The sequence below is a fragment of the Calliphora vicina genome, chromosome 4, assembly GCF_958450345.1.
Source record: "Calliphora vicina chromosome 4, idCalVici1.1, whole genome shotgun sequence".
Lineage (NCBI taxonomy): Eukaryota > Metazoa > Arthropoda > Insecta > Diptera > Calliphoridae > Calliphora > Calliphora vicina.
In genome coordinates, this window is record NC_088783.1 from 14,868,290 (window position 1) to 14,927,902 (window position 59,613).

The 59,613-nt window shown below is 31.6% G+C and overlaps 2 protein-coding genes across 2 annotated transcripts; both read left to right on the forward strand.

The window, feature by feature from the left end:
* Positions 1 to 14,329: 14,329 nt before the first annotated feature.
* Positions 14,330 to 35,326, forward strand: w (eye pigment precursor family transporter white). Its single transcript, XM_065508802.1, has 7 exons — positions 14,330 to 14,651; positions 29,621 to 29,855; positions 29,916 to 30,570; positions 30,632 to 30,763; positions 30,834 to 31,023; positions 34,418 to 34,549; positions 34,623 to 35,326. Exons 1-7 carry the CDS (start codon positions 14,574 to 14,576, stop codon positions 35,235 to 35,237), a joined length of 2,037 nt encoding a protein of 678 aa, XP_065364874.1. The 5' UTR covers positions 14,330 to 14,573; the 3' UTR covers positions 35,238 to 35,326.
* Positions 35,327 to 39,949: 4,623 nt separating this feature from the next.
* On the forward strand, positions 39,950 to 51,796 carry LOC135958162 (transmembrane protein 120 homolog). The gene is made up of 9 exons (XM_065509037.1): positions 39,950 to 40,096; positions 43,109 to 43,344; positions 43,420 to 43,538; positions 46,172 to 46,301; positions 46,362 to 46,501; positions 46,582 to 46,799; positions 46,874 to 47,100; positions 49,995 to 50,147; positions 50,358 to 51,796. Exons 2-9 carry the CDS (start codon positions 43,276 to 43,278, stop codon positions 50,466 to 50,468), a joined length of 1,167 nt encoding a protein of 388 aa, XP_065365109.1. The 5' UTR covers positions 39,950 to 40,096; positions 43,109 to 43,275; the 3' UTR covers positions 50,469 to 51,796.
* The last annotated feature ends 7,817 nt before the right edge of the window (positions 51,797 to 59,613 follow it).

Consider the following 59,613-nt stretch of genomic DNA (forward strand, 5'->3'; position numbering starts at 1 on the left):
TAACTGTCCGCCCCTTGTCTATGCCTTCATTTAAGCAGTCATACATTTATATAACCGCTAAAACCTTTAGTTCTCATAAAAATCAAATAAATAACAATTACAAATACAGACACAAAAATAGCAATAGCAACAATAACAATAACACCGTCAACAAAAACCATATTATGCTCGTAGAACTGGCAGCAAAAAAAACTGTTTAAAAAACAAAATTAACGCTAAAGTTTCAGAGTCAAAAAATTAAGCCAATTGTTGTGTTTGGTTGAGACGAATTTGAAAATGCCCTGCGGTATTTGAATTTTTTAGGGATTTTAAAAACTAACTCCCCCATTAATAAGGGACTAAAATTTAAGTGTTAATATGCTAGAAGCTCAAAAAAGGAATGCTTAAACGTTGTCCTAGTTAAGCAAGGATAACAACCAGAGCTGTTGTTGGACGATGATAAGAGTGTCGGTGACTCTTCACATCTTGTATGATGAAGCTATGACGCTGCAGCTAATTTAAAACTTACTGCAGCATTTCATTGCTGCATTACCAAAGGAATGATAAACTTAATTATAGAAAAATTTACATAAACTAACAAAAACTGTCACTCAAACACACACACACCTACATACATATATAAAACGTCATAAATAACAAACAAACTATAATATAATAATACGGGGGGTTTAACGACCGAACGAGCAACAAACGTCGAAATGTCCACAAAAACCACAGGCAAATATTTGCAAAGTATTTTATATTGTTGGTTTTGTAATTTCATATTTATCATAATTCTTTTGGCAAATAATGTGGATAATAGCGCAATGAACACATACTCATACACACACACACATACATGCATAAATACATATACCCGCACTAACACTTTTACTCGAACATAGTCCTGATATCCTGCTAGGTATGATTATGTATGCACACATACTTACGCTGCACATATGCCCATGAACATTCACGAATAAATATTCGTACTTATAAACATTTATAAACTATTTCGTTTCTTTTTTTTTTTAATTTTTAAATAAATTTATACACGCATACAAATAAACATATGGCTGACCAAATTAATGTATATGTGTGGACTAGGGTAGCCCCTATTTTAAAATTTTTTCATCTTTCGATGTTCCCAAGGTCTAAAGTTGTTCTTTGTCATCTAAAAATTGATTTTTAAAATCGGTCAACGTTACACAGAAAAAATTATATTTCAATTCAAACATTATCCCATATTGAACTGGTTTCAATTATTTCATAATTAAATCAAGTATTCACTTGCTCAAAAACAAAATTTCTTGATATTTTCTATTGAATTTTGAGATTTGAATTTGATTATTTTGACAATTGAATATACAATATGCGTTATTGGATGAATTTCAAATACAAAAATTATTGAATAGATAATTTTCGTAATTGAAAACACATTTTTATTATTTTTTGTTTTTTCAATTACGAAATTATCTATTCAATAATTTTTGTATTTGAAATTCAACCAATAACGAAAATTGTATATTCAATTGTCAAAATAATCAAATTCAAAACTCAAAATTCAATAGAAAATATCAAGAAATTTAGTTTTTGAGCAAATGAATACTTGATTTAATTATGAAATAATTGAAACCAGTTCAATGGTGGCATGTCACAGTGTCCATTGACATAATGTCCATGGACATTATGACACCCCATAAAGTGACATTATGTCCATGGGCATTATGTCATTTTGGTGGTGTCATAATGTCCATGGACACTATGTCACTTTGCTTATGGATATTATGACACTTCTGAAAGTATCATAATGTCCAAATTTTGTTTAGAAAAACTAAATTTTTATAAAATTTTTGATCCTATATATAGTTTATATTTTCATATATTAGAAAACTTCATGTAGCGAAGCCACCTGCCGCGTTCCATGGAAGAGAAAGCCTCTAAAAGCGGCCGCAGGCCGCCAATAAGAATTACCTTTTTCTGCGATACCGAATAGTTGCTCGCCATGCTACTGAGTGCATAAAACTTGTCTTTGTAAATAAAGTTTTTCTGCGTGGAGGCCTACGGCCGCTCTTAGGGACTTTCTTCTCCATAGAACGCGGCAGGCGGCTTCGCTAAATAAAGCCTTTCTTGTAAACAAATTATTAAAAAGTATTTTTGAAGTGAAAGTTCTTAAATTTTTTATTGAACTTTCTTTTTTTTGTCAAATTTATTCCTAAATTCATATTTATATTTTATATTACCCATTTTAATACTTTTACTTTTTTAAACTTTAAATTTGTGACGTCTGAACTCCACTAAATTCAGATAACAGATAACTAAAAATCGCAGCTATCGTCTTATTACTACTTTAAATTTACAACGGTAAATTCGATAGAAGTTAAATTAAAACATAAATACTTAAATTATTTTTTAAATATCATGGACATTATGTCACTCCAAAAGTGTCATTATGTCCATGGACTTTACGACACTTTACACATGGACATTATGACACTACCAAAATCACATAATGTCCATGGACATAATGTCATCTTTTGGAGTGACATAATGTCCATGGACATTATGTCAATGGACACTGTGATATGCCACCCAGTTCAATATGTGACAAATATTTGAATTGAAATATAATTTTTTCTGTGTAACAATTGTTTATCAAATGTATTTTAAGCTATTAATCGTTTATGAATACAACTTTATGAAATATGAATACAACTTTATGAGAATTTAATAAATTGTTTTTCTTTTTAAGGAATTATTTTTACTTTTTATCTTAAAAAGGTAAAGATAAATTTGGAATAATAGACGATACTATTGCAATTGCTAAACACAATTTTCAATCCGCTGGCGAATAATTTCCATTTTAATAGTATATTTTGTTTGATAGTCCTCCGGCAGTGAACTACATGAGCTTCACAAATAAGTTTGATTGGCATTTTTGTCATTTACTTTAAACCTGCAACGTCATATAGTAATAAAATATGCAAACATTATGGAAGAAGGTCCACACAATATAATATACCCACTTCGGAATTAAAACTATGTTTGTGGAAGACAAAGATTATCCAGCCCAGTCCAAAAAATTTGAAGATTGTTGTAAAACTCAGCAAAATCATTGGGAGCTACTTATGTAGCAATTTCAAAACATTTGCAATCAGCAGGATTCATCCAAAAGCAAGGAAATCGGGAATCAATTTGTAATTTTAATTCTCATTTAGCATTTATTAGAAGCAAAAACATTTTAATCATTGAAATTTTATGATTTATTTGGCATCAAATTATAAGGAGATATTGTACTTTTTAACAGGTATTGCAACATGTGGCCGAGCGTTGTCATGATGGAAAATTACAGTTTCATGTCTGGCCACATATTCTAGGAATTTTTCGACCAATACTCGCTTTAAACGAATCCGTTGCATTCGGTACAGGTTCAGCAGATTTCAGCAGCTCATAATAGATAGAACACTTTTGATCCCACCAAATGCAGAGAATAAATAACCTGATTGGCATGGATATTTGGCTTTGGTGTCGATTCGGCTAATTGGCCGGGCTTTGCGTAAGATCTCCTACGCTTCGGATTATCGTAATGGATCCATTTTTCATCCCAAGTGATGATTCGCAGCAAACATGATTTTCTTTTACAGCCTTCAAGCAGCATTTCAGACATACAAAATAAATGCTAAATGAGAATTAAAATTACAAATTTTAACATTTATTTTAATTATGGATAAGCGTAAGTGCCGATTTAAAATTGCAGCTTTTGCAGTAAGTATAATTTCTGCTCACAAATTTGTTAACATTTTCTAACAACGATAATCCATTATAATTTGACATAAAACAAGTAAGAAAGCGTTACCTAATTATACATAAAAATATTTTTATTTAAACAAAATTAAATTTTTTTTTTTTAAAAAATTTAAAATTTTGTTTTTAATTTTTATAAAAAATTTTTGATGAAAAAAACATTGGGGTTAATAAATATTTTTCCCGATTTTGACGCATTACTATACTTACTATAGCCTTATATACATCGTTGCAATGGACTTTGAAATATGTATCATTAGATATCCATATTGTCTGTATTAATGACTTAGTAATCCAGATATAGATCAAAAATAGTGCAAAATTATGGGACGATTTTCTCGATTTTAAATAGTAACCGAGCCAGAAGAATTCCCGATATATTGATGTATGAATCATGTATTTAATTTGATTTCAACATACAGACGGACATGGCTATATCGACTTAGGTATCTATAACGATCCAGAATATAACCTTGCAGACAGAACTAATTTTAAAATTTTTAATTTTTTTTAAACGACATTTTACACAATTAAACATTTTTTTGGATTCAAATAATTGCCACACTACGATGGCAGGTCAATAAGTCCTTGACTTCTTGAAATTCCCGCCTCTGAACTGTAAAGGCAATACTGCTCCTGTCAGCAGGCATCTTTCAGTTGACTCCTGTCAAAATTTGAACAAGCTGCGTCATTTAGTTTGTGTTTGACAGCCTAGCAGACTACCGCGTGATTTGAGGAGAAAATGGAAAAACGTGATTTTCTAAAACACTAAAACCAAGGCAAAGCTTGATAAATACTATGGGAACTATGCAAAAAAGTAGTTCAACGAATTTCGTTGTGACTCTACATCCGAAAGAATTGGAAGAATTCACGATATGATTTTGGCCGATCGAAGATTGAAAGTGCGAGAGACTGTGGAAGCTATAGTCATCTCACATATCTCAGTGGTTTCAATTTTGAAGCTTTCACAATCGACCACAAACGCAATCGTGTGACAACTTCGCAGGAGTGTTTGGCATTGTTCAAGCGAGATAAGGACGTTTCATAACCGTGGATGAAACGTAGATTCGCCACAACACACATCGTAAATGACCAAAAACATTTTTCTTTTAAAATTTCGATAATTAATTTTCGGGAGCTGGTAGATGTGACTAATTATGGACCGATCGCCATGAAATTAGGTCGTATGATTTATGTCTATATGAAAGATATTTTTGTTGAATTTTATGTGTATACCAACATTTTTAAGAGATTTATGCTCGTTAAAGTGATTATATGGGAGTTATGACTAATTATGGACCGATCATAATAAAATTTGGTGAGATAAATCCCGTATATATAAAACTTATTTGGAGCAAAATTTGCATTGATACCTAATAAAGTAAACATTTATGACCGATAAAGTCCAATTTGGGGAGGACATTTGTATGGGGACTAGGTGAAATAATGAACCGATTTCAGCCAGTTTCAAAAGTATTCGTCCTTGTACCAAATTTTATAGAAATATCTTCAAAATTGCGACCTGTACTTTGCACACAAAGTTTACATGGACAACCAGTCAGCCAGCCAGACGGACGGACATCATTTAATCGATCGATATAATTTGAGGTGGATGTTGGGACAATATTTTTGCACCACTATGGTGGTGTAGGGTATAAAAAAGTCGATGAATTAGACTATAAATATCTAGGATATTGTTAACCTTTTATATCTGGAGTCAATATTGTCCAAGACAGCAAGGTTTAATTTAAACTACATGAAATTTCTGTGTTAATTGTTCCTAGGTGAACAATTTTAGATCTTGAGAGCATCGAAAAATGGAAATATGCAAAATAAGGACCACCCTAGTGTGCACGCATACATATTTGTATATGTAGGAATTTAATACTGTATTATTTTTATACTCACTGCCCTGCAGACTATGCAACCTATTCCCCATTTAATGAATGCATTTACCTGTAATCACCCTCACCCTGGTTACCCATTAATCTTGTTTAGACTATAGAATTTAAGACGGGAATATATCCTGTCCATTACCATTTGCAAGTAGAATCCCTAGTTTAATTGTATTATTGTAGATTTCTGAAGAGTTATTACTTCGAGCTAGATAAGTTCCCAGTAAATTTATCAATAAAATACACACTACACTACTTTACAGGATACCAGAGGTAACTAGTGTGCCTTATACATTGTAAAATTCCTAGTTTAATTGCATCACATTTCTAAAGAGTTATTGCTTTGATTTAGGGAAGTTTCCAGTGATAACAGCTACAGTAAATTTATCAATAAAAAAACGAAATGCACCCCTTTACTGGATACTAGAGGGTCCAAAGGTAGCTAATGTTTAGCTTTAAACTGCCGGGCATCTCCACTGCCAAATATCTCAGTGTGTGTATGTGTTCATGTGTCCATTTGTATGCATATGAATGTAAAATTTGCGAGAAAAAAACCCATTTTAATGTACAGGATTGAAATTGCATCAGGAAATCCAAACAAACATACACACACACATGCTTTTATTCATTCATTCATAAATGCAGATTTACAAATTGTATAATACTTGACCATGTATATTTAAGGTTATCCACATCCCCTACACAGCCTGCACAGCTGGCTGTCAGTTAGTAACCTTTGAAACGTTTGTAACTAAATGAGGAAATTATGAATTTAAACAACACAGAGTGGGGGATTTTTCAAGCCTTTAATAGGCAGCCATGTACAATTAATAATTTGCCAAAAATGTGTCTCTTTATTAGCACTGTGTATGTAATTTTTTAAGTCATGAAAATATAACCATATACGGATAGCACTACGTGATAAAAGACCAAAAAAAAACAGACCCCTGTCTCCCAGTTTTGCCCAAAGTCATGCACTTTTTTTTAATGGGACCCCAAAGATTTGGGGCCTTGGTGTCATTTTGACAAAAAAGTGATAATTTTCTGGAAAACAGTTCGGAATTTTGATCTTGAAGATGAAGTTTTTTTGATTTTTGTTCTTTATAACAAGGTCTACAACTTTGCCTCAGAGAGTAAATCAAAATTCCGAACTGTTTTCCAGATATGAGCCTGAGAAAATTATCACTTTTTTGCAATAATGACACCAAGGCCCCAAATCTTTGGGGGCCCATAAAAACAAGTGCATGACTTTGGGCAAAACTGGCAGAAACGGGTCTTTTTTGACAATGTCCCACATTGCGATCATGAAAAATTACTCAAGCAGTAATCGAATTTTTAAACAAACTGTATGGCCCCCTTATCAGTCTTTATTACCCGTAAAAAATCTTTTATTCCGCCTTTTTTACTCAATTTTGACAATCTGCATTGAGTTTTACTTGTCTGTATGTATTTAAACTTATTTTTTCCAATTCAATTACAATTTATAAAGTTTTTACAACAAACAAAAAATAAAACGTTGAGAAAGAATTTGTAAAAAACATTAAGGAATGGAAATTGTAAATGCAAATGAAATGAAATGCAATGTAATGAGAATAAAAAAGAAAAAAATTATGAAAAATTGTAAAAACATATTGCAAAAGTAAATGCCAACGTGCACACAAACATACAAATAAATACATACATAAATTCATAATGTAAGTTTTAAATACTGTTTAACCGTGTAAAAATTAAAACAGTTGCATTGAAATCTTACAAGTGCTAGACACAGAGATATTCAGTTAATGAGAGAATAATTGCGGACGAGTACGTAAAAGAGTTTTTAATGAAAAAAACATATGTATTAAAAAGAATGTATTGATGTTATTTAAATGTTGTGAGAGAAAAAAAATTAATTCAGTTGAATTTTAAAATATAAAATTTGTATGGTCATATCAGACTGTTTGTGATCTTATTAGCATATTTTTAAATTAAGCCATAAAAAGAAATCAAATTATGTTAAATCACACGATCTGTGATAGTACACGACCAGGAAGGCATATCATTCTGTTTAGACAGAAAGAACTCTGTTATCATGTCGCGATCATTTTCGAAGAATTATGATCCAATGATACGTTGTGGATGAATAACAACCATTTTGAACAAATTGCGCTTAGGATGATTTTGCTCGAAAAATCAGCATGTAATTGTTGATGTTCAATACTCCATTAAAGAAACCTCTTAGCTGTGTTTCCATCTTTGGAGACTCAAATCTTCATTGATTATTCGCTGTAGAGAGCTTCTTGAAATTTGCAATGTTCCTGGACTTTCACCAACACTCTTGTGCACTGATTTGATATTGACATTTGAACGGTTTGTTTTTGAACGATCATTGTAGTTTGTATCACCAATTGATATGATCTCCCTGAATTTGCTCAATTACTCTCTTTATTGATGAAAAAATTATCAATATTCCTACCATATTCTGCTTATCTTTTAAGGCCAAGTATGAATCAAGCCAATTTCGGATACTCTGTTATTAAGTGAAGCGTATCCCAGTGAGATCGTTCTGCATCGATCTAAACAAATAGCAGTTGGACTGGTCTGTAAGGCGGGTGAGGCACAACTTCCCAGCGACATCTTTCTAAATAGTTTTCAACATGTATTGCTTAGTGTAGCCGAGCGTTGTCATGATGAAATATAACGGTTTCATGTCTGGGCGTTCTTCTGCTAATTCTCGCTTCAAACGAATCATTGCGTTCAGTACAGGTTCCCTGAGATAGAACCCTTTTGCTCCCACCAAATACAGAAAATTATCATAGCGCCATGGATATTTTGGCTTTGGTGTAAATTCGGCTGGTTGGCCGGGCTTCTCATGCGATCTCTTACGCTTCGAGTTATTGTAATAAATCCATTTTTCATCTCAAGTAATTATTCGGTGCAAAAATTATTTTCTTTTATAGCTATCGAGCAGAATATCAGACATTCAAAATCGTCTTTCAAGGTCTCTCAGCTTCAGTTCAATTCGTACCCTGCTGCTGAAAATGCAGATTGAGTAGCTCAGAATGATTTGCAAGCTCTTGTTGAGTTTTACTACAATCTTCATGGAGGCTACAATTCTTGGTGTTCAAACTTTTTTGACTGATCTGGGCGATCTTTGTCTTCTCTCGCACATTGAAATCGATGGAACTCATTCACCATAAGCTTTGGCGAGAAATCGGCGTGCATCAGCTGCACTTATGCTTGTCCTGGGATACATTTCATGTGTTCTTAAATTATTTTTTTACAAGAGCCCAATACTTTTCCACAGGCCGAAGTTCTGGACAGTTGTAGACACTCCGTAATATATATTTCTGTGTTTATCGCACTTGATGTCAGAAATGATCGGCTTCTTTTGCCACAACTGCAAATGTTTTTTTTATTAAGTAGAAATTTATGAGCGATTATGGCCAATTGGCTAGGTTATTGAAAATAATAAATAAATAAAAAAAAATGTTTTGCCACACTAGAAACTTCTTGGAGAATTTGGTTTGTCCATCAGCCACATAAATATTTTGACGCGAAAGTTGTGAAAAGTCGGACAGTACATAACTTTCATCATCCTTAACACATGTATTTTTTTTTATAAAATTTTACCTCAATTTTTTCGCTCGTTCTTTTGCTTTAACGCTTTGCGATCTGGAACTTTCTGAACTTTATACGACTTCAACCCAGCATTAGCTTTGGCTTTGCACACAAAAGAATCAGAGCATTTAAATTTACGAGCTGATTTTCTGATAGAAGTGTTCTGTGGTCTTCGAAAGGGTTGTTCGACATCTTTTGCCTAACCAATATCTGTTAGACCTTTTTTCTTCTGATCCAGGTTTCTTTTCAATGTTCAAGTCTTCCTTATACTGTTCAATGGCTTTGGAAACAGTGCACAGTGGGGCAGAATCAATTTTTTTTGGAAATAAATCTGGCATTTCTAAACGGCTGGACCGATCGGAATAAAATTTTACGTGGGCATAGCCACGTTAGTAAAATGAGCCCTACAAATGCTCCAGGGGCGGCGCTATTTATGCTCAAAGTAGGGTACCATCGACATGTAAAATTTTTTTGTTTCTCATCCGATTTAAATTTTTTTATATTTTTGGAAAGCGCACAGCATGCGTGTTATATTTATCTGTTATAATTTCCGAGTTATAGGCATTTCAAAATTGAAATATACCTTGGTCCGCTTTTTTAAAAATATAGGTCGTACTTTTGGTCCGAATAGACTCGAATTTCTTTTGTTAGTCAAACAACTAAATTACCAATAATATACAAAATATTTCAGAGCAATATCAATATCAATGGATCCAAAAATAAACGATTTTCAATTTAAAAATTCAAAAAATACTTAGTTTTTTGCTGTTTTTTGGTCGAAAGGGTTACTTAACTCTTTTTTATTAAAAAAAAACTTTCTTTAAGAACATGTAACAATTTTATGTTTTTCTGAAAGCTATATTTACGGAGAAGATTTTTGTATAAAAAATATGTCCTATTTTTGGAATATGTCGCCCATACGCCCTTCAGAATTTGTCCTATTTTTTATCAAAATTTCAACTTTGCGACACATGTTCTAAAATCCCAAAGCTGGAATCAGAAAATGGAAAGCAGCTTTGGAAACCCAGATGTGTTCCCTATTTATCCCCAAAGTATTTTACCAGCCCCGAAGGAAAAGTGGAAGCTATTGGTAAAATTTTAAAAATTAGCATTTTTTGGGAATTTCGGTACAATTTTTATGAATTGCTGGATTCCCTTTGATATTTTGACAATTTTTTTTGCACTTTGTTATTTAGAATGACAAATTTAAAAAATGTTTAAAATTTCATTGAGTTTTCTTATAAATAAAGATTTTATTACATATTATATATTTATTAAGTTTCCAAAACTTAAATTTGTATCAAAATTTTAATAAAATTGCAAATATTTGGAACAATTTGATGTCCAAGTGCCATTAAGGGTTAAGGTTATTATAAATACCAGATGTTATATTTTTCTTAAGTTTCATCAAAATCGGCCCAAAAATACCATTTCGCTATCTTTAAATTAGAAATTCCAAATATTGAAAATTTTGACCTTTGACCTTCACGATTTAAGGTTTAATGTTTTCCAATTTTAGTAAAACTTTCAGACTATATTTAAAATTACTTGTACTATAATATTTTGAACAGGTTTTACTTAAAATTCATAACAGTAAGGAAATTGGGCTCATTCGCCAAAATATGGCCAAAAAATTAGTTAAAATTTCAAAATTTAAATCGCAGGTACTGAAAAACTATAAAAGATATTTTCATAATTTTTTCACATTTTTATCCCCTATTATATTCTCAATGAATTCCAATGAGATGATCAACAAATTCTGAAATTTGTTTAACAAAATTTTTGAATGTGGATTTTTGAAACTGCGGTTATAAAAATTAAATTTTTTTGGTCATACTTGCGAATATGTTCACGGTATCCTACGAAGACAAAAACTCATATACAAGTAAATATGGATATATCGAGCCCTTAGTGCCAAATTATCGTAAGCGACAAAACACAAATTTTACAGGAGATGGTTTTTTCGATTATTTTGAAATTTATACATAAATTTAAAAATGTTATGATGCGATATAATATAATTTCGTTCAAGCTATTTGTTTATTTTTCAAAAATATTTATAACTTTTGACAATAAAAAATTCATGAAATACATTATTGAAAAATATGACAAAAAAAGTTTTTCATTGAATTTTTGCATAGATAAAAATTTTTCGAATTGAAATAAAATTGTTATTTATGAATAGTTTTTAATGAAATTTCAGAGTTATGTAAAATTTTCTATTTAAAATGGAAAAATAAAAACGAATTTTCAAATTTATTATCAGCAATCCCGCAATTCCCAAAAAATTGTTGAAAAATCCCAAAAATGGAAATTTTTATTTTTTTGGCTATAATATCCATAAAAGGGTCTGAGTTATCGTAACCCTTTACAAAATAATTAAAAGCATATTGGGGCATCTAAAATAGGTTACTATATTTTAATATCGACTATGCGATTTGAGAATTTTTGCCCTAAAGTTGAATTTTACATAAAAATAGGCGTTTTTTTTCAATTAAAATATTTTATGAAAACGTAGCTTTCAGAAAATATAAATTCCTTATACATCCTTTTAGAATTTTTTTGCGATAACTTAAAAAGAAAAAAAATTCCTTTTTCCCAAAAAATTAGCGAAAAATCGGCTTTTTAAATTTTTTTAAAATAAAATGCATATAACTTTGGACATAGGCATTATTTTTTTTCTATTTGACACATACATATGTTATTAGTCTACTGAAGGAGACTGGAGAAAATCGGAAAATATTTGGATACGCTGTTATCAAAAAACTGGAGTAGGCTGGGTAAAACTGTTGAAAATTTAATTTTCAAATGCGAATATCTACTAAGCTATAAGAGGTAATTGATAGCTACGACTAGGTCTTTTGTAGCGCTCGATGAAAAGATTTTATATGTGTAATTTTTTTGAAATCGGAACACAAACGAAGAAATATAATCGTTTTAAAAATGTAACATAGAAGTTACAGATTTATTTCCCTCTTTTTTTCTATACCACACTATCGCTTACGATAAAATTCGTTTACTGTAAAATGTAAACATTGACTTACGATAAAATCTTACCCCCTATAATTTTGAAGTTACCCTGCGGGAAATTTGTGCCAATTTTTCTAAAAGCACATGTCCTGTGACCAGTGAATACAAAATTATTACAAAAAGGAACGAATTATGATAGGTGAAAACAAGACATATCACTTAACTAGTGTTAAAGTGTTTGAAGTGTAGTATACTACTGAGGAAAGGTAACTAACACAAAATTAGTCCTGTGATTGGGTTTTGTGGGTGTTATGTTCAATCTCTTTATATGGCATGATGTTGGTCTAGAAAGTGGTGAAATCACATCTTTTCGGCCCATTGTGAGGTCACATAATGAGCGCAAATGAACTGGTTCAGTTTATTATGAAACTGGTCACCAAATAGGATTAAAATAGTTTGAACTTTTTTACCAAATATTATTAAAATACGTCGAACCGACATTGAATAAGTGCGCTTAGCTTAGTTCAGCGACTTGTTCACATGGGACAATATATGAGACAGGTCTTGTATTAACCGAAATTAAATACGTCCATTTAGGAAAGTTCAGAGACCTGTCACAAAGTGTCAAAAAGGTGTCAATTAACCCCTTCCTAGGACATCCCCATGTTAAAGTGATAGGTCCACTTCATATAAAGAGTTAGAACTGGAACCGGTCCCTACCACTTTGGAACTGTCACGTGATAAGTTTGGTGTTAGTTCCTTTTCCCCTAGGGTATTAACCATTTTGATATTCTGAGAACGCTAAAACATCAGTCGGTCCATAAAATTTTAATTTTTGCAATAAAAAAAAAAATTTTAAATGTCGCTTACGATAATTTGGCGCTAAGGGCTCGATATTTTAAGTAAAAATGTGCTTTTATTTTAATATTTCTCAAAAGATGTTAATTTTGTTGCTACATTTCTTGTTCTAGTGGCCTGAGGCACGTTAATGGCCTGGGGAATTTTTAATAACTTTGTCTCATGTCTCATTAGAACGACAATTACGTACACATTTCTATTCTTTGAAATTAAATTGCAAAAGTAATTTTTTAATGGCAAAATTTTTACAAAAACTAAAAAACTTGCATTTTCTCATCTCAAAACTTCAGAGGGCTTTACCTAAAATTTTTTCAGGATGTTTTTTTACCATAATTTGAGCCCCCATAGCACCGCTCCGGAAGCATTTGTAGCACCCATTTCAATAACTTAAACTCAAATACTCTTTGGCTACGTCTACGTCAAATTTTATCCCGATCGGAGCAGTCGTTTAGAAATTTTGATTCTGCACCATTGTACAGTGTGACGATAAACCTTTAGATTTTTTTCAACACTGGATTTTTTTAAAAGTTTTAATTATTTCGTTGGACCAAGGATAAACTTTGTATGAGCTTTCTAACATTTAACTTCACTACGCTGCAGCGCGCTATTTGACATTCAAAAATTTCCAATTTCTATATTGTATTCGCAATTGTATGAATAGAAATAACAGGATGCTTTATAAATCAACACCATGAATATCATCAAAATCTTTTTCTTAGCCCCAATATTAAAACGTGTCAACATTGTTGAAAGAAAATAGAAATCTTATTTTTGTTATTTTTGTTTCTTTTTTTGATAACTCATCTTAATTTTTCAGATGAATTCCTTATCAATATCCAAATAATAAAACAAAGAGGAAAAAAGCAAAGCAAGGTACTTGCTATACTTGTACTCCATGTGATTTACATAGGTGTTATTAGCTCAGACATGATATTATTATTTACTCATTTTCGCTCTCAGTCATTCATTCAGTCAGTCAACCATACATCTATGCATTCATACAATTCACTCACTCATCTGGTGTTGGTGCAACCATAAAAGTGGCTTCCAGTAATTATTACTAACTGACTGACTGGCTGGCTAACTCACAAAGTAGCTACTAGTACCTGTACTAACTGTTAATTTCATAAATATTTCTTACTTACTTACCCACAGTCTGAGCGCGTAACTGCTTAAGTTAAGACCTTAAAAAAGATTAACCTGAAACGAGATAGATAAATAAATAAAGTGAAAAGTGAATCAAAATTTATCATTATATGTAGTTACAAAATTTCCAACAAAAAAATATTACAGTGACAAAAGCTTTAATATACAAGTTACAACTAAATCTTATAAATCTTTAGTGATTAAAGTTTTCTCTTCAAAATAAAAACCAAGTGAGAAAAGATTATTTATTGTCATTTGGTATTTGGTAATAACTAACGATAAAAGTGAAAAGAGATACACATAATTTATTAAGTGTTAATAATGGGTCAAGAGGATCAAGAATTTTTAATACCGGAGCATAAAAAAGGTACAACAACCTCTGTGGAAAGTCTACATAATGTGAGTACAAAAGAAATAATCAAAGCATACAAAAGGAATATCCTACAAAACAGTAAAAGAAAAAGAAAAGCTTTAGAAAGCTGTTTACTGATTAAACAAGAAATATTATAATTAAACAGAAAAACGAGCAAAGATACAAAGTTTTTAAAGAATTATTTTTAGTTGGTTTTCAAGTTTTGTCTTAATTTTAAATTTTAACAATTTCTCTTTAATTTAAACAGCCTATTGAGTTAACAACATTCATTGCTGATGATTTCTCCTTACAAATTTTTAACAATTGTATTAAATTATTTGAAGACCATTTTTGTGTGTAATTTTAGACCAAACTCTCATCATGCTAGAGGAATTCAGGCAGTGAAAAAATTTGTTACAAAAAAAAAAGGACACAATTAAGGAGTGAGATCGAAAAATTCTTAACATACATATATGTTTATAAAAAAGAAACCACTAAACTTACAGCTTTAATTTTTTTTTTATTTGATTGAAATTATTATTACAATTTACAAAAAAAATTATTTTTATAGTTTTAATCACTAGTGATGAAATTTTGAACCTTTTTCGGAAACCCTTCCATTAACGTTTTTATAGTGCTTTCTGTCACTTTGCTCGAACATGTAGTCCATCTCCGTTTAAAATCTACCACACTTTTGGACACCTTTTTTGTACTCTTCAATTCTCTTTTAACAAGAGCCCAATATCTCTCCACTGGCCTTAGCTCCGGGCAGTTTGGAGGATTTGCCTCTCTTGGTACAAATACCACATTATTGTTCTTGTACCACTCAAGGGCTTGTTTGCCATAGTGACAGGATGCCAAGTCAGGCCAAAAATAAGTGGACACATTATGAAGTCTTATGAATGGAAGCAGCCTTTTTTGTAAACATTCCTTGATGTAAATTTCGGTATTTATAGAGCCCGTTGTAACAAATGAGTGGCTTCTTTTGCCGCAACTGCATATTGCTTGCCATACCAAGAACTTTCTGGGAAATTTTGTCTGCTTTTGGGTCCTAAACTTTTCTTCAACATTCCCTCGAGCATCAGCAACATAAAATTTTTGACCTGGAAGTTGCGAATAATCTGCCAGAACATACGTTTCGTCATCCATTATGCAGCAAGAATATTTTTTATAAAACTTGACTTCAATTTCCGTGCTCTGTTTTTGGCCTCTAAATTTTTAGTAGCGTTCCTGTCAGGAACTTTTTGAGCCTTGTATGTTTTTAAACCTGCATTAGCTTTAACTTTTCGTACCAAATAGTCCGAGCACTGAGCTAACCGGGCTGCTTTCCTACCGGATGTGTTGGGAGCTCTTTTGAAAATGCGTTCTATTTTTTTGGCTTTAGAAACATCATGTGGACCATTCCTTCTACCTGAACCAGGTTTTCTATCAACTGACAAGTTCTCCCGGTACTGTTTAATAACATTGGAAACAGTTTGACGGCAGACCTTTGTATGCTTGGCCAACTTTTTGTAAGACCAAGTTGGGTTTTGTTGAAAATATTTAATAATTTCAGTACGCACTTTTTTCTGGTCACTCATTTTAATCAGATTAACAAAAAAATTAATATAATTGACATTACACATAATAACTGACATGTTTTTCAAAGGTAACTTGATCAAAAAAAAATTCAAATAATACTTGGGTTAAAAAATGTAATGAAAAACGTGTGTTAAGAATTTTTCGATCTCACTCCTTACATTTGTTATGAAAAATTGTACTTGTGTGAGTACAATGTATGTAATTTTTTCTTAAAATACATTTTTTTTTTGTTGCAAAAATTCTTTATGTGTAACAAACCAACTGCCGCAATCATTTGTAACAAAACAATATGTTCATGTTGCTCATACACATACATCACAGACTAGTTGCACATTAGGAAGGACCAAAACCAGAAAGTGTTGGATAATTCTAACTAAAATTAAACTTTTTCAATATTTTTGTGATTTTTCTTATACAGAAGTATTTGTTTCGAATAGATGTGCCTTAGAATTTCGGTAGATTATTATCCAATCTATTTATATAAAAAAAGTAATGCTACTGAGTGACTGAATGATTCAACATCGCCCAGCCCAAATGTCATAAGGTAGACACATGAAATTTTTGTGTACGTTTCCCACTCCATATGTCAGACAAGGATCCATGTTAATCATTTGGGGAGGGTTATGCTGCTGTGAAATGAAGTATTGTGTGTATGACTTAAAAATGTGGAATTTTTCAAATGTTTGGCTTTTATTTTTCATTTTTACAATAAAAATTTATTCAAAGTGTTGGCCATTGTTATATATGACCTTTTCCCATCTTTCTGGCAACATGGATTCCAAGCCAAAAGAACTGCTCATCTTTTGAGTATAAGAATGAATCAAGCCAACATCGGATACTCTGTTCCAAAGAGAGCGTCCTGCATCGATCGAAATAAATAGTAGTAGGACGGGGCACAGTCTGTACTATAAAGCGGGTGAGGCAAAACTTCCCAACCACTTCATTCTAAATACTATTTAACGATATTGCAAGATGTAGCCGAGAGGTATCATGGAATATTACGGTTTCATGTCTAGCCGCATATTCTGGGAGTTTTTCGGCCAATGATCGCTTCAAACGAATCAGTTGCGATCGTTACAGGTTCCCTGTGATATGACTTAAAAATGCGTGATTTTTCTAAATCAAAAGAACTGCTCATATTTTTTGAGGCCAAGAACGAGTCAAGCCAATTTTTGATACTATGTTCCAAAGTGAAGCGTATCACAGAGAGAGCGTTCTGCACCGATCGAAACAAATAGTTGTCGGGCGGGTCAAGGTCTGAATTATGAAGCGGGTGAGGCAAAACTTCCCAACCACTTAATTTTAAATAGTCTCTAACCGGTATTGAAACATGTGGTCGAGTGTTGTTATGATGGAATAATACAGTTTCATGTCTGGCCGCATATTTTCGGACAATGGTCTCTTCAAACGAATCAGTTGTGTTCGGTATAGGTTCCCTGTGATGGCTGGTCATATTTCAGCAGCTCATAATTGATAGGACTCTTTTGGTCCCACCACATACCGAGCATTATCTTAGCGAGGTGGATATTTGGCTTTGGTGTCTATTCGACTGGTTGGCCGCCGGGCTTCACATACGACATCTTACGCTTCAGGTTATCGTAATGAAAAAAATGATTTTCTTTTATAGCGTTCAATCATCATTTTGGACATGCAAAATCGTGTTTCTAGGCTCTCTAGGCTTCAATTCGTATGCTACCCAATTTCCCCGCTTTTGGATGAATCCTGCTGCTCGAAAAGTTTTGAAATTGCTGTTTGAGTAGCTCCCAATGATTTTGCTAGTTCTTGTTGAGTTTAACAACAATCTTTATGGAATAATTCCTCCAATTCTTGGTCTTCAAACTTTTTTGACTGGCCTAAGCGATCTTTGTCTTACGTGTCAAAATCTAAACCAAATAAATCATCTCTTTCACGTTGTAACCGATGAAACACAACCTCACCATAAGCATCGGTGATCACTCGGTGTGCATCAGCGGCACTTTTTTTCAATGTAAAGAAGTAAAGCAAAACCTCCCCCATATGACGCTTTGTTGGTTCACAATTCTTCATTTTTGAAACAAAAAAACTTGTTGTTTACTTTATAAAAAACGTGTGAAGACCAAGAATTGGAGGCATTACTCCGCGAATTTTGTTTGTCAAACTCAACAAGAGCTTATTAATCATTATGAGCTACTCAATCAGAAATTTCAAAACGTTAGCAAGCAGCAGGAGAATTGATGCATAGAGATCTTGAAATTCGATTTTGTATGTCGAAAATGCTGCTTGAACGCTATAAAAGAAAATCATTTCTAAACCGAATCATTACTTGCGATGAAAAATGGATCCAATATGATAACCCGAAGCTTAAGAGATCATATGTGAAGCCCGGCCAACCAGCCGAATCGACACCAAAGCCATGGCACTAAGATAATGCTCTGAATATGGTGCGACCTAAAGGGTCCTATCTATTATGAGCTGCTGAATTCTTGGCAAACCATCACATGGACCTGTACCGAACGCAACTGTTTCGTTTGAAGCGAGCATACCTTGAATATGCGGCTAGACATGAATCTGTAATATTCCATCATGACAACACTCGGCCACATGTTGCAATACCTGTTAAAAACTATTTAGAAAGAAGTGGTTGGGAAGCTTTGCCTAACCCGCCTTATATTACAGACCTTGCCACTTCCAACTACTATTTGTTTCGATCGATGCATAACGCTCTCTCTGTGAAACGCTCCATTTCAGAGATGAGCAGTTCTTTTGGCACGGAATCCATATGATGCCAGAAAGATGGAAAAAGGTCATAAATTAGTTGGGTACCACAATTTTCCTGCTTTTGGATGAATCCTGCTGCTCGAAAAAGTTTACAATTGCAGTTTGAGTAGCTCCCAATGATTTTGCAAGCTCTTGTTGACTTTGTCAATAATCTTCGTGGAGTAATGCCTCCAATTCTTGGTCTTCACACTTTTTTAGCTCACTTGGGCGATCTTTGTCTTCCGTGTCAAAATCTGAACCAAAAAAAAACATCTCTCTGATGTTGTAACCGATGAAACACAATCACCATAAGCTTCGATGAGCAATCGGTGTGCTTCAGCGGTACTTTTTTTTGCAAATAAAAGAAGTAAAGCAAAACTTCCCGCATATGACGCTTTGTTGGTACAAAATTCGATATTTTCAAAGCAAAAAAACTTTGTTGTTTACACTATAATGTTCAATAACTAAGTGAAAATAAATGATGGATATGTAGAAGTTTTGCATCAACCGCTTTATAGTCCAGACTTCTATTTGTTTCGATCGATGCAGAACGCTCTCTCTGGAATACGCTTCACTTTGGAACAGAGTATCCAAAATTGGCTTGACTCATTTTTGGCCTCAAAAGATGAGTAGTTCTTTTGGCTCGGAATACATATGTATGTTGCCAGAAAGATACGAAAATATCATAGCTTACAATGTGCTTAATAACTTGTTTCTCGGTTTCTCAAAAATTTGAGTTCTCACTTAGTATGTGTTTAAGTTTGTGGTACTTTTCATTATTTATGAAACTTCAAAACGGACCAATAGAAGAAGGAAAAAATTAAATTATGTCTCCTTTTGTGAATTTTCACTTATTCAGGACCAATAAGTTCCATTTAAGGATTCTAATTCATTTCGTGATTCTAGGTTCATTCGATTATTATTCACTCAGAACCATATACATATGGGCAATTCCACGAGAATCGCTACCACGACTGAAAACACAAAAACCCTTGAAACTTAGACTCCCAATTAGCTTGTAGTTTGAAATGAATTTAACTCTGATTGTTTTTTTGCTATTGTCAAATTGTTTATTGAAACCGAATGTATATTTTCTATTCATTTTTTTAGTTTTTTTATACATATTGTTACGTTTTAACCTTTTCAAAACGCTGGTTTATTTCCTTTAAATAAACCGGATACTTTTGATTGCAAATAAATGCCGTTTAGTAGTTTAAAAATTGTAACAACTCTTTATTTATTCAAAATGTACAACAACCACAGAATTAAATAGCCACTCAATGTTTTTTTTATACAGGTTTATAAATTCTCAGAAATACAGACACAATTTATAATGTACACGAATTATAACATTTATAACACTGCCATCTGCACTCTAGATTGCTCTTTAACTGTCAAAATTCGAACATTCTAGATCTTACTAATACATACGCCATCTGTGGTGTACTTTCTACAATGTTCTTTAACTGAATAATCGAATTCGAATACAGCGTTGCCAACTTACGATCAATGGTCAACTGAAAGCTTTTATTTAATAATGCCCACAGATATGTTACAGTTTGCTATTACAGCACTATTATTTAATAGCATTATGCTACTTTTAAATCAGCCCTTAAAATCGTTATATTTGAATTCAAGTACAATTTCGTAACAATATATTTACAGAATATACATATATAGTTTTATTATAAGAGAAAAATCTGTAACGTACGGTATGTCACGTACGATATTAAATTTTATTTATTATAAAATCATCCAAAGATTGTTTTTATTTAAATATGACGGATTGTAAAAGAAAAATATTTCCTTTAGTGTAAGAAATTAAAGGAAAATATAACGCCTCTCACGATTCGAAAATGTTCGCATATTTTTACATGTACCTCAAAATGACTTCCGTTTTATGTCACGTACGATATACCCTTATTTCTCTCAATATTTTGGACAACAATATTTCGAAAGAACTTTTTATTATTTTAAAATATAGTACCCTCTGAATGGAACATAAAGACCAAATTATTTTTCAGATTCTCTTATTTTTGCAAAATCTGTTCCACTCTATAGGCGTACAAATGTCACGTACGATGATATAGAATTGATTAATTTCATGTTTCCCATTTTTGTCTCATTCAGGATCATGTGTGTCCAATATCAAGATTTCAGTTTCATTATTATAAATTATTCAAAAAGTACCAGTGGAAAAAAGAAAAAGTACCATAAAGGGTCCCCATGGATTCTACCTCACTCATTTCTGGGTCAATTATTATAAAAAAATTTCAAAAGTACTATTTGCTCTCTATTTATTGTACCTTAATATCTTTAAGCACGCTATCCTTAATTCCTACTTCACTGAGAAGCATATCATCTAACATTTTCGTTAGATTTCGGTTATTTAGATAATTTTTAGAGGATTCTGTTTTCTCCATACAATCTGGAAGCAGTCTAACACAATATATGTATGTAATACATGTTCTAGTATGTTGGTTAAAAATTTGTAAAATATATGGATGGATGTATGAATGATTGTATGAATGAATGAATTGAATATATGAATGAACGAATGAATGAATGCATGGATGGATCGTTAGTTGAATGGATAAGGATGGACTTCAAATAGAACAAGTAGTGTTCGCTCGTATAAGTACAGACTACTACTAGTACTGTCATGCTACTAACCGAACTAGCCATCCAAACATATTAATACGTATGTAAATACAAATAAACATACATACATACACTTGGACTTACAGGGGTTAATTGAAAATTAAGCCTAATGTGAAATTTCATTCATAAAATACCAACAAACATGGCATTACATTACAAATAACAAAAGTCTTTAATTAATTAAAAATTGATGTTGTCAAATATAAACGTAAGTGCATGAAATGCAAAAAAAAAAAACATTAAAATTGTATGTTAAGTTATTTAGACCTTGAAAAAATCATAAAAAGCAACATGCAGCTTATGATGAAATACAAACAATTATAAAATAATTAAAAAACATTGTGTCATGACGGCAACTTCTTAATCCACCCACTTTATGGGAAACATCTAAAAAAATTCAACAATTGTATATGAAAATAGGAACAAGAACTACGTAGAAAAAATGGAAAATAAACAAAAAAAAAAAAAGAACGAATAAAACAAAACAAGTAGTAACGGACACAATGTTGAGTATTGAAGCGAAAAAAATACAATTGTAGGCAACCGACTAACAAACAAAAAATTAAAATTATACACACACATCCTAGAATCATACATATGGATTTTAGGGTGGCCCTAATTTTCTGTGCTCCCAAGCTCTAAAATATTTCGCTGACATCTAAAAACAAAGTGCAGAAAATTTGAGCAAAATCGTTCCTCAATTGAATCGTTTATTTCAAAAACCAATCAAGCAACAAAATTTTAATTTTGAGTAATTCAAAGAAAACTTCTTATAGAAACTTAAAATTACTAAAACGAAATTTCAAATACAATATTTGAAAATTGCTAAAAGCTTCAGCATTTGGGTTTTAGATGACGGGAGCATCGAAAAAGTGCAAAATAAGGGCCACCCTAATATACATATCTCACACATCCCTACAAATTCGATGATATTATGCACCTACACCCACATTCAGACCGATAGAAAGACAGACAGTCACACATCCATAAAATATGAGCTCCAACAAACTACATACATAACTACCTGCCCTAAACTTCCCCCCAAATACAACACATATTTAATAAGAGATAAAATAGTGAGAGAGAGGGAGCAACAGCAGTATAAAAAACGAGGTTACTTTGTGGTCGGTAAATAATGCTTTGTTAAACATATAGTAGAACAACTCTGACTGACTGTAAATGTGATTCTATTCTATTGTATTGTATTTGTACTGATTTTTTAGTTTTATTATTATTTTAACTGTTGTTTTTGTTATTATTGTTACTCTGTACTTTGTCCGTAATAGAATACTCTGTACTTTATAGTCTAGCAGTGCAACAACAACAAAAAACATGGGTTCGGTATTTTTATTTTTATTTTTTTTTGAATTTTTTTTCCAGTTTTGATATTCTAACACAAGTACAGAAATACATCATTATATACATATACATGATTGCACCCGCATGAACACACAGAAACGCACAAAAATATAATCATCATCAGTTGTGAACAGGGTCATTCATTGTATTTAATAAAGGTGATAAGTATGAGGAAGAGCCGACAAAGAGAAGGAATTGATTTACCTTTTTTTGCAATTTGAACTCGAATTAAAATAACGAAATGTTTGTTTTTAAGCCTATATTGAGTAAATTTTGAAATATTTAAGCTCAATCATGGATCTCCTTATACTGGAAAATATTCCTCAATCGTGGATCTCCTTCTACTGGAAAATATTCCTCAATAGTGTATCTCCTTATACAGGAAAATATTCCTCAATCGTGGATCTCCTTATACTGGAAAATATTTCTCAATAGTGGATCTCCTTATACAGGAAAATATTCCTCAAACGTGGATCTCCTTATACTAGAAAATATTCCTCAATCGTGGATCTATTTATACTGAAAACTATTCCTCAATCCTGGATCTCCATATACTGGGAAATATTCCTTAATCGTGGATCTCCTTATACTGGAAAATATTCCTCAATCGTGGATCTCCTTACTGGAAAGTATTCCTCAATCGTGAATCTATGTATACTGAAAAATGTTCCTCAATCGTGGATCTCCTTATACTAGAAAATATTCCTCAATCGTGGATCTATTTATACTGAAAACTATTCCTCAATCGTGGATCTCCATATACTGGGAAATATTCCTTAATCGTGGATCTCCTTATACTGGAAAATATTCCTCAATCGTGGATCTCCTTACTGGAAAGTATTCCTCAATCGTGAATCTATGTATACTGAAAAATGTCATGGATCTCCTTATACTGGAAAATATTCCTAAATCGTGAATCTCCTTATACTGGAAATGGTCCTCAATCGTGGATCTCCTTACTGGAAAATATTCCTCAATCATGGATCTCCTTATACTGGAAAATATTCCTAAATCGTGGATCACCTTATACCGGAAATGGTCCTCAATCGTGGATCTCCTTACTGGAAAATATTCCTCAATCGTTGATCTATTTATACTGAAAACTAATCATCAATTGTGGATCTCCTTATACTGAGAAATATTCCTTAATTGTGGATCTCCTTATACTGGAAAATATTCCTCAATCGTGGATCTCCTTACTGGAAAGTATTCCTCAATCGTGAATCTATTTATACTGAAATATATTCCTCAATCGTGGATCTCCTTATACTGGGAAATATTCCTTAATCGTGGATCTCCTTATACTAGAAAATATTCCTAAATCGTGGATCTCCTTATACTGGAAAATGTTCCTCAATAGTTGATCTCCTTATACTGGAAAATATTCCCTAATCTTGGATCTTCTTATACAGGAAAATATTCCTCAATCGTGGATCTCCTTACTGGAAAATACTCCTCAATCGTGGATCTCCTTACCGGAAAATATTCCTCAATCGTGGATCTATTTATACTGAAAAATATTCCTCAATCGTGGATCTCTTTATACTGGGAAATATTCCTCAATCGTGAATCTCCTTACTGAAAAGTATTCCTCAATCGTGGATCTCCTTACTGAAAAGTATTCCTCAATCGTGGATCTCCTTATACTGGAAAATATTTCTAAATCGTGGATCTCCTTATACAGGAAAATATTCCTCAATCGTGAATCTCCTTATACTGGAAAATATTCCTCAATCATGGATCGCCTTATACTGGAAAATATTCCTCAATCGTGAATCTCCTTATACTGGAAAATATTCCTCAATCGTGGATCTCCTTACTGGAAAATATTCCTCAATCGTGGATCTATTTATACTGAAAAATATTCCTCAATCGTGGATCTCCTTATACTGGAAAATATTTCTAAATCGTGGATCTCCTTATACAGGAAAATATTCCTCAATCGTGAATCTCCTTATACTGGAAAATATTCCTCAATCATGGATCGCCTTATACTGGAAAATATTCCTCAATCGTGAATCTCCTTATACTGGAAAATATTCCTCAATCATGGATCGCCTTATACTGGAAAATATTCCTCAATCGTGGAACTTTTTATACTTTAAATATTCCACAATCGTGGATCTCCTTATACTGGAAAATATTCCTCAATCGTGGATTTCTGTAAAACTACAATAAGAAATATTTAATCGAGAGACAAAATTCGAAACAAACGTTGTAGATGCATTAGTATCCTACAATTACATGTGGGTTCTCTGAACCCGAATTTATGCAATTTTGACAATTTACACATCCCTCAAATATTGTTCAACCAAGTATTATGGGAAACATTTTAGAACACAATTGAGTAAGTTGAACGTTGTTTGTTATTTTAACAATTGTTGCATCCATATGTCGTCCACATCAATATCATCCAGTTGAGACAGAAGAACTCTGTTACAAGGATGATTTTCGAAGAAGTTTTCATGTGTTTCATCGGTTTCAACGTGCGAGAGATGGTTTGTGCGGTTCAGAAGTGGTGATTTTGACACGGAAGACAAAGATTGCCCGGGCCAGCCAAAAAAGTTTAAAGACCATGAATTGGAGGCATTACTCCATGAAGATTGTTGTTAGTCTTAACAAGAGCTGCTGAAATCTGGCCCTACGATAACAGGGAACCTTTACCAAACGCAAATGATTGGTTTGAAGCGAATATACGGGCAGACATGAAACCATAATATTCCATAATGACAACGCTCGGTTACATGTTGCAATACATGTTAAAATGAATTTAGAATGAAGTGGTTGGGAAGTTGCCTCACCCGCATTATAGTTCAGACCGTGCCCCATCCGGCTACTATTTATTGGAACAGACTATACGATATTGGTTTGATTCGTTCTAGGTCTCAAAAGATGAGCAGCTTTTTTGGTTCGAAATCCATATGTTGCCAGAAAGATGGGAAAATATCATAGCTAACAATGGCCAATACTTTGAATCAATTTATATTGTGAAAATGTAAAAAAAATTTAAATTCCGAGTTTTACCAGGAATTTTTGATTTCAGTCAAATCACCCAGCCGTTCTCACGTGATACCTTTACATAAATGTACCATTTCATTTTTATACATATAGATTAAAATCTATTTTTAGGGAAAGAACTTAAAACATTTAAAATCATTAAAAACTTTGTAAATAAGCGGTCAATTGAGAAAGGAAACTCGATCTGCGATAACTCATATTTCAGATCAAAAATGTTTTTTTATTTATTTTCTCGTTTATCAGAAAATGAGCATGTTGCTGAATTACAATCAATTTTTGCTGGAAAAACTTAAAAAAAGTAAATTATAGATAAGGAAAGAAAGCTCTTTCTGTGACCATTTATTAAGATATCAAAAAGTCGTTTATCGGGAAAAGCAGCATGATCTGCGATCACTTTTATTTGTGACCAATTGATCTTCTTATGCTTTGATCCAGATAATCATCAACAACTATTGAGTGGTAGAAGACACATTTTGAAAAATGGTTTCTTAAAATGAAGTCAATTTTAATTTTATTTGTTTGGGTCCGCCTTAATATACATATACAGAAAGCCTCAAAAAAGAGTAAACACCAGTAAATTTTTTGATTTTCTTAAGATCATGAAAATCATTATAGTCCGACTTATTTTTTTTTAGAACCGAATCTATTATACAGCCCAATCTGCAACAAACCGAAACTTTTGGATAGATTTTAGGTTTTTCATTATCTTAAAAAAAAAATCAAAAAATGTGTGGTGTTTACTCACTTTTGATGCTCTCTGTATATTCATGTATGTATTTTATTTACACAATTTACTATCTATGCATTCATGTATGTATTTGTGTTAAATTTGAAATTTAAATTGATAAAAACAAATAAATAAATAAAATAAAACTGAAATAAAAAGCGAAAAAACTGAAAGAATGGTTCATTTAATCTGTCATTGTTCTCATATTCGTGTGCATGACAAAAATACCTGTCGGATATTTTGTTACATTTTTTTATTTAACCAAAAAATTATCTAGATTATTTTATATGTATTTAAACATAAATTCTTTTAGAGCATGCAACATAATATTTGTTTGTCAAATCTCAGCATCGCTGATAAAATGCATCATATAAATGATAAGATAGAACAAGTGTTTTCTAGATATACTTTTTTTTGGGTTTAACTGCATATTTGTTTGGCAGAGTTGTGAAGGTAATCTAATTAGAAGAAACTTTTTTTATATGTTATACATACTACGTCTTTATTGTTCCATTTCATAATATACTTTTTGAAATAGATAAACTTTATTTAAAATATATGAGACCAATGCCCCCAGAAACAATGAGCACTAAATTTGATATTATTTTAACTGACTATATACTCGTAACTCTTTCCACACCCTTGACTTATTAGATAATTGTGCCGGAAAATCTTCTTTTGATCATTTTAGCTGATTGGTATGAGAGTTGATTAAATAAATTGAAATTCCGGCGAAGTTGTGGAAAAGATTTTATCATTAATTAATGCAAATTTTAGGTCTAAGAAGTAGTTATTTGATTCATCCAGTTAAATGAGATACAGTGGTGGCCACCAATTTAAGACAAATACTTGAATTTTTTTCATTAACTGAATTTTAAGTGCGATAGAGCCAAAATAAAAGGACCTCTAAGGGTATGAAATTTATTATTAATGTTTCTAGTTTCTGACAAATGTTTGGAAAAATCGGTAAAACATATATGGACAAAGATATGTGGAAATACGTTGACCCACCTCAGCGAACATCCGCTGTTAATAACATGATATGACCGAAACTAATGGAACTAAAAATACGAAATTTGGTCCGAATATTTTATAATAATAAAAATATAATGATATAAATGTGAGAAAATATGTTTATTTAAAAAAAAAAATTTTTGGTCAAGTTGTAGAAAAATTTTATGTGTTCATGGTGAATATGTATGAATTGATACAGTCGAATAAAACACGCTTGTGTGTTAAAACAGTCCTCATGCATACATATTTGTGGAAATATTTGAAAAAATAATTGACAATTACATGGAATTTAGCAAAAAAATTTTGTCTTAAATTCCTGGCCACCACTGTATATTTGCTTCTATAATGGTATTTTATACAAGAGAATCTAAAAGCAGAAATAGAAGTAAAATTCTGTGAATCAAATTGATCCCTTATTTCATAAGTCCTTAAGTTTCTTAAACCAGTTACGTTCTGCAGGCTTCAAAAGCTACATTTGAAAGTGTAGGAATTCCGAAAATACGGTAGAGAGATCAAGTGAAAATATCGATCACCCTTGGCATTTAAAACTGGAGACAGCACGAACACGACTTTTTTCCTTTTCAAAATCGTGTTGAATGTGAAGTCTTTGAATGTTTCGAGTAATGATATCCGAACTAATCTATAACTTAAGAATGCTTCTTTCATATCTGTTGTATGACATACAAATGTGGAAATTTTTCAAATGTTTATCCTTTATTTTGAAACATTTGTAGAAAATAAATACTTTGAGGCCAAGAATGAATCAAGCCATATCGGATGTTCTATTCCAAAGTGAATCATATCCCAGAGATCGCGTTCTGCATCGATCGAAACAGATAGTAGTCTGCAGTTTAAAGCGGGTGAGGAAAATCTTCCCAACCACTTCATTCTAAATACTTTTTATCAGGTATTGCAACATGTGGCTGAGCGTTGTCATGATGTAATATTACGGTTTCATATCTGGCCGCATATTCTGAGCGTTTTTCCTACAATGCTCGCTTCAATCTGCATCAGTTTCATTCGGTACAGGTTCCCTGTGATGGTATGGTCAGATTTCAGCAGCTCCTAATATATAGGACCCTTTTGCTACCACCAAATACAGAGAATTACCTTAGCGCAATGGATATTTGGTGTTTGTGTGGATTCGGCTGGTTGGCCGGCCGGCGGGTTATTGCAGTGGAAACATTTTTCATCGCAAATAATGATTCGTTGCAAAAATTATTTTCTTTTTTAACGTTAAAGCATCATTTCTGACATGCCAAAACAACTTTCAAGGTCTCTCTGCTTCAATTCGTATGGTACCCAATTTCTCTGCTTTTGAATGAATTCTGCTGCTCGTAAACGTTTAGAAATTGCTGCTTGAGAGCTCCCAATGATTTTGCAAGCTCTTGTTGAGTTTGACAACAATCTTTATGAAGTAATGCCTCCAATTATTGGTTTTATAACTTTTTTGGCTGGCCTGGACAATCTTTGTCTTCCTTGTCAAAATCTCCACTTCTGATCAGAACAAATCATCTCTCGCATGTTGAAACCGATGAAACACATTCATCTTAAGCTTTGCTTAGCAATTTGTGTGCTTCAGCGGAACTTTTTTTTCAAATTAAAGAAGAGTAAAGCAAAACTTCCCGCATATGATGCTTATGATGATACAAAACTCGACATTTTCGAAGCAAAAAAAACTGTGTTATTTACACAATAATATTCAATAACTAAGTGAGAGTAAATGACAGATATGTACCCTTCAAAATGACATATAAGTTTTTAAAATCTAAAGTCGTGTTCAGAAGATACGCCATCTATTGTAAATCGGGCTTTATTAAGTTCCAATAATTTACCCATAAACTTTATATGTGTCTTATACATTTTTAGATTTAAAATAAATATTTGTATTACAATAAATTTCTCCTTCCACCATTTCAGACTCCTGGCACACTCGAAGCATCGGCCATCAATAGTGGATTTAGCAAAAGTTATGGTTCTTTGACCTCCAATGAATCGGCATCCGAAAAACTGACATACTCCTGGTGTAATCTAGATGTATTTGGTGAAGTTCATCAGCCCGGATCGAATTGGAAGCAGCTGGTAAATCGAGTCAAGGGAGTATTTTGCAATGAAAGACATATACCCAAGCCGCGTAAACACTTGATCAAGAATGGTAAATTTTCTTTATATAAACCAAAGTTAAAACTCCTTAATATCGAATATCTTTTTACAGTTTGTGGCGTGGCCTATCCCGGAGAACTGTTAGCCGTTATGGGTAGTTCGGGAGCGGGTAAAACCACTCTACTGAATGCCTTAGCCTTTCGTTCGGCACGAGGAGTGCAAATTTCCCCTTCCAGTGTACGCATGCTAAATGGTCATCCCGTGGATGCCAAAGAAATGCAAGCCCGCTGTGCCTATGTCCAACAGGATGATTTATTCATAGGCTCTCTTACGGCTCGGGAACATTTGATATTTCAGGCCACTGTTCGTATGCCACGTTCGATGACACAAAAACAGAAAATCCAAAGAGTGGATCAAGTTATACAGGATTTATCACTGGGTAAATGCCAAAATACCATAATTGGGGTACCCGGTCGCGTTAAGGGTCTCTCTGGAGGCGAGCGTAAACGTTTAGCTTTCGCCTCAGAGGCCCTTACCGATCCACCGCTATTGATTTGTGATGAACCCACTTCCGGTTTGGATTCGTTTATGGCCGCCAGTGTGGTTCAGGTGTTGAAGAAGCTGTCACAGCGTGGTAAAACTGTTATACTAACCATACATCAGCCTTCATCGGAACTGTTTGAACTGTTCGATAAGATTTTGTTAATGGCCGAGGGTAGAGTTGCTTTCTTGGGCACGCCCACTGAGGCGGTGGACTTTTTTTCATTGTAAGTCAAAGATTTTTGTAATATTTCAGGTTATTTTAAATTTATTTATCAATTCCTTTAGCATTGGCGCCCAGTGTCCTAATAATTATAATCCAGCTGATTTCTATGTTCAAGTCTTGGCTGTTGTACCCGGACGAGAGCTGGAGTCACGTGATCGTATTTCAAAAATATGCGACAATTTTGCGGTGGGCAAGTAAGTTTACGGTAAAAACTTATGTAGATACAATCAATCTATAATAATATTTATTTTATCTATGTATTAGAGTTTCTCGTGAAATGGAACAGAATTTCCAAAAGATTGCTGCCAAGTCGGATGGTTTTCAGAAGAACGATGAAAATGGCATAAGTTACAAGGCTTCTTGGCTTACCCAGTTTCGAGCGATTATGTGGCGTTCTTGGATTTCCACTTTAAAGGAACCGTTGCTGGTTAAAGTGCGCTTGATACAAACTACGGTAAGGGAACTATACTATACAACAGGGAAAATATCTTGGGATTAATTAAAAGAATTTAGGGGAATATTTGTTTTAAAGTGTTTGAAGATTTGAAATTTAAATTTGAAGTCACCGAAAACACAGCAAGAAATCCATTATGGGTGGAGTAGCATGCAGTTCTAACGACGACAAATAAGTCTTCAATTTTTTTTTTAAACAAAAACAAACTCCGAAGCTTTTTGCTTATCTAAAGAAACGCCCAGAGTCTCTGGCAGGAATCGAACCCGCAACCCTAGGATTGATAGTCCAGTACACTATCGTCTAGTCTATCGGGGCACCCAATAGACTAGACTTCAACATTCGGTTGACTATTTCTGAAGATAATCAAGTTGCTGTCAGAATACTTAGAGGTAATTAAGGAGTGAGATCGAAAAATTCTTAACATACATATATGTTTATAAAAAAGAAACCACTAAACTTACAGCTTTAATTTTTTTTTTTTTGATTGAAATTATTATTACAATTTACAAAAAAAATTATTTTTATAGTTTTAATCACTAGTGATGAAATTTTGAACCTTTTTCGGAAACCCTTCCATGAACGTTTTTATAGTGCTTTCTGTCACTTTGCTCGAACATGTAGTCCATCTCCGTTTAAAATCTACCACACTTTTGGACACCTTTTTTGTACTCTTCAATTCTCTTTTAACAAGAGCCCAATATCTCTCCACTGGCCTTAGCTCCGGGCAGTTTGGAGGATTTGCCTCTCTTGGTACAAATACCACATTATTGTTCTTGTACCACTCAAGGGCTTGTTTGCCATAGTGACAGGATGCCAAGTCAGGCCAAAAATAAGTGGACACATTATGAAGTCTTATGAATGGAAGCAGCCTTTTTTGTAAACATTCCTTGATGTAAATTTCGGTATTTATAGAGCCCGTTGTAACAAATGAGTGGCTTCTTTTGCCGCAACTGCATATTGCTTGCCATACCAAGAACTTTCTGGGAAATTTTGTCTGCTTTTGGGTCCTAAACTTTTCTTCAACATTCCCTCGAGCATCAGCAACATAAAATTTTTGACCTGGAAGTTGCGAAAAATCTGCCAGAACATACGTTTCGTCATCCATTATGCAGCAAGAATATTTTTTTATAAAACTTGACTTCAATTTCCGTGCTCTGTTTTTGGCCTCTAAATTTTTAGTAGCGTTCCTGTCAGGAACTTTTTGAGCCTTGTATGTTTTTAAACCTGCATTAGCTTTAACTTTTCGTACCAAATAGTCCGAGCACTGAGCTAACCGGGCTGCTTTCCTACCGGATGTGTTGGGAGCTCTTTTGAAAATGCGTTCTATTTTTTTGGCTTTAGAAACATCATGTGGACCATTCCTTCTACCTGAACCAGGTTTTCTATCAACTGACAAGTTCTCCCGGTACTGTTTAATAACATTGGAAACAGTTTGACGGCAGACCTTTGTATGCTTGGCCAACTTTTTGTAAGACCAAGTTGGGTTTTGTTGAAAATATTTAATAATTTCAGTACGCACTTTTTTCTGGTCACTCATTTTAATCAGATTAACAAAAAAATTAATATAATTGACATTACACATAATAACTGACATGTTTTTCAAAGGTAACTTGATCAAAAAAAAATTCAAATAATACTTGGGTTAAAAAATGTAATGAAAAACGTGTGTTAAGAATTTTTCGATCTCACTCCTTATAAAAGATCAGGCCAACAACAAGAGGCAGATTATGGAATCAAAGAAGCTAATCGGTCGATTGACTAATAAACTGATGGATATTCTGAAAAATTAAAGGATAGAAAAGGCTGGTTAGAAGGAAACAATGCTGATACTCTCGTTAAAGTATTTCATGAAGGAGAGTCAAGATCAAGAACATTTAAGAGAATCCAAATCAATATAAACGAAAAGAATAATATCTTGTTTAAAACTAAATTCATTAAAAAGCATTGAATTATGTCTGTCGAAGGATGTATTAGGCATTCAGTGGTCCCGAAAAACTTTCACATTTTCAAAAATATGGATTATAGTTTAGACTCCTTGTTATTGTACTTGGCTGCAGTCTAAATAATTTAGCATTAGGACTGAAAAGGGGTTAGGTTAACATGCAGCCGCATGGCAGAGGCAGGAAAGAGAGCAGCTCACTTGGTTCCTTTGTGTTACCTGGAAATAGAAATATAAGAGGGCCTAATAGAGATGAAAAGAGAAGGAGAAAGTCAGATAGGACAAGGCGTAGAAGAAATAAAGATGAAGGAGGTCAGAAGAGAAGATGAATTTTCAAAGACTCTTTAGACGTTCAAACTCTTTCCGATTGCTCTGGGCTGCAGTCTAAATAACTTATCATTGATTATTGAAACATATTAGGGCTGAAAAGTGGTTAGGTTAACAGGCAGTCGCATGGTAGAGACAGGAAAGAGAGCAGCTCACTTGGATCCAAACAGTATGTTACTTTGTGTTACCTGAAAATAGAAACAGAAGAGGGAAAGAGAAGGAGAAAGTCAGATAGAATAAGGAGTAGATGAAATAAAGAGGAAGAAGGTCAGAAGAGGAGAAGTGATGATAATATGAACCAGTCTTTTGAAGGATACTGGGTCACTTCATGGAGATTCCCGTGTCTGGCCAATTGCCATTCCTAATAAAGGCATTGATACATTCTAACTTCATGTCCGCTAGCTCAGAAAGACTATTTGAGGAACGATGTTCCAGAAACCTGATGCGTAGATCTCCTAATACCGGGCAATGACAAAGTCATTATATGGCAGTCCAAGTCTCCTCGCATGGTTGCCAAATATGCAGTGTCCGGTAATCACCCCCACTACATTGCTTACTTGTGAGCGTGTCAAGCCAAGAAGATATTTTGCCACATGTGGGTTCACATCCCCATCTTGTCTGAGCGAGCTCATAGTACAAATTACTAATTTGCTGTTTGTAATTGGATAACGGAAACCCGCATATAAAGTCTATGTATCCGTCAGGCATCATGGTGCCTTTTTTTGCACGATCATCAGCAACACAGTTAGGTTAGGAGTCCATTTAGGTTTTAACTTCACTACAGATGACATCATTTCACTAATAGGTTTATGGATCGAATGTTGGTTGAACTTAACATCGACGATTAAAATCAATGCATTGGTCAAAAGGCGGTTGCGAAATCAATGATTGAGGTCAACTGGGGTCAGAACAAAGTTTTGATAATTTGGAAGAGCGTCTTTAACTGTTTCTCCAAACACCAATGTAACCAAAAATCTCTGGATCAGGTTTTTTAATCACGTTCTTGAAGTAATACTCTTCAACTTTGTAAAAAAGACAGATATTTCAATAGCAAAGTTATCATTTATGATTTTTATTTAAGTTTTTATTCTAAATTTCTCTTAATTTTAAAATTCCCTCCACTTTCAGATGGTTGCTGTTTTAATCGGTTTAATATTCTTGAACCAGCCCATGACCCAGGTGGGTGTAATGAACATCAATGGCGCCATATTTCTATTTCTCACCAATATGACTTTTCAAAATGTTTTCGCTGTAATCAATGTAAGTCTCAAATAAGCATTAAAGAAAATTAACTTTTTCCATATATTAAACTCTCATATATTATCTCTTTTAGGTCTTCACCTCTGAATTGCCGGTATTTATGCGTGAAACACGCAGTCGCCTTTACCGTTGTGATACCTATTTTCTGGGCAAAACTATAGCCGAATTGCCGTTGTTCTTAGTGGTACCGTTTCTCTTTACCGCCATCGCCTATCCCATGATAGGTCTAAGACCCGGCATACTTCATTTCCTTAGCGCCTTGGCTTTGGTCACTTTGGTGGCCAATGTTTCTACTTCATTCGGTTATTTGATTTCTTGTGCCAGTACTTCCACTTCGATGGCTTTATCGGTGGGTCCTCCCGTTACTATACCCTTTCTTTTGTTTGGTGGTTTCTTCTTGAATTCCGGTTCAGTGCCTGTGTACTTCAAATGGCTGTCGTATTTCTCTTGGTTCCGTTATGCCAACGAGGGCTTGCTAATCAATCAATGGGCCGATGTACAGCCGGGTGAAATTACCTGCACCTCCAAAAATACCACCTGTCCCAATTCTGGTAAAGTTATTTTGGAGACTTTGAGCTTTTCTGAGACGAATTTACCATTTGATTATATGGGTTTGATATTGTTGATTCTAATATTTCGTATTGCTGCCTATGTGGCTTTGAAGATGCGCACCAAACGTAAGGAATAGGGAGTGGGGCGAGAGCTGCTTACATATTTTAGATTTAAGACAATTTAACACATATTATTGTAAATAAAAGAATGATTTAAACAATACAACATATGAATTTATGATTTTAATGAACTTTCTAAAAAACTATAGAGAATTAATTTTGTTGTGAAAATTAAATAACTAATATTCAATAATGGCTTTGTTCCTGAACTAGTTAGATTTAGAAGAAATCATGGAAGAATTTTAAGAATCGAAACTTTAAATTACAAACGCTTCTCAAACAGTATTCCGGGATTATATGAAACCATGGACCGATGGATATTGAATATTCCCCATTTTGAATACCAAATAAACCTTATCGTATTTTAAATAGACAGACAGACGGACATAGATATATCGTCTTAGAATCTTATGAGGACCCACCATATACTAATGTAGGTCTGAGACAAATATTTTGATGTGTTACAAACGGAATGACAAAATCAAATCTTTTTGGATTTTGGGTATAATAAAAGCGTTTGAACGAATCTAAAGAATATACTTTGGCGGGAATAGTTTTATGGTATAGATTTCTGATATTTTTCATTTCTTAGTTAATATTTAAGATTAAATTTAAATAATTAATTTGAAGCTCTGATTGATACCCAAATATTTAAGATAGTTATGAATGCTTAATTAAGTCCTATTCAGAGAGGAGTAATAAGCGAAATAATGGATGGATATTAACAAAATTGAATAACTTCATCATTGAGGGACGTGTATGCCAAATTTCATGAAATTATCTTTGTCATGAAATTCTTAGCGACGGACGGACTCAGAAAGATTATTGAAATAATATGTTCATGTAAAGTATGAATTCTCTATCATTCATTCCGGAGCATAATAGCTTCTAAATTGCAACTTATTTTAATATTTATTTTCGACTTTTGCTATTTTGATCATATTTTAATGTAATATATTTTGACTGCTATGGATTTACTGATAAGAAAAATGCATTTGTGAAAATTTTTACTTTTTGAAAATTAAAAATAAAAAAAAAGTAATTTTTTCACTTAATCGATTTTTTGGTATAACGAAATGTAGTTCGACTTTTGTCAGAGCAAATATTAGTCGGGAAATTTCGTAAATTTTATATTATTTCAGCACATATAAAACAGATTCGTTGTGATTTGTTCCGCCATCGAATTTTACGATTATAACCATAAATTTTTTCAATACTAGCAACTAAAATTTTTCAGCCACATCAAAAAAAATTCGGCCATTTGGACTAATTAATTTTATTGCCAATACATTAGGTTACGTCTATCAAAACTATTTTAAAACAGAAACATGTATATTTAAAACAGGAAAATTTACTTAATACAAATTCAAATTTGCTATGCTCCCAAGTTCTTTATCATCTAAATTTCAAATGCTGAAAATTTTTGGTAAAATCTGTACATAATGTATGTTAAGTGGTTGCACATTTTCGAGTTTTAGGTCAAAATAGCAATATTTTCCAAAAAAAATAAAATTAAATGTTGAAAAATAACTCTTTTTAAAAATAGTTATTTTTGTATTTAATTATTAGTCAAATTATGAGTAGCAACATTCAAAATAACAGATTGTTCATGATTTAAATAAATTTAAATTTGAATAAATAAAGAGTTGTTACAATTTTTAAACTACTAAACGGCTTTTATTTGCAATCAAAAGTATCCGGTTTATTTAAAGGAAATAAACCAAACGTTTTGAAAAGGTTAAAACGTAACAATATAATATTTAAAATTTAAAATTTTGCAAAATTTGAACTTTGACCTTCACTATTCATATTTGTTATATGATATTTGTTATTTTGGCTACATATTGGTGTAACGAATTTTTTTATAAAAAAAAAAACATTTTTATAAAAAGACCTTAAGCTCAAATAATTATTATTTTATAGTGTATTAAAAAGGTCAAATAAAGTAAAGTATCTGATAAATACTAACACCCATATTCATAGAAAAAATAAATTTAAATAATGTTTTAAAGCAAAATTTCCATACCAAAAAAAAAATCGTTAAATTTCAAGCTAAATTAATAATTAAAACAACTTTTTGAGTTATTTATTTAACAAACTTGTTACTAAAGAGTGAAATTAATTAAAGTGTCAAAAACACCAGTATAAACGGTTTAAATTTCGGTTATAATTTCGGGCCGAAATTAATTAATTTCGGTGAAGTCTGAATGTGCCATTAGCCATTTTTTAACCGGTTTTCGGTTTCTTCGAAAAATTTTAATTTAATATAAACTGGTTTCGGTTTTTTTATAATAACCTCTTTTAAAAAAAGTAGTATTTCTACTCCTTTTTTTAAAAAAAAGTAGTATTTCTACTTCTTTTTTTAAAAAAGTAGTATTTCTTCTCCTTTTTTTAAAAAAGTAGTATTTCTTCTCCTTTTTTTTAAAAAAGAAGTAGTATTTCCACTCCTTTTTTTAAAAAAAGTTGTATTTCTTCTCCTTTTTTTAAAAAAAAGTAGTATTTCTACTCCTTTTTTAAAAAAAAGTAGTATTTCTACTCCTTTTTTAAAAAAAAGTAGTATTTCTACTACTTTTTCAAAAAAAGTAGTATTTCTACTCCTTTTTAAAAAAAAGTAGTATTTCTACTCCTTTTTAAAAAAAAGTAGTATTTTTACACCTTTTTAAAAAAAAGTAGTATTTTTACTCCTTTTTCAAAAAAAGTAGTATTTCTACTCCTTTTTCAAAAAAAGTAGTATTTCTACTCCTTTTTTAAAAAAAGTAGTGTTTCTACTCCTTTTTTAATAAAAGTAGTATTTCTACTCTTTTTTAAAAAAAAGTAGTATTTCTACTCCTTTTTTAATGACTTTAATTTAATTTCAAATGTCAACAACTACGTTAGGTTTTTTAAAAACAAAAATCTATTTTCTATTTGGATCAAATTTGACCCGAAGATCGTTAACGTCAGTAAATTTGAAGACCTTAGGAATAAGTAAAACACAGTTTAAATGCTTTGGAGTATATCGATTTTTTTTTTGTTTTTATAAAACTAGACATTGCAAATAATCTTTTACTTGGTGTATTTGTAGAACACATATAAAGTAAGTTTTCAGGCTTTCCAGATCACTTGTGACATTTTCTAAATATAAATAGTCTTCTACAATAGTTGAAATATTTGTTTTAATTTTTTTTTTTTTTGATTTTGAATACTTTTTTAAGTTTTTAATACACTAAAACTCATAAAATCGGCCCACAAATGGCTGAGATATAAGGAAAAAACCGTGACAACCTCGATTTTTGGCTTAATTTTGATATCTGGACTATATCTGGATTACTAAGACAATATGGATATCTAATGATAGATATTTCAATGTCCATTGCAACGAGGTATATAAGGCTAAAGGGTCAAAATCGGGAAAAATATTTTTTAACCCGAATTTTTTTATAAAAAAAAAATTTTTTGTCATACATTTTTTTTCACTAATAAATTTAAAATTTTTTTTAAAAAAAATTTGGAAAATAAAATTAAAACAAAACAATTTAAAAAAAAAATACAAATTTAAAAAAAATTTAATTTTCAAAAACAATTTTCAAAAAAAGCTTAGTTTGGTGTAGGGATTCGGCACAGCCGAATATAGAGCTCTTACTTATTTATTTATTGCTTCTTTAGATTGCTAATCTTAGTCGGGACATATTAAATCTTTTCATAATTTAATATAAAAATAATCCCTGAAATGAATAAATTTTTCTAGTTGCTACTTTTTTCAAAATTTCTTTACCGTTACAATTATGTGCACACGTTACAACCCTGTTCATTTTAGTACAACTATAGTTTAACCTTGTGTAAACCCAACTATATTTATTCACCACTCTAAATGACACTGACAAACAGCTGTCGCATGGTGAACATTTTTGACAAGCGTCAAACATACCGGCATACAAAAAAAAACAAAAGGAATTTTTATAAGAAAACGAAAGAAATTTTTGTGAAAAATTCACACAATTCTATTAAATAGAATTAAAAAATATATTTAAAGAATATTACCAATGAAATAAAAACAATAAGATATTAAAAAAGATATTGTTAAATTGAGAGAAAAGGTAATTTAAGGTGTTGAAGGTAAACGCTGGCCAGACAACGTCATCAGATACCAAAAAATAATAAATGAAAAATGCCGTGACGTTTATAATAAATTGGTTCGAATAAAACAAAAAATAAATAAAAGTGGTGTGACGGGAACGTGCATTAAGAGTATTAAGCTTTTTTTATACATATCAAGCTATGAGCTGCTGCTAATATTTGCTTCAGCTGCTTATTATTCCATAATAAAATTTAATAAAGAAAAAATCTAAATAATTTTGTTGCTTTTGCTTGTGGTTGGTTTTATTGTTTTACCTCTTGATTCAAGAGCACAGCACAACTAGAGAAAAACTAAAGCAACAACAACAACATTACACGGGTCTACAACAACGCATATATATAAATATATATAAAGAGTGTATAAAACTAATCTAATCAAGAAAATATATATAGAAAAACTGAATAAGAAAGAAAAACAAAAAATATAATTTTTGTGTTGTTTTTTTTTTGCAAACATTAAGACATTTCAACTAAATAATTATTAAATGTACAAATTGTACAACAACAACTAAACATACAAATCATAGTCCGACTTCAGCTGGATAATAACTACAAATAATATTTTTTTTATTTTGTTGTTATTGTTTTGATATTTTTCAATTTCATATTTATGTTTTGTTGGTGAGTGAGTGGCTTGTTGGCTGGCTCCCCACTATGGAAGTCGACTAGTTGAAAACAGTTATTTTCGTAGCGCATACAAGGTGCCAAGCAAAAGTAAACGGGCGCGCACGGTTTTTGTTGAAATCTCTTGTTAAAAACGGTGAGCTGAACTGTGATCGGTTTTAAGGAAAAATCTTGAAATTTCCTTTATAGAATTCTATTCTATCTAATGACATTTGTTGTTGTTTACCAAATCTACAACACGTGTAGCTGAAATCATAAAAAATTAAAAAAAAAACACTAAAACATCTTATTCAATATTTCATCATAAAAATAGATTTTGGACCTCAACTATCTCATTAAATATTTAATGAACAATCTTGTAATAAAATTGTTTATCAAAAGTGCCAACTAAACTGGAATTTCTGTAAAAATAAAACGAACACACAAAATTTTGTATTGTCATGTTAAATCTCATCATAGCTACATACCTAGATTGTTTTAGTTAAATTGTTTTTTGGTGCTGCTGTGGATTTTGCTATTGTTGTTGTTTTAACTGCGTACTTGGCAGCCAATGAGTTCAAGACCCTCCAAATAAACACTCTACATAGTCATAGCTATTGGCAAGGGGAACTAGTTAATTCGATAATCTACAATCATTTGGTTTTGTAATTAAAAATACAGTAATTAGTTAAACTTACGATTTGTGTTTAAATTGTTAACTAAAATCCTATAAACATAAATTCATTTCCTACATTTTTGTATATCTAAATCTAAAAATTGTGAACACACTTGTGGTACTATAAAGAAAATAGAATATGCTTATCATTAAAACTTCTAATGATAGACATATTTTGAGTTTAAATATGCGGGATATGGATTCCGAGCCAAAAGAATTGTTCATCTTTTGAGGCCAAGAACGAATCAAGCCAATATCGGATACTCCGTTCCAGAGTGAAGCATCCGAGAGAAAGCGTTCTGCATCGATGTAAACAAATAATAGTGGGACGGGGCACGGTCTGAAGAGGCAAGACTTCCCACCCACTTCATTCTAAATACTTTTTAACAGGTATTGCATAATGTGGCCGAGCGTTGTCATGATGAAATATTTAAGTTTTAAGTCTGGGCATTTTTTCGGACAATGCTCGCTTCAAATGAATCAGTTGCGTTCGGTACAGGTCGCTGTGATGGTCTGGCCATAGATAGGACCCTTTTGATCCCATCAAATAAGGAGCACTACCTTAGCGCCATATATATTTGGCTTTGAGGTCGATTCGGCTGGTAGGCCGGGCTTCACGTACGACCTCTTACGCTTCGGGTTATCGTAATGGATTACGTTTTCATTGCAAATAATGATTCTGTGCAAAAATGATTTTCTTTTTTTGCGTTAAAGCTGTATTTCAGACATAAAAAATCTTCAATTTTGGATAAATCCTGCTACTCGAAGACATTTTGAAATTGCTGCTTGATTTTGCAAGCTCTTGTTGAGTTTGACAATAATCTTCATGGAGTAATTCCTCCAATTCTTGGTCTTCAAACGTTTTTGGCTGGCCTCATCTCTTACACATTAAAAAACTTCCCGCATATGACTATTCGTTGGATTTCGAAGCAAAATAAAACTGTGTGGTTTACAAAATAATGTTCAATAACTAAGTGAGAATAAATGAGAGATATGTACCCTTCAAAACGACATACAATTTATTAAAAACAAAAACCGCGTTCAAAAGATACGCCATCTATTGTAAATCCCGTATTTTTAAGTCACACACCCAATACATTCTGATTTGAAAAAGTTAATCTTAACCAGTTTTTCAGATTTAACTGATTCATAACTGCAAAACAACGTAACAACAAAAATACTTACAAAATAATACGAAAAAAAGCTAAATTATAATTTGGAAATGTGATTGTCATTCTACTTAATTATTAAAATTTAGATTATATCACAGGTACTTTATATTTCAATGGTTTTTTTCCTCCTCACCTTATTGAAATTATTAAGTTATTTTGCATTTTAGGTGACAAATATATCTATATTTGAAGGGGTAGGCTGTGTACTCGGAGACCCATAGGATCTATTCTGATACACTTTAGAAATAGAACTAGATGTGAAGAGAAGAAATGAAATTGGAAAGAAAAGTAAAGATAGAAGTCAGATGGTATAAAGAGAAATAAAGTGAAATACCCTGTCCGAAAAGGACAGGAAATAATTATAGACTGGCATTCCTAGGGTCCAGTTAACTAAAATAGTCTGCATTTTTGCCAGAGACTCTGTAATCTATGACAGTTACATAAAATAAGTTCCACTGTTTCTAGTTCCTAGGTGACGATATAAAGTATTGAATGTTAAACGATTATTTAAAAAAAAAAATTATTGGTTTTTGGCTTAATTTAGTAGTAAAAAATCCCAGAACTAACTGGGAGTGAACTTTTTTTTAATATTTCAAAGGAAATTAAAAAAGTACGGGAAATTTGGAACCCGAGCCCGGGCATTCCGGAGCAAATATCACATTGTCGTGGGAACATACTATATTTGAATTTTTATAGCTTTAAACAGCAAATATTAAAAATGACTAACTTTTTGTCGCTTCTTTCTTTTAAATATTTACTCTCAAGTAGGTCAAAGTTATATGTTTGTTTTAATTAGCATAAATTGGAAACATCAATAAAACGTTTAACATTAAGACCTTGTAGGTAAACGGAAGGTTTAATATTTTTAATGAATAAGCAGTGTGATGCTAAAATCTTATAAGTAGCTAATAAAAAAATGGTTACCTAAAGAAATGACTTTAAGAAAATATAAATTACGAGCAAAAGTATCAATTAGTTTCACTAAAAATTAATATAAATAGTTCAAGAGTTTTGTGTAATTGATTTGAATTATGTACGTCCAGGATTCACTGTGATTCTATTCGAAAATTATAAAAAGTAAGAGAAAACACAATAGAAATAAGAAAAATAGATAAAGAAGACTAAGGCATTGCTTGTAGAAATTTATAACAGTTTCAGGAAAAAGCAGTGGGGCTTCTCCACTTAACCTTGCTATAATTTACGAATATACCTTTTCCCCTAGCCAATACATGTATTTTTTAAATTAAATTTTTTAATGTTTATACAAAAAACTCATCATAAATAATTGACAATTTTACCTTGACTTTTTTTGTTGTTGTAGAAGATCACTCTCCCTCTCTTTAAACCAAAAATCTGCAACTACCTAGAAACATTATTAATTGGCTTATCACACACAAGTCAAAGTGAAAAGCGTACAAGAACAAGGCCGTTTCAAGGCATTATTTGTTTAATCTGGCGTGATCATTTTTCGGAACACAAGATACGAAAATGGCCAATAATATTGATACTTTAACCAATGAATGGGATGAATTGAATAAAGAATTTGTAGATTTGGAGGTAAGTTTTGTGATAATGGAAATCTTGAATTGTTTTTTTTAGTTTTCTAATTTTTTTTGTTTGTTTTTTTTATAGGACTGCAATCGTAAATATATTGAATTGCTGGAACAATTACATTCCCATCAACAAAAATGTTTCAATGAAATAAAACATCAGCGTTATCGCATGAATCAAATTAGTGCATCGCTAAAGCAGTAAGTTTTTATTTGAGTTTTTTTGTTCATATTTGTTTTAATTATTAGTTTGTTTATTTAATTTTAAGCTAGAAACTGAAGCAAAGCTTCGAATTATAATTAAATTTAAGCTTAAATCTTAAAAATCTTAATTCAGAATTAAAAATTTTAGCAATTCATTCCATAAAACCATTTCCAACTAAACAAAGGTTTCTTTAAAAAGTTTATATGCAATTCTGTACATTTGATACATCCTCCGAATGGCCACTATAAACGGCAATCTCATCTAAAATCCTACCTTCAACCAACTGCCATAGATTGGTACTGATCATTCCGATCGATGACTGAGAGTTAATATCATGGTTCAAAGATTTCTTCAGATCCACCTCTACTCTCTTTTGGGAGCCTTTAAGAGCGCTAGCATGTGTTAAACCACCAGTCTTCACCGATTCCGGGATCTTCAGTACCTTAGTCGTGGAATGTTGATCACTGCCAGCTTTGTTTCCTTTAAGGTTCCCTTTAGGGAGTACCTTAAGGTAACTAGCCGGAAGATTCATTGCATTATTCACCCTTTTTACCTGTGAAGATGACGGTGATACCATTCTAAAGCTCGTGCTGAAGCCCTGAGCGATTCAGAAGTTGGAGCATCACCGCCCTTATTTTCACCTCAGCGACACCCTTACGAGTGCTTGCCTGTTCGTCGTCAGCATCTGCATGATACTCCCCAAAAAAAAACCTACCCAAAACTGCAGTTACAGGACCGTAAATTCTTTCGAATTTATAGACGTACTGCCAATGTTTTTTGAGAAGATACTTCTCCTTTGAGGTAAATGAAACCGCATTTCTTTTCTCCATCTTATCGACCTAGAGATTTCCGGGTTCCGCGCCTAGTTATCTCTTCCTTCGTTCGGCTAGTATTCAATATATCACGTGGTGGGGCACTTGGCAACTCCTCCGCGGCGAACTGCGACCACCAATAGAGTCTCTCGACAATCCCAGAACACCGTCCACAATCAAAACTGCTGCCCTTCATGATCCATTATCCTGGCAGGAACCTCCGTTAGGGCAAGACCTCCCTCTAATTTACCATCATCCCTCACGGATTCCCCTACGTCCCTGAATGCTACAGCTACAAACCAGCTACTCCTTCATCAGTACTCACTTCCGTACCATCTACTCCTACTGAATTAACTTGTTATCATCAATTTCGTTCCCATACAACACTGTGACGGCATGCGTGGACTAGGAAACTAACATACCCTGACGCTGATGAGTGCTTTTAGCGGTTAGTTTATTTAAGCACTTAGTAACCGTACAGGCCTTCGGCACTGCTATCAACCTGGTATTCAATAAAGACAAGAAGCGAACCTAGTCTAATGGATGACCCGTAAATAATATTTTATGTCTTAATAGCAGCGTTAACAACGAATGGTATCACGTCCTCCCCAATATCTTGACAAGATGAATAAGCAATTGTATATTAACTCCAGAACGTACCAGAACGTACAGCTGTAACAATCGGAAGTTGTTGAGCAGACCTGTAATAACCAAAACAAATATTACGGAAACAAATTGTTTAACCATAATTTCCTCAAAAATTTTATGAAGCTATTTCAACTCATGAAGTTTATATCCATCAATAATTTGATTATAATGTTAAAAAGAAAAAGCACCGCTTTCTAAGATAATAATGATTATAATTATCATTGTTATTATGCACTAAAGGAATTTTTCTTTCTAATTTGCCCTTTCTTTATTATGGTTATCGATATCTATTAACAATTTCAACAATTTCTGCGTTCTGTGAAATTTGTACCTTGGATTTCTTGTTATTTTTTTCAATTTTCTACGAATTTGATAAGAATTTTTGTATGTGGAAAACATATAAAAATAAATGTTATAAAATCATTAACAATTATTAACAAATAAATATAAAGAGTACTTTTTTTGTTGTTAGGTATCCATGTCCCCAAAATAAAACATTTTAATGTTTGCATGTGTATTTATTTATTTCTTTACCTGTGCCCAACAATCTAATAATGTTTATACTTGTCCATTTTGTTATTTAATTGATAAGCACAAAATTATGATGGCATTTATAATAAATGGTTATGGTTTTCTTGTTATATTGCTAATCATTTTAGAGATAAATCGGAAATATAGAGATATTTAGAATTTTTTGCAAAATTCAACAGAAATTTTAACAAAATTCAATAGAATTTCACAATAATTTTTGTTTATCGAAAATGGTTTTTTACAATGTATATATTTTTAACACCAAATTATTGTATTAACTGGTATATAGGTCTGTTCATGCCGGAGAATTCTTTTGTTACCTGAGCCAAATTGAAATATCTGTTTCCATATTATAAGTTTGAAAAATTAGACAATTTTGTAGCATTAAAAAGCTTTGTTTGAAGCAAACATTCATAAAAGTAGCTAGGAAGTTATATTTATACAGATATAGATAAATTTAACATTTAAAATCTAAAGATTTATCCCCACATTCACAATATATTTTTAAAATTTATAAACAAAAAGGTTTATAAAACAAAATTTCCGTACAATGATTTGTTTAATAAACCTTTGATTATATAAACGCCCTTTAACATTTAAAACCCAACTAATAATTTACTTTTTTCTTAATCTTACAGATTTAAAAATATTCAATCACCCGAAGAAAAAGAAAAAGTTGGAGAATTGCAAAAAAATACTCTTAAGCGCAAAGCTCAACTCTATGAAATTGAGCAATCATTACCAGCTAAATCAGGTCGCTATCTAAGAGTAAGTTAAACAAATAAAACAAAATTTCCTTAACTAACATTTTATATTTTAAAATAACAGATAATTTTGGGTGATGTTAATGTTTCAATTCTAAACAGAAACGATAAAGTGCGCTATAAAGATGAATATGAAAAATTCAAATTGATACTCAATGTCATAGGTCTATTAATGGCCTTTGTTAATTTGATATTTAATTACAGGTAAACAAAATAATAAACTTAATAACTAAAATGTTGTATAAAAAGTAAAATATTTTTTTTTTTTGTATTTCTTTCTAAAGAGCCCTCGAATTATCCTACATTTTCTTATTGGTTTGGTACTATTGTACCCTAACCATACGTGAATCGATTTTAAAAGTAAATGGCTCTCGTATCAAGGGCTGGTGGCGGGCCCATCATTTTATATCGACTGTGGCCGCTGGTGTATTACTGGTATGGCCTCAGGGTGAACATTGGCAACTGTTTAGAAATCAATTTATGTACTTTAATGCCTATATAAGTAAGTTATCTATTATATTGCTTTTTAATTCATTTAATATTTATATTAATTTATTTTATTGTTTATTAATCAAGGCATGGTCCAATATCTACAATTCGGTTATCAAAAGGGTTTGCTGTACCGTTTAAAGGCTTTGGGTGAACGCCACAATATGGACATTACCATTGAAGGTTTCCACTCTTGGATGTGGCGAGGTTTAAGTTTCTTATTGCCCTTCTTGTTCATGGGTTATGCCTTCCAGGCCTATAATGCTTGGACATTATATAAATTGTCTACCAGCCCACCAGATGCACCTTGGCATGTAAGTTTCTCAATTTAATTTTAATACTTTTTACCCCAATTATAATGCTTTGTTATTAACGATATCCATCTGCTGTTTAAAATCAGCTTTCTGTAAATCCAATATTACTTTTATAACTATTATTTGTTTTCAAATTTTGGTATTGAGAGAATTTTGTTATTGAAAATCTGCAAAATCGTTCCATAAATGGCTGAGATGGCCTTCTTATCAAACATTATTTTAAAAAATCGATTAATTTCTAGCAAGTTAATTCATATTTTTCTTGAAAAATCTTTTTTCTAAAAATATTACTTGTTCCCACGACAATTGCATGTTAACTCCGGAACGAATCAGCTAAATATTGCATACCTTTCGGTATCAACCAATACTGTTTACGATATTTTCGCCGTTCCCACGACAATTGGATTGACGCTCCGGAACGACCCGATTCCCAATCGGTCAATGATTGTCAACTCAGCAACAGCTGTAACAACCGGAAGTTTTTTTCCCGGGGAAGAACTTCCAACAACAGCGGGACAACAACAACGATATTTACATACAAATATGCAGATTTTAAAAATTTTGAGAAAAATTCTGAAATTTTTGATAAAATCCAAAAATTCTTTAAGCAATAGCGTTACTTCCAAAAAAGCGGTAAATTCAAACAAAATCTCTAAAATAAAACATCTTTAGGTTCAGAAAAAACAACAGGTGAGGAAAAAAATCGAAAATCTAAAGCCAAATTAGAAGAAAATCGCTAATTTCTCACTCAAGTTTTGAAAAGTATTTAAAATAAAAATGCTAAAATTTCACCCAAAAATCGCTTTATTAAAATAAAATAAAAATTCCGATAAAAAAACGATGATGAAAAAAATAAGAAAAAAACTTCCAAAAAATCTCCAATTATTGACTTAAAAAGGCGTAATTTTTTAAAATTTTTTACTTTTATTTTGAAACATTTGTACAATATAAATTTATTCAAAGTATTGGCTATGGTTAGTTATGACATTTTCCCATCTTTCTGACAACATATGGATTTCGAGCTAAAAGAACTACACATATTTTTATCCCAAGAACGAATCAATATAAATTCGAATACTCTGTTCTGAAGTGAAGCGTATCCCAGAGAGAGCGTTCTGCATCGATCGAAACAAATAGTAGTCGGACAGGGCAAGGTCTAGACTATAGTTATTAACAGGTATTGGAACATGTGGCCTAGCGTTGTCATGCCTGGGCGTTTTGGGGCAAATGCTCGCTTCACACAAATCAGTTGTGTTCGGTGCAGGTTCCCTGTGATGGTCTGATCAGATTACAGCAGCTCATAGTATATAGGATTCTTTTCCTCCCACCAAATATAAAGAACTACCTTAGCGCCATGGATATTTGGCTTTGGTGTCGATTTGGCTATTTGGCCCGACTTCACATACTCTCTTACGCTTCGGGTTATCGTAATGGATCCATTTTTCATCACAAGTAATGATTAAAAATGATTTTATTTTATATCGTTCAAGCTTCATTTCGTCTTCAGCTTCAGTTTGAAATTGTTGATTGAGTTGCTCCCAATAATTTTGCAAGCTCTTGTTGTGTTTGACAACAATCTTCATGGAGTATAATGGGCGATACATATTTGTCTTCCTTGTCAAAATCACACTAAATCTTTCGAAAATATTAATTTTGTATTCCCGTAATAAGTTTTTAATGAAAAGACTTTGTTGATTACAATATAATATTCAATAACTAACTGAGAATAAATGACAGATAACATTACGTTATTATAAAAAACAAGTAAGAAAGTATGATCGGTCAAGCCCGACCATATAATACCCTACACTAAAGTAAAAAAGCAAAAACATGTTTCTTTTAAAATTTCAATAATTTATATTTTTGAGTGATTTTCGGAAGTGGGCCTTATATGGGGGCTATGACCAATTATGGACCGATCAACATGAAATTAGGTTGTGTGATTTATGTCTATATTAAAGTTGAATTTTGTGTGTATACCAACCAACATTTTTAAGCGATTTATGCACGTTAAAGTGATTTTCGGAAGCGGGTCTATATGGGAGCTATGACTAATTATGGACCGATCGTACCAAAATTTGGTGACATGAATTTTGTTTATATAAAACTTATTTGGAGCGAAATTTGTGGAGATACATATATAAATTAAACATTTATGACCGATTAAGTCCAATTTCGTGAGGACATTTGTATGGGGGCTAGGTGAAAAAATGGACCGATTTCAGCCAGTTTCAATAGGCTTGGTCCTTGGGTCGAAAAAATAATATGTACCAAATTTGATCGAAATATCTTCAAAATTGCGACCTGTACTCTGCGCACAAGGTTTACATGGACAGCCAGCCAGCCAGCCGACCAGACGGACGGACGGACATCGCTTAATCGACTCAGAAAGTTATTCTAAGTCGGTCGGTATACTTTAAGGTGGGTGTTAGACTAATATTTTTAGGCGTTACACACAAACGCATAATACCCTCCCCACTATGGTGGTGTTTTAAAGTCATACACCTAATAAAAAATTTCCAAACAAATCTGTAATTTCAGAATTAATCGCCAATTCGCCAAAAATCGTCAATTCGATCAAAAATCACTAAATTTACAAAACTAAAATTTTTATTAAAAATTTTTTTAAAATCGCTTTATCTTCAAAAAAAAAAGAAGCTAGAAGTTACTAATTTTACAAAAATCACTTTTTTATAAAAAATAACTAATTTTACAAAAATCGCAAAATTTAGAAAACGAAAATCTTAATTAAAAATAGCAAATTATTGCAAAAAAAAAGACAATATGTACAAATAAAAAGAAAATCGTTAAAAAAATATTTTTTTTTTTGAATATTTATTTTACAAAAATTACTTAGAACAAAATTATTAAATTTATTTCTTTGTTTTTTTCAGGTTTCTGCTTTGAGCGGTTTATTCTTTTTGCTATTTATTGGCAATATCTGTACAACCCTATTGGTGGTACCCGAAAAGATACGTGAGCGCGCCAAGGAACGTTATCGTCTTATCAGTATGGGCAAATCAATGAAATTGCGCAAACAAATGAAGGTGAGTTAAAAAAAAAAACAAATGAAAATGATTCATAATAACAAATTCAAAATTCCGCTTAAATTGTACCCATGCAACTCATATATTTAGAAAATGTCAGCACAATATCAATAAGACTAAACTGTAACAATTTCCAGTACTATTATAAGAAATTCCCTTTAATTATTTTATTTTCAAATTAATTTTGTTAACACTTTTTTTCATTTACAGAATAGCATGAGTGAATCTGAACTCTCCTCTAAACCAGGCACCACAACATCACCCATGGCCGATTCTACCACATCGTTAGAATCAACGCTAGAAGACAAGAAAAGCAACTAGTGATAATAATCTAAAAAAAAGAATGAAACACACACACAACTATTTAAGAAAACTATAAAAGGAAACAAGAACTTAAGTTCCATTAAACTAAATGAAACACACATAAATTATTAAAAGTAACATGCAGACTTAGAATATTTATAATAGAAAAACTAACCTACCGAAAAATTAAATGGAAAAATAAAACAAACAATTCAAAATGGCTAAATAAAAAATCTTTAAATACTAAATTAAATAGTAGAATCTATAAACAAATATGCATGATCAAAATCGAAGGGAAAAAAACAATTAATTTTGTAAGAAAAATTATCAAATAAATTACTTGATGATTTTAACAGCTTTACAAATAGTAAGGCTTAAGTTTTACACATACAGGTTATAACATTCAAAATGTCAAAAACTTAATCTTAAACTTTATAAATATTGGAAATACCGTCTAAGACTTTAAGAGCTCTTTGCCAATGATATTTTTATGATTTTGGTATTTTACTTAGTTTAATAATTAAACCTTTCAAAACTTCTAAATTGATTTGTAGTTTAGCTTTTATTTACTGCATTATTTTCTTTAATATTGCTCAACATTTTTGAATTTTCACAACATCTAATTCAAATAAAAATTTTGAATTTCAAAACTCCTGAATTATAGTTAATGCTGCATGCAATTATAGAAAAATCTTTATAATTAAATGTTAATTACTCTTTGTTTAATTTATTATTATTATTATTTTATTTAGTTTTCCCTTTCTTAATCATAAGTTATACTAATTCTTCTTTTTACTATTATTTATACCAGATAATTTGTTTTAAGTCAGTTAAGATGGCTCAGGAATATTCATTCCAAGAATCCAACTAATGGCAAACAAAAATGAACAATATTTAAATGACTTTTAAAAAAAAAAAAAAAATAACATAATTTTCCTGCATTCTCTTGTATTTGTATTCTAAGAGCTAAAAGAAAACCAAACAAAACCACAATTAATTACACATTAGAGTAATTATGAGTACATTTGTATTTCTATTTGTTTGTATTATTTCAAATGATAGCATTTAAACTTAAACTAATACAACCAGCTAATTAGCTTAGGTCATTAAATGAATTGAGTATGATTAAAATACATTTTTAATATAGCAAAAAAAAAAAACTCCCAACCAAATCATTACTCAAATATGAGTAATTAAAAATTTAAATTTAATTAACATTTTGGTATTTGCGTAAGAAATTAACACACAAATTTGTAAACTTTAAAGTTAAATGTTCTTATTTAAAAAAAGTAAACTTTAATTTGTAATTGTGTAAAAAAAATAAAATTAAATTTTAACAAAACAAATCTAAAGGCTTTTAATTGTTTAGTTTTAATACTATTTGTTAAAACTACTTTTCTGTGTTTAATTTTCTTTTATATCATAAATAGGAATAGTTCTCAAAGCTATATTTCTATCAAAAATGATTACAAAATATTGAAGGCGGTTATTATTTCGAAATACAATGAATAAACAAGTAAGAGAGCTATATTCGGCGGTGCCGAATCTTATATACCCTTCACCAAATTATACTTCAATACAAAAATTTTAAATATTTTTAGGTAAACAACATTTTTTTCATTTTTTGGAAAAAAAAATTTCGAATTGTTTTTTAAGTTTCCAAAAAATTTTTTTTTTAAATTTCAAAAAAAATTTTTTTTTTTAATTCAAAATTTTTTTTTTGTTTTTTAATTTTTTTTAATATTTAGAGAAAAAACTTTTGGTGAAAAAAAATTCGGGTTAAAAAATATTTTTTCCGATTTTGACCTATTGTAGGTCCAACTTATTATATATGTCATTGCAAAGGTCTTTGAAATATCTATCATTAGATATCCATATTGTCTATATTAGTGATCCAGAAATAGGTCAAAAATCGAGGTTGTCCTGGTTTTTTTCCTTATATCTCAGCCATTTGTGGAGCGATTTTCCCGATTTTAAATAGTAACCGAGCCGGAAGTATTTCGGAGATATTGATGTATGAATCGTGTATGTAAGTTATTTGGGGTCGTCGGAAAGTTGATTTCAACAGACAGACAGACGGACATGGCTTAATCGACTCCGTTATCTATAAGGATCCAGAATATATATATACTTCATAGGGTTGGAAATGAAAAATGTAAAAATTACAAACGGAATGACAAACTTATATATACCTTTCTCACGAAGGTGAAGCTAAAATATGACTATATTAGGAAATATGATTGAAGCTAAAATATGACTATTTTTAGACCTTTAATTAAAGCTAAAATATGAATATATTCATATGACTACAAAACGGCCTACAATTGAATCTAGAATATGACTATATTAAGACCTATGACTAGTGTTTTTATCCCGGGAATTCCCGGTACAAATTTCCCGGGAATTTTGCCAATTTTTCACTACCCGATTCCCGAACTGAAGAAAATACATAGAAAACAAGTTAGAACTCTGTTTTTTTCAACAAAAAGCAGTAAAAAGTTTTTTGCTTATATCTTGGGAATAATAGACCGCTTATTATTATTATTATTTATCTGGGGTTTTTCGTATGAAAATTTAAAAAGAGAATTCATTATTTATTGAATTTATTTCTTATTGAATCATTCAAATTTCTTCAAATCCATAACAAAATAGCTTCAAAATTTTATTAAATGATTAAAATTTTCTTCAATTAAATTCTAGTACAAAAAGGTTTAAGACAATTTTTTCAATTAATTTTGTAAATGATTTGATTTAACAAAAATTTAATCATTCAAAGTTTGAATAAATTATGTTATTAATTAACTTTAAAATTAATTCAGTTTAAACAAAGGCCAAATGAATCTAAAAAATTAAATATTAGAAGGGATTTATGGAATGAAAGGCTGACATTTTTTAATTACGGATTAAGATTTTAGTGAATTAAGCTCAAATTTTATTAATTAATTCAAAGCTCTGATATTTAATAAATATTACACTAAGTTTTTATATAAAATTTGGCCATAATATTCCTAATTAACAGTATCATTATATATTTCGGGAATAGCCGGGTACCCGGGAATGTATAAAAAAAGTTCCCGATTCCCGGGAAATTAAAAACCCTACGTATGACTTAGGCTAAACTATGAACCAATTAAGGCCTACGATTGAAGCAATAATATGACTATCGGGGTTGTCATAGAATCCGATCATTGTCGGAATCTGTTTTGAAAAAAGTACATTGGTTTCGTGAAATAGAAAATTATCGGTTTTATATTCGATCTAGAATTCTTGAAACAGCTGCGTTTTTCAGCACATTGGCGTATTTTAAGATCTACAATTGAATCTAAAATATGACTATATTAAGACCTTCGATTGAGGCAAAACTATGACTATATTAAGGCCTACAATTGCATCTATAATGTGAATACTTATATTAAGCCAAAGCACCTACAATTAAAACTAAAATATGACTACAAGAAGACCTACTATTGAAGCAAAAATATGACAATGTTAAGACCTTCGATTAGGTCAAAACTATGACTATATTAAGACCTACAATTGAAGCTATAATGTGACTATATTAACACCTACAATTGAAGCTAAACAAGTAAGAAAGTATGGTCGGGCTTGACCGACACTAAGTAAAAGAGCAAAAACATTTTTCTTTTAAAATTTCAATAATTTATATTTTTGAGTGATTTTCGGAAGTGGGCCTCATTGGGAGCTATGACCAATTATGGACCGATCACCATGAAATTGGGTCGTGTGATTTATGTCTATATAAAAGTTAACTATGTTGAATTTTGTGTGTATACCAACATTTTTAAGCGATTTATGCACGTAAAAGTGATTTTCGAAGGCGGGTCTATATGGGAGGCGGGTCTATATGGTGGGTGTTAGACTAATATTTGTGAGTGTTACAAACATATGCACAAACCCACTATGGTGGTGTAGGGTATAAATATAACTACAAGAAGACTTACGATTGAATCTAAAATATGAAATTAGAATACACACGTTTATATGAAGACGATTCTTTTGACGACAGCACAGCTACACGACCACACGATTGCTTTTGCCGCTGTAGCCGAATTAAACTAATTTCTATTTCTGTCAACTACAAAGCAGAAATAGTGTTGCTAATATAATAAAAAATGTAAATCAAACGAGTGCTTAAAAAAAAAATATATTTTTTTTACTTAATTAAGAGAAGTTTTTGATAACCATATTGATGTAAATTAATAACAGGTACATAATTAATTATAACCATATATATATGTATGTTTACTGAAAATAATTGTTTAAATCTTAATTACTTTGGAATTTTGTACGGTTATTTTTTATTAAAGTGGCACCACTGAATTATAAATCAGCTGTTTACTTTGTAGCTGTCGTCTTTAAAATAATTCAGTAGCTGCCACACAACTACAACTCAAGCCAGCAGAATTTGTGTTCGTGTAGTCGTGTAGCCTGCTGTCTTCAATGTGTTCAATGCACCAATCGTAGGTCTGGTTCTAGCTTCAATCAAAACAAAATTTTCAAAAAAACCTTAACCCTCTAACCCGCAAGGCTGCCTTTAGGCGGGTATGTTAAATATTGGTTATTTTTCCCGTTATAACGGTAAATATGTGTAAAGAGAAACCATTTACTTATTGTGAAGCATTAAACACATTCAAGACAGCAGGCTACCAACTTCAATCTGTCAAAAATAAAATGCACACGTTTATATGGAGACGATTATTTTAACGACAGCACAGCTACACGGCCACACGACTACTCATGCCGATGTAGCCGAATTAGGCTAATTTCTATTTTTGTCAGCTACAAAACAGAAATAGTGTTGCTAATATAATAAACAAATGTAAATCAAATTAGTGCTTAAAAAAGATATATTTTTTTACTTAATTAAGAGAAGTTTCTGATAACCATATTGAAATAAATTAATAACAGGTACATAATTAATTATAACCATATATATATTTTTACTCAAAATAATTGTTTCAATCTTAATTACTTTGGAATTTTGTACGATCATTTTTTATTAAAGTGGCACCACTGAATTATAAATCAGCTGTTTACTTTGTAGCTGTCGTCTTTAAAATAATTCAGTAGCTGCCACACGACTACAACTGTAACCAGCAGAATTTGTGTTCGTGTAGTCGTGTAGCCTGCTGTCTTGAATGTGTTTAATGCATGATAAACAAGAACGTGCACTTGTCTTTTGTTTGTTTTTATTCCAACGTATTTCTTTTTTTTTTCAAACAATAACCTGGTATATTATTTTACCTCGAAATAAAATTGGCCGTTAGAGGGTTAACAAATAACTAGTTTTTTTAGAAAGGTTCTCTGGAACTAGTTCTTTCGTCAGTGTGTTTTGTTGAAAATTATCACTACAGTTTTAGGTACAAGTTTTATTGTTCCTTTAACTATATTACAGAAGACTTATATACTTTAGCAGTATTAAGATTTTATTAAATTATAAATCACTTTTTTCCATCTTTTTAATTATGTTTAATACATTATTAAACTTTGACCTTAAACATAAATGGACCAAAAATTATGTTAAAAATTTATGTATTGCCAACTGTCACTCACTCAAGTGTAATTGCATTATTTTTTTTAAAAACAATTAATTTCTTTTGTTTTACAAGTGACTTGTTCTTTTCGGTTGATGATTTTTAAAACATTGAAACTCACACATATTTAACACCTGTGCACAGGTAATGTAATTAATTATTGTCTTTATTTTCTGTTTTAAAGAACATTGGAAATTTAAACCAAACTGTTAATGTTAAATTTTGTATATAATATGAATAAAAATCTTAACAAACACACATATTCATGATACAGGCAAAAGTTTTCAATCAATCATCAATCAAACGAGCCCAAGGGATCAAAGAGCTTTGTCTTGTTGATATTCATTGCAACATTTGTTTTCACTCGTTTGTAGTTAATGATATAGTGGAAATATTATTTGCAAATATGTACATCCATGTACAAGTATGAATATATTCATATAGATACAAATATAAATAATTAAAACGCTTTCTCATTATAATTGCTATAATTGCTTGTAGAATTGGATATTGGACAGTCAGTAGCAGCAATTTTCGTTAACATCCCAAATGAGTTAAAATATAAGCGTTTTATGAATTGCAATAATGGTCAGTTATATACAAAATTTGATGGTGCAAAGTTTTGTTGCACCCTAGAGAAATTAATTATTATGATATTTAATAGTTTTATAATATAATTTTATATTTAACTCCCCCATCTCTGAGATCTTTGAAACAATTAGTATTTTGTGCACAGATAAAACAGATTCGTGATAGCAACCGAATTTGTTGCCAATCGAATGATTCGGTTGCACACACAGAATTTTTCGGTTCTATCAACTGAAAGTCAGTTTATAAAGAAGAATTTCAGTTGAAGTAACTAAAAATTTGTTACCACTTCTAAAATTTTGTAGCCACAACTGTAAAATTCGGTTACTAAGATAGAATCATTCGATTGGCAACAAATTCGGTTGCTATCACGAATCTGTTTTCTCTGTGTGTGGAGAAAAATCTCCAGCAATTCAAAATCGTTTTAAAAATGTATCTTTAAACTGAAACAATTCTGAAATGAACTTTCTGGGGGAGATTATAAATATTGTTACGTTTTAACCTTTTCAAAACGATTGTTTATTGCCTTTAAATAAACCGGATACTTTTGATTGCAAATAAAAGCCGTTTCGTAGTTTAAAAATTGTAACAACTCTTTATTTAAAATGTACAACAACAGAATTAAATAGTCACTCAATGTTTTTTATACACGTTTATAAATTCGCAGAAATACAGACACACTTTATAATGTACACGAATTCACTTGAAAAATACAACACACTTTAAGGCTCTCAGTTGATGTTTATTCGAAAAGCGTCTCTGATAAACTCACTAACGACTGCAACCTCTGCCACTATTAATAACACTGCCATCTGCACTCTAGATTGCTCTTTAACTGTCAAAGTTCGAATATTCTAGATCTTACTAATACATACGCCATCTGTGGTGTACTTTCTACAATGTTCTTTAACTGAATATTCGAATATACGTTCGCAGCAAACAGCGTTGCCAACTTACGATCAATGGTCAACTGAAAGCTTTTATTCAATGTTAATAATGCCCACAGATATGTTAAAGTTTGGGCACTGCTATTTGAAAGCATTGTTTTGCAAATTTAAATCAGCCTTTAAAATCGTTATATTTGAATTCAAGTACAATTTCGTAACAATATTTTTTTTAAATAGACATATTTTCAAACTCCTTAAAAATTTAGTGAAAATTTATTAAATCAATTCGGAGCTGTGTCAATAGTAGGCTAAGTACGGATTTTCTTAAACCGAGTACAAAATAATTGATTCATGTACGGATTCATCAATCCCAAAAATCTTAATTTTAGCTCTCCCTAAGTACAGCCGAGATTAAATTAATCTTAAAATGAGCTTGTTTCAAGAATTCTAAACTTCATTTAAGCACTAATTCATTCTTGATATAATCCAAAAATCGGATTGATTTAAGAATGTCCGAGATTGAATTAATCCCAAAATGAGCTTGTTTCAAGAATTCTGAACTTGATATAATTCAAAAATCGTATTGATTTAAGAATGTACAAAATTTAATTAAATGATATATCAATGTTTAGCTCTTATTTCTTAAGGAAATTTATCTAAAATATAATAATTAGGAGTCACTCGACTATTTTGATATTAAAATACGAAAAACAAATCCACAAAGTGGAGTTAATCATTTTGGCAATCAATCAATTCATATTTGCAATTAAATTTATTTTTTAACAACTTTTAAATGCAATGGAACTTAAGAAACGGTTAACTGTCAAACAAACTGTCATACTGCTCTCACTTTTTGATATTTATGATCTTGTAAATTATCATAAATAGATTGACGCTTGAGTAAAGCTACCAAATTATATACAGCCCAATTATGAATAAAAATTCCCCGAGAGTTTTTCGCCTTTTCTCATTTTTCCTATTCAAATTCAATGGGAAAAAACTCCCGGGGAACAAAGTCCCGCGGAATTTTTTATTCATAATTGGGCTGATAAATTTCCTTTAAAATCAGTTATAGACGACTGTTTTATCGCAAAATTGTGTTCAGTGATGAGGCTCATTTTTGACTGAACACCAAGACAAATGGGGGCACATCCAGGAAAATGAACCGTTTGTTGCGGTTTACTAGCCTTATTCACCTTATTTCTTCAAAAATTAAGCCGGAGCTCGAGTTAAGGTCAATGGAGATCGTTACCACAACATGATCAATAATGATTTTTTTTTAAATATGGATGACATTGATCCGGGCAAGATGTGGTTTCAACGGGATGGGGCTACGTGTCATACGGCGACCGCAACAATCGCTTTATTAAAAGCAACATTTGGCGATAATTTGATTTCGAGAAATGAACTTGTCAATTGACCTCCAAGTTCGTCGATTTGACACCTCACGATCATTTTCTGTGGGGTCACGTGAAGTCACTGATTTATGCTGATAAATTGATGCCTTGGAGGCCAACATTGTTCGTGTTATACTTGACATACGGCCAGCAATGCACGAAAAAGTGGTTAAAAATTGGACGTCCATATGAACGAACTCAGTTTTAATTTTAAATCTTTCGAATAACATTTTTTTTGATTTCAAGTTCTATCGGTCTTAAAAATACCCTTTATATGTATTCTACCAAAGTTTCGAAAGAATTAATTCTTGATACAATTTTCAAAACCAAATTAAATTTTATCTCTTAACCATTCCCTTTAACAATTCATTACACATTAATTCATAGGCTTAATTCCTTAGTACTACAAACGTATTTATTTATTACTTAAGTCAATGGATAAAATCTTTACAGAGATTTGAATTAACAATAATTTTATCATTCAAAGGTTGAATAAATTTGATTAAGAATTAATGCAATAATTATTCCTTTCAAATAAAAACCTTTCAATGAAGCTAAATAATTTGTTTTGTTGGGAATGGTTTTATGGCATGAATAGCTAACACTTTTTAATTCAGAATTAAGTTTTCAGGGAATTAATTTAAATGAATGAATTAATTAATTAGAAGCTATGATCATAGAGAACATAGAGCGGAAACTCGAAAAAAACTCAACCAATAAAATTACTCAAAAAAGT

What these genes read in the sequence shown, in the direction of transcription:
- w (XM_065508802.1), top strand. Translation starts at nt 14,574, where the DNA reads ATGGGTCAAGAGGATCAAGAATTTTTAATACCGGAGCATAAAAAAGGT. An exon ending in TAAACACTTGATCAAGAATG is followed by an intron (nt 29,856 to 29,915) that starts GTAAATTTTCTT and finishes ATCTTTTTACAG; the next exon opens with TTTGTGGCGTGGCCTATCCC. An exon ending in GCGGTGGACTTTTTTTCATT is followed by an intron (nt 30,571 to 30,631) that starts GTAAGTCAAAGA and finishes CAATTCCTTTAG; the next exon opens with CATTGGCGCCCAGTGTCCTA.
- LOC135958162 (XM_065509037.1), top strand. Translation starts at nt 43,276, where the DNA reads ATGGCCAATAATATTGATACTTTAACCAATGAATGGGATGAATTGAAT. An exon ending in AATTTGATATTTAATTACAG is followed by an intron (nt 46,502 to 46,581) that starts GTAAACAAAATA and finishes TTCTTTCTAAAG; the next exon opens with AGCCCTCGAATTATCCTACA. An exon ending in CACCAGATGCACCTTGGCAT is followed by an intron (nt 47,101 to 49,994) that starts GTAAGTTTCTCA and finishes TGTTTTTTTCAG; the next exon opens with GTTTCTGCTTTGAGCGGTTT.